Consider the following 72,089-nt stretch of genomic DNA (forward strand, 5'->3'; position numbering starts at 1 on the left):
GTTCTAGAATTTACGCGGAAATTCTCAAAGCACTACACCATGTATCTGACCCCCACCGGAACACCCATATTAGTACATGGTATAGTCTCCATGGGAGGCCATGTAGGCGCTGACTCTGGCATCCTGTTGAACATACGAATGGTGAATACTGTCCTGGGAGATGTTATGCCATGTCTGATTGAGAGCTGTTAGTTGACGAATCACTTCTTGTTCCATTATGTCCCATACATCTTCGATTGGGGACAAGTCCGGAGATTGTGCTGGCCAGAGAAGTTGCTGCACATCTTTCAGAGAACGTTGTTTCGCAGGTAATGTATGGGTGAGCATTATCCTGTTGGAACACAACAACGTCTTCCTGTTGCAAGAATGGCAAAAGAACAGGTCTAATATCAGTTGGCATGTACCGAGCACTGGTTAACATCCCCTCCAGAAACACCACAGGTGAACAAGAGTTGTCATACCCCAGACCATAAGGCCTGGAGTGCGGTCAGTGTGTCTTCAACGAATGCACTCTACAAGACAGCGCTCACCAGGTCTACGACATGTGTGCAAGCAACTATCACTTGCATGCAGGTAGAATCTGCTTTCATCACTGAAGACGTTGGTGCACCTTTCCATCTTTCAAGTGATCCTCTCATTGCACCGGTTGAGCTACGCACACTGATATTGTGGCGTGAGTGGAAGATGGGCTAGAGATGACAATGCTTATTGTCCCACTGCTAATAACTGGTTTACAAGAGACTGTGTTTACACACTTGGGCTCACAAGACTTCTTATCTGTGCAGTGTTGGCTACACAATCTGCCACTGCCACAACGATTCTGACTGGCATCCCTGCTGTGTGGACATCCAGAACCTTGTGTACAGGTGTGAGAATGTTCACGTGACTACTTGACTATGATGTCAGCATCATTGCACAGGTGATACAGCCATCCAACTTGTGTGTCAATTCTCTGAAAAGGCCATAATTTTCTTCACACATTTGCACCACACTGAGCCTTCTGGCTGTGAACATTCCCTATTAAAGGGTAAATACAAATGGCGCTCTGGTAGCTATCAGGGTTGCTATAAGTTTCCCCAAGAGCAATTCTTTAATATTTCCCTGATTTCCAGAGAAGTTTTAGCATTTTTCCCTGAAATATTTTGAGATCTCAAAGTTAAGTTAAGATGTAAGTTGACAATCTGTCTTCGCAGCTAAGGTACAAGAAACAATAATGCAAATGAGGAAAAACCAAAAAAAATTGCAAGCAAATGGCGTTTCCTGGAGTGAACAAAATTCTTAAGTACTACCATCAACATCTTTTGTAATGAACTGTTTTTAGATGGAGAAAGCAAGCCAAATGGTATACGTGTTTCATTAAGACCATTGATGTTATTTTATTTCAATAAAACAAAACACATTTCGTGACAAAAATATGCATTTCCTAGGAGTCGCAAGACAGATTTAAAATACCTCCACTGATTTTAGAAATAACCTCAGAAAAAAGTAGGCCTCTTGAAAGAAGTGTCTAAGGTGGGGACAAATTGTACAAACCAGCACTGTAGGTGACTGCCAATAAAATGTTTGTTTTACTATGTTTGTTATTATCAGTTATCACCCACAGTGTTATATCTATTGTTTCACAGGTATTGTGTAATTTTTCTTTTGAGATATATATGAGTACATAGAGTACAAACCAGCAGCAACTGACAATTTTCTTCTTCTTATCGTCCATACTTTTCAACATATGAACTACTTTTTAAGTGTCAAAATGTACTAGAACAAATAAATGTGTATAAAATGCTACACTGCACAATCTACTTGTGGTGAAACAGTCACAACTCCTGAAATCCATCGCCCATGGCCTCTGGTCTGCTGATGAGCACCACAGTCTTGAGTCCATAAATCCACTGCATTGCACCACCCACAAACAGACTCGGCATGCTGTCAGATCGGTGAGACTAGATCCAACGGGCAGGACCTGCACATTAGTGGGAACCGAATGGCTTCAGATTGGCAGGCCTGACCCATTACGGACACCAACAGAAACGGCCTGCGGTTTTGGCCCATTGTGAAAGTCCACTTGCATGGCCAGCTATTCTTGAGCTACAGACAGCATGTTGATGAAATGAGTCCACAATTATCAATCCATGCAACAGATAACTTCTTCAAATACTCTGAAAATCAATAATAATGAGGATAGGTAGCAATTTACTGTAAAGATGATTGCTGAGCCACAAACAGGCACACAGGAAAGACAATCACACTCTAACAACTAAATTTTCATCCACAGTTTTTGTCGGAAAACAAGAGCACACACACATTCACACATGACTGCTGTCTCCGGCCGCTACACCCACAATCTCAGAGAATCAGATCCAGACAAACCATTCATGGCTCCCTGCCTCTCGTTGGCAGCTGATAGGCTAGTGGCAAGAAGTGGTGGCCGCACTGACTGCAAGCTGAGGGGAGTGGTAGGAAGGGGAGAAACAATAGTAATGAGAGAGTAGGGAAGCGGTGAAAGTACTCAGTTAAACCCAGCCTGTAACGATGAGTGACATCACAGTAAACAAATCATTTCATTAGGTTTTTTCAGATTATTTTTTTTTCAAATTTCCTTGATATTTCTGTGATTTCCTTGACATATTTGAAATTCCCTGATTTCCTGAACCTGTGGCAACCCTGGCTATGCCACTATGCTGTTTGATGACATTGAAACCATTCTCAGTACATCTACTATCCCCCTGGTTGCATATGCCGTCATGGAATCAAAATCAACATCGTATTTCCAAATGTACTATTTTTTTTTCCTTCAAGCAGTTATGATGAAAACACAATGAATAATAATCCAGTTTTGTCCCCACTGTTCACACTGACACCACAAAAGCAACTGGTAATTATTATGGATATTTTATGAATTGCAAATTCGAGTGACATTACTGTGGACAACTGTCACAGGGATTATCAATGGATACTGAAATTCCCTTAATAAATTACAATCTGGTTTTGCTGCATTATCTGTTTATCAATGCACCAACAATCAAGGCTATGCATATGCCGTGTTGTTCGTGTGCAGTCTGCTATTGCTCCAGTAGGGGTGTACACTCCTCCAGCTGCCTGAGAAAGCACGAACCTGGGAGTTTTCAAATTTTACTTTAGTGCATCTTGGCAGCTAAAATTTTAATGCTATATTTCTTTTTGTATATTCTTCTTGTATAGTTAAAAAAAAATTACAGGGCACATTTCAACATGTCAGACTGGACCATTGCCTTGTAAGAATGCCAATGCCTTTTTCACAGTAGCTGCTTTACTTATAATATATTCCCCTCCAATCAATACCAAATGGGGAAGTACTTTATACCCATCTTGTACAAATATTGTTAAGAGCATAGAATTGTTTTATAAGTTTGTAATGGATAGGTAGAATGCCTGTACTCTTGACATTTTGAATAACTGAGTAATTGTGCTCAGTGACATAAGATTTGTTAGAATGAATTAGTTACGTATTTAATACTGTTCCGTGTTTGGTTTGTGCATTCTTTCATGTTTGAGGTGCTCCACGAATGTTGCACAGCGACGTGAGACAACTACCTGATAATCTTACAACATCCCAAGTATGTGTCTCTGAGCCTGCATCACAGTGCGCCGCACCATGGAGTTTCTCCTGTGGAAAATTCCGTATCATTGGACTTCCCAAAAGTGAAGAGCTTCTCTGAGAAACCAGAGGTATTGTTAATCAGACTTTGAATAGTAAGCACATAATCAGACAGTTGTAAAAGGCTAGGTTAAAATTGGCAACCCAATTAATGATTTCATTGTTTGTGAGAAATGTGTTCCTCTGTACTTTTTCAAAACTAATTGGTTAGCACAAAGGAAAATTAACTTCACAGCAAGGTTCCAATTGACAAATTTCAATGCCACAGTCAAGAAAGTCTATGGGAACCCTCGCAAGTGGCGACCTCGAATTTCACGCCTACAAGCAGTATGAAAGTAGTAGTTTGATGCGAGATGGCATAATATAGTTATTACCAAATTATTGCAAGAAACAAGATACTCAAGACTATGATATAGCAGCAGCTTTGTAAGCATTGGCTGCATTATATAATATCAGTGAACTGAATAAAATATATGGATATTCTTCAATGATGAATCTGATAGCTGCAAGCAGTTACAATAAAGTAGTCCTGTTACTGCAAATTACTATTAGCAACTGTCAAATTTAAGTTGAAAGGGACAGAAGGATTATTCTCAAGTGGCTAAATTGATGTTTTAATTAAAATATAAAACAAAAATCTTTACCAACTCTATTCACAAGATTTTGCTAGATGAACCAAGAGCTTTTACACTTGATATTGGATTGTTACAAGAATGTATTGCGAATTATTAAAGGAAGAAGGTTAACATGATGATTGTTATCAGTGTTCATGAAATTTTATCATCATTTGCACTATTTGTGCACGAAGTAAAATCAATTGTGTCAGCCTACAAAGTATTATACAGTGACAATGAGTGAATTGGGCTTGCTACCAAGTACACTGGCTGGCAGCATCCATCATCACAAGAGCTCAGTGGATTAGAGCTTCACAACTTCGAGCAGACCTGCATACAGAGTATGCATCTGTGCCTACCAGCATCCGCAGCAGTCTAATAATAATTATATCCAATGGATGATAACCATTTGATTTTTCTTTAGTGGCACTTCCTGTACAAATTTATACTCTTATTTCATGCTTCGTAATTGGCAGGGCACAGTTATCAAGCAAGGCATGACATTTTCATATTAGCACTAGACATTCTTCATTTACAATAATTACTAATTAGTCATTTATTATGAATTTATCCACAGCAAATATGGCTTTCATTAACCCCTTAACCTACAATTTAGGTTCCACTGGGCTGGGCTCAAAATTTAAACATCAACACCTGGCCTTTGAGCCATTCTACGGTTCACCAAATCAGTCCTGTGTTGTAACAACTGCACATGACTTTTAGAATGTTAGTATATGTGTAAGATCCAACATGTTTAATTTTGTGAAATATTTTATAAGGAAGTACAGCTTCATGTAATAAATGTGTAACAAATACTGCAAAATATGAATTATCAATCAATACAATGTAATATAAATCAATACCACTTATCTACAATTCCTGAATACATTCATTATTCATGTAATTAGTACTTTTGCAAAAAGCAATAACACGGTCAGTAATCTTCAATGGTGTGATATCTCGCCCAAAAATACAGGTACATGTACTGGAACTTAGCAGCTTCTGCACTCCCACATTGTACCCCTATTTTTTTTTCCATTCAAATTTTGCAGTCTTGATTTTGATGCTGTTGGGTCAATACGCTTATGAAAATGGGCCCAACGTTTCACATGCAGTCGCTCTGGTAAATCTCTGTACAATTCTTTTCCTTGTCCTTTACAATCAGGTTTTGGTATATGCTTCAGCAATGATTTATGCACAAAATGTACGAATTAAAAAGACCAATCTTGAACAGAAAAAGAAATTTTTTCAATATCCTTTCCTGTATTTTCTCATGATTAGAAAGAATGCTATTATCTTATCTTGCCGAACAATTCCAATCATTCCCCTGTTGTACTCAATAACACAACTTAGTTTCAAAGTACAACTGGACCTTGTGTAGCCATGTCACTGGTGTCTATCGTCATTATATGAATGTCTTGCTTCTCTTGCCAGTTTACCCTGAGTATTCAATTGGAGCTCCTCATTCTGCATCCCTTCCCCCTTCAATTGTCCTTTACAGAAATCTTTCGGTGTATTTGAGTGTACTGTGCCAATGACATTTGTTTTACAATTGTACAATAGTGTCATAAATGAGTACCAATTATCTAAGTATAAAGTGTGTACTCTGTTTAACACCAACTGCGATAGTTCTGACAACACTTCTGGAAGCACTATCATCACAATTTATATTTTAAAGTGGGGGATATTAGAGAAGCCTCCACGGAGGGTGTGTCCTGACAACTAAGCCTTACACATCCGGGCATCCCCTGGGTGTCTAGGTATACCTAGACGGCTGATTCTCTCACACCAGAAGCAAACAAACATGCGAGTAAATAAACGGTCCTTATCAGAGCCAACTTTAACTATCATATCTATAAATATTGAAGGCATATCATCAGCCAAAGAACACCTGTTATCCAACCTATGCCGTGACAAAAAATGTGACGTCCTGTGTATACAAGAGATGCATAGAGATGAGCGACAGAGACGACCAAAAATACTGGGCATGAAACTAGCTGCAGAAACACCGCACTCTCAGTACGGAAGTGATATATTTGTAAGACGAGGGCTTCAGATAATCAGTGCTCACTGCACCGTAGAAAATAACATCGAAGTCATCTCAGTGGAGCTGAGTAACTGTGTGGTTACCTCTGTGTATAAGCCCCCTTCGGCTGCATTTTCCTTCACACCACCCAGGAACTTCAATAACAGCAAGACGTCTGTAGTAATCGGTGACTTTAACAGCCATAGTCATTTGTGGGGCTCCTCTGAAGATGACGAAAATGGGGAGGCCGTCCTCTCCTGGGCTGAATCCTGCCAGTTGTCTCTCATACATGACAGCAAGCTACCCCCTTCCTTCAACAGTGGCAGGTGGCAACGTGGATTTAACCCTGACCTCCTCTTTGTGAGTGAAGACATCACACAGCTTTGCTCCAAATCAGTGTGCTCGCCCATACCAAAGACGCAACACAGGCCACTACTGTGTCAAGTTCTTCCAGCAATAAGGCCACAGGAGGTGAATTTCAAACGGAGATACAATTTCAAGAAAGCTGATTGGAAAAAATTTGCTAAGATGCTGGACAAGGAGATTAAGTCTGTGCGACCTATTCCTGAAGAGTATGACAGCTTTGTTCAAACTGTCAAACACTGCTCCCGGGCATCAATTCCAAGAGGGTGTAGGACAATGTATCTGCAGGATGTGACACCTGAAACAGCTGCTCTGCTGGACGGATACTATCGACTTTATGAAGAAAACCCTTATAGTGAGGAGACTTATCTGACTGCGCAAAATACTCTCTCCTCAATCTCTGAGGTGAAGAGAGAACAGTGGATTAAACTGATGACAGAATGTGAGATGAGTAGAAGTAGTCAAAAGGCCTGAAGATTGTTACGACACCTTAACAATGATCCCTCCCAACCCAATACGCATACAAATATGAAGGCAGACCAGATCGCACACCAGCTTTTGAAAAATGGTAAACCTGACCATACCAGTAAAATCGGGAGACGAACCCTGGAAAGGGAGCCCGAACAAGAGGGAAACACTCTGTCTTGACCATTCAGTTTGAATGAGCTCGACTGAGCTCTAAATAAGTGCAAAGTCAGAAAAGCAGCAGGGGTAGATGACATAAGAAGTGAACAGATCAAGAACTTTGGTCCAGGCGCAAAGTGCTGGCTACTCAAGCTAATGAATAATTGTGTCAAGAGCGGCAAGATACCAAAATCTTGGCGGAAAGCAAACATTATAGCTATACATAAACCAGGGAAAGACCAGGATGACCCCAAAAGCTATAGGCCAATCTCCCTCCTATGCCACCTGTATAAGGTATTGGAAAGGTTGATCCTCCAAAGAATTACAGATATGATAGAACCATTACTGATCCCTCATCAGGCAGGATTCAGACAAGGGAAGAGCTGCACAGCACAGGTGTTGAATTTGACACAGCATATAGAGGACGGCTTCCAAAGGCAGCAGATAACAGGAGCAGTGTTTATAGATGTTTCAGCCGCCTACGACACTGTCAACCACAGACTCTTGTTGCTGAAGCTATAAAACCTCACCAAGGACTACAAACTAACCTGTCTAATTAGAAATCTTCTGCAGAACCGAAGATATTTTGTGGAATATCAAGGACAAGGAAGCAGATGGAGGCAGCAGAAAAATGGGTTGCCACAGGGCAGTGTACTGGCACCCACCCTCTTCAATATATACACTAATGACCAGCTGTTACCAGAAGGAACACAAAGCTTCATATATGCAGATGACCGAGCAATCACAGCACAAGATCACAGCTTTGAGAGGGTGGAGCGGAAGCTAACTGATGCTCTGAAAGAATTAACTGCCTATTACGGGGACAATCAATTGAAACCAAATCCTTCTAAGGCCCAGACCTGTGCTTTCCACCTCCGAAACAGACAAGCTAGTAGAACCTTGCAGATAGATTGGGAAGGAACCTCTTTAGAACACTGCAAGACTCCAAAATACCTCGGAGTCACTCTGGACCGTGCTCTTACATATAAGGAACACTGCTTAAAAACAAAGCAAAAAGTGGCTGCCAGGAACAATGTGGTTAGGAAGCTGACTGGAACAACATGGGGAGCACAGCCAGACACAGTGCGCACATCCGCATTAGCCCTCTGCTACTCTGCAGCTGAGTACGCTTGCCCAGTATAGTGCAGATCTACACATACAAAGAAAGTTGATGTTGCTCTGAATGAGACATGTCATATCACTACAGGTTGTCTAAGAGCCACACCTGTGGAAAAACTGTACTGCTTATCCGGCATAGCCCCCCCGGACATCCGAAGAGATACAGCAGCACGGAGTGAAATGAAGAAGGCATTAACATCCGAAGCCCACCCACTACATGGCCAACAACCGGCACAGCAAAGACTTGTGTCTAGAAAGAGCTTCCTTCACAGTACAGAACCACTCACTGACACTCCACATCAACACCGGGAGAAGAGATGGCAGGTCAGATTCCAGCATCTGGAGGAGTGGCTGATTCCGCAAGAAGTTCTTCCCCCAAGCCACACAGAGAAATGGTCCACATGGAAATCACCCAACCGCCTGTGTTCTTCTGTCACAAGATTCAAGAGTAATCTGGAGAGGTGGGGCTTCCAGGTAGACTCTCTCCAGTGTGACTGCGGAGCTGCTGTGCAGACATCAACACATCTACTACAATGCACATTACCCCCAACTGTGTGCACCATGGAGGACCTCGTAAACGCTACCCAAAGTGCACTGGACGTTGCAAATTTTTGGGCATCCACTGTATAGGTTAAAATTACCTTATGTTTGACAACACAATCTTTGTCTAATCATTTATTTCATTCTTGACTAGTTTAATTTATAAACCATAATGTATGTATGTAGTACTGTATCTAATATTGTTTTTTTTTAGTTTGCTTCTGACACGATAAATAATAAATATTTTAAAGTTATAGCAATAACCTGAATCTTACTCTTGTGATTTGTAAAACTTAACACTGAATCGTGCTCTTTTTGATGGACTGAAATGTTTGTAAGATGTGTGTCCCTTAAATTTCATGAGCGATTCATCCTGTTTCATTTCTGATTCAAATACTTAGTCACAGATCTTATTTTGCTAAATTTGTCTGTACCAGATCATTATTTGCTAAGTAAAAATATCTTGTAATTTGCAGGTATCTGTTTAGCAGCATTGATTTTCTACATATGGGAGTTTCTGTAACAGACACCTTCCATCAGTTCAGTCTGATTTCTTTTTTCACCTGTGCCTTTATTATAGACAATGCCAAATATCTTTTAATTTCATTACAATCCATTCAAAACCAATTGTCATTGATTCATCATATTCTGTTTGGATTGGTTCACATTTGTTCTGCGTACAGGTTAGTGTCAGTTACAATATTTTCCCAGAACATTCTACCAACTATAATATTAAATATATCTAGTTCTCTATTATTTACTGCTACATGGCATCTGGTTATCTCTTATTCCAGAAGTCATTGTCTAGTTCTAGATTTTTGGACTATTTTGTATTTTTTTTCCAAATCCAGGGCTCTGATAGTTGATCTTCATCAGTGGCATCATCACAACATTTACATTTTGAAAACATTTTGTGGGGAAACATCCGTAATATTGAAGAACAATTTTGACATGCAAATGTAATGAAGAATAACATATCACTGAGTGTGATACAAAAAGTTAATAGGAATTCATCACGAGTCTGGCCTGTGCTGTGTGTGGTGGGGCGCATCAGAAGTCACTACCATAGTACCATGGGCCAGGCCCGTGATGTTTACATTTGCCCGACTGACGTAGCATGGGCCAGGCTCATTGTAATCACATTTGACCTTAACACCAGATCACGAGTCTCTCACATTGCTTTAGGTTACAGGATTAATGACCAAGCTAATGTTGAATGTTTTTTACAAACTTTGCTGAAGTGATTTGAGCAGATAAATAACAAATATGTTTTATAACAATAAAATGATAAATTTTTGCGAACTGATACCTGATGTGCACAGGCAGATATGAGATTCGACCAGACACATAATTTTTGCTAAATCAGAAGAGACAATATCAGACATCAAATCAGAAATAAATAATAGAACTGGAGAGGTCTGAAAAAGTTTGGATGCTGTTTTCAAACATGTAGAAGAAATAGATTTGAGATCAGAAACTGTGGAAAACAGATTAGAAACCAAGTTACATGATGTCCACTGATTATGTCAAAACAAAAAGAGTTAATAAACTGTACAGACATTTTAGAGAAAGTGTTACTGGAGAAAAAAACAAGCTTACATAACATTACACACGGAGACACAGATGCAATTTCTCTGATGATTAATAGGCTGGAGCCAAGGATTCGGAGGTTAGAATGTTATGATAATATGATGTGATTTGAATAATTCTCACAATATGACACATCAAATAGTACTAGTGGTAATATTACCCACAGTAATATGCACAGTGCACATGGAAATAATGAATGTGGTATATTCAGTACAGACTGTACTCCCATAGAAGAAAAGAAAGAATGTGACAAAGTCAAATAAAGGTAAGCTTAACGTTTATGTAAGTGATTATTTAACACCAATGCTGAGTAAAGTTCTAAGTAATAAGTTTCCAAAGTTTATGCACCATTAAGTGGCATACATCCCGTATTGCTATTAGAAGCATTTCTGAGTAGATTACCAACAAGTTGGGCAGATAACAATGAAATCCGGTTTGTGGTAAGTCATCTTACAGGAACTACTGCATAATGGGGCATGTTAAAATTGGACAAATTTAACACTTAGTAGGACTCTGAATTAGAATTTAAACCTAAATACTGGAGTGGAGGAGCACAAAAGAAATTGAGACTGAAATTATTACAGTTTAAACCATATAACAACACTAATTGGAAAGAATACTGAGACTTTGTAGAACATCAGTTAAGTAAAGCAAAATATCTGGACAATCAGACTCATGAGGAATGTTTGTTGGAAGTTATTTTAAGTCGACTACTATGGAGGGTGCTTGGTAAGTTGATAGTGAAAGACTGGGTTAAAGTAAATAATTTTTAGACTATCTAGAATAAACAGATGATCTAGAAAGTCATTCCAATGACAGCACAATGAGTAATGGCACAACGAATAATGTCATGAATAATGGCATTAATTCTGAAACAAAAAATGCAATAGGTAACGCTAATTACCACTACCTAAACAAGTCAAAACGAAAATGGAGAAATAATCATAATCCCAATAATAAAATCAGTCCTATAGAACTGTGAATAGCCAAACTATTAGTGAAAAGGTAGTGGAAAACTTGTAAACTGCCAGAGTGAGGCTCGGTCCCCTGCACTGAATGATAACAATCTGCAAAATTTGAGTTCCTTCTTATTAAGACATGATAATGGTGTTGCTATGGGAAAAAGAACAATTTATCAAGAAATACATCCAGCCTAAGCTACAAGGATCCATACCATTGTCTATCACTTGCAAATCAGAACAGCAGATGATTCATGCATTTGCCAGTTTATTGGTGAGTGGAAAAAAAAGTAATGGCAGTACAGGAACTGTAGGTAAACCAGTCCAGTCACAATTACTAGTAACATTTAAGCTAAATGAATATATATTTTACTATCCCATGTACATGGTGGTAGGACTGAATGTAGCCATGATATTAAATACTGATTGGCTGACTGACCATAAAGTTGCCTTAGACTTTCACAATAGCGTAGTAACATTTCCATATGTTACAGGAGAAAATACTGTGAAATTGTATTTTGATGAAGTTGCCACATTTAATTCTAATATACACTTACTGCTAAAGCTCAGCTACCAGAAGGTTTCAGTAACACGGAATAGAATTGTATTGAAGAAGCAACTATAGGGGACATCAAGACTAATGTAAGTAAATCTACAGGATTAACATCACAGGAAAAGAAAGGCTTGTTACATTTACTAAGCAAGCATGTACCAGTAAGTATATTTTCACTAAGACTGGGAGCTGTTAAAGATATTACCTCATACATCATATACAATACCAGTGGCAGCAAAAAGCCTAGTAACTCAGGAGATTAACAGAATGTTAACATGGGAAGTTTTGAACCATTTGGTGTTTGTTACCTTAGCCCTTTAGTTGTAGCTAACAAATCAGATGGATCAGTAAGAAAGATGCTTGACACTGGGGCAGTGGGTGGAATAACTGAACCCAAATGAGTCAGACCCCCTGTCATTAAGGAATTACTAACTAGATTTATAGGCATGAAATACATAAGTATTGTTGACTTAATGGAATGTTATTGGCAAATACAGTAAATAAGCTTAGCACAATGTTGGGATTTTACTGAGCAAAACCCAAATAAAGCTCATATAAAATGGAAAGTATACAAGAGCCTATTACTTCACAATACAAGCAAAACAAAGACATGGGGGTTATGCATTCCAAATTAACATATTACATTACTAATTTGGTATTTACATCTAGGTTACATATAGTTTGTACCAAAGAAACGTGTCATACATATGAGGAAGAACTATAATTTTAGAAATTTATCACAACATGTTAAGAAAATACTACAATCCTGCAAAATTTGCCACAAGGGAAAAATACAGACTATGAAGGTGAACAACTTACTGTATCCCATTTTTCTTGTGGCTTTACAGGATATGGTGGCTATGGACTTCCTTGGTACCCAGCCTAGAGGGAGGAGAGGTTTGGTGTACATCTTCATCGTCTTTGAATTTTAGTCTGAAGTAGTGACATCGTATCCTTTGAAATGACCAACTACACTTGCTATAATTTCCAAACTAAGAAACAATTACTTTAAGAATGTAGGTAATTCTATGACTTTATCACCAGAAAATGGCACTCAGCTTACTGCTAAGCAGTTCCAGGAATTTACAGCTTAGAAAAGTGTGGATCACATATTGATTTCAAAATAGCACCCACAAGCCAACCCGGTCAAAAGAATTATCCAAGAACCATGGTTACATAGAATATATTGTGCTAATAAACATTCTAACTGGGTAGATTTGGTAAAAGACTTTGAGCAGGTGGTGAATGAATTGCCACATTCTGTAATGCAGATTTCACTGAAAGAAGTAACGGAGGAGCAAATTGAAGGTGAATCCACATTTAAACAGATCAAATGGCCAGCAGAGGGTGAGGATGATGTGCCCCTGCTAGGAGCAAATATTAGAGAAGCATTAATTACAGAAGGAGAGAGAAAAGGAAGATGGAAAAAGGGCTTCCAGTATCTTATAAGGTTAGCAACGTTGTCTTAGTTATGACCTTTTGTAACTATTAGAATGCCTAATCCAAAAATGGCAGTATTAGGTGACCCAGCATGGGAAGGAAGAAAGGCAATGGCCTTTTGTCAGAAGTCAACCCTAATAATATATTAAAATTTAAAGTAAAGGAATATCCAGAAGAAACATTCAAACTAGTCCAAGGAACAAGAGGGGTATGGGTATTAGTTGGCCTAATTTATGCTGAAAATATATATATATATATAAATGTAAATAGAGGACTTAAGAAGTTTGGTTGATGGGGAAAGGAATCAGCAGCTTTCAAAGTGGGGGATGACAGATAAAGTGTTACAGAGTTGGATTTTGAGTCGGAGAGACCTGTGAGGTAAGGAGTGACCCATGATAGAGTGAGTTAAAAGGTGTAGTAATGGTGCATTAGTGAAGTTGTATGGTAGCATGCTACTAGCATTACTTGACTTAGGTGGGAAGCTAAGTGAGAATGTTCTACGAATTAGTTCGAGAAATATCACTTCAAAAATAGTTATGGGAGTAACAACTCAGTATAGCCCGTAGAATTAGTTCATCGATGCAAGGTTCGCAGGAGAGCTTCTGTAAAGTTTGGAAGGTAGGAGACGAGGTACTGGCAGAAGTAAAGCTGTGAGTACCGGGCGTGAGTCGTGCTTCGGTAGCTCAGATGGTAGAGCACTTGCCCGCGAAAGGCAAAGGTCCCGAGTTCGAGTCTCGGTCGGGCACACAGTTTTAATCTGCCAGGAAGTTTCACATCAGTGCACACTCCGCTGCAGAGTGAAAATCTCATTCTGGAATTTGATTAATAGTCGCTTGTGAGGAACAGTATCAAAAGCCTTCTGGAAATTTAGGAATATGGAATCAATCTCAGAGTCCTTGTCGACAGCACTCATTACTTCATGGGAATAAAGAGCTAGCTGCGTTGCACAAGAACGATATTTTCTGAATCCGTGTTGGTTATGTATCAATAAGTAATTTTCTTCAAGGTGATTCATAATGTTCGAGTACAGTATATGCTCCAAAATCCTACTGCAAATTGAGGTCAGTGATATGGGTCTGTAATTCAATGGGTTACTCCTATTTCCTTTCTTGAATATTGGTGTGACGTGTGCTACTTTCCAGTCTTTAGGAATGGACCTTTCGTCAAGTGAGCGGTTGTATATGATTGCTAAAAAGGTGCTATCGTGTCTGCATACTCTGAAAGGAACCTGACTGGTATACCATGAGGACCAGAAGACTTATCTTTCTTAAGTGATTTGAGTTGTTTTGCAACACCTAAGATATATACTTTTATGTCACTCATGCTAACAGCTGTTCTGGTTTCAAATTCTGGAATGTTTACTTTGTCTTATTTCATGAAGGAATTACAGAAAACTGTATTTAGTAACTCTGCTTTAATGGCACCATCATCGGTAACATTTCTATCACTATTGCGCAGTGACGGTGTTGACTGTTTTTTGCCATTGGTGTACTTTACATACGAGAGAATCTCTTTGGGTTTTCTACCATATTTTGAGGCAATGTTTCATTGTGGAAACTATTAAAAGCATATCGGCATTGATGTCCGCACTAAATTTCAAGCTTTTGTTGTAGCAAGTACTATAAGAAAATTGTGTTATGAACACTGACATGAGTACTCAAGTACAGGGCTGGCAGATGAAGGGTACAGAATTGTTTTATAATTTTGAAATGGATACATAGAATGCCTACCCTTTATGTTTTAAGTAACTGAGACATCATGCTCAGTGACACATAGGATTTGTTTGAATGAATTAGTTACATATTTAATACTATTCTGCTTTCGATGTACAAGTTTTTTGCATGTTCCAGGTGCTCCAGGAAAGTTGTGCAGACACAAGACTGCCACCCAGTTTGCTTACATCATCACAAGCATACATCTCAGAGTCTGCAGCACCATGTGTAGCTCCATGAAGTTCCTCCTGTGGAAGTTCCATGACAATGGGGTTCCCAAGACTAAAGAGTTTCTCTGAGATGATGTGAGACACCTAGTAGAAGCCACAGTTGTTGTTAATCAGACTTCAGATAGCAAGCACATAATTGGACAGTTGTAGAACACCATGCTAAATTTTTCTACCTGATTTATAAGATGTTTTTGAGAAATGTATTCCTCCATACTTATTCCAATAATAATTTATTAGTACAAGGGAAAATTAACTTCACAGAAAGGTTCTAACTGATGAATCTCAATCTCACAGTCAAGAAAGTCAACAGGAACCCTCGCAAACATCATCTAGTCATATACTTTCTATTTTAAAATTGTGGATAATTCTACCCGATCTTACAAATGTTTTAAAATTTTTCTGTTAAACTTAAATTTTAGGATCAAGTCTGCCAGTAGCGGATGCAACTTTCCACAGCAAAAGTCTTATTCAATAAACAATAGCATTAAAAGGTATTTTCAGGTTCTAGACCCTACTTGCACATTACACAGCAATATTACTGAAGTGATTACTGCTATTAATGTATACTTGGCTTGCTCCACATTTCAGGTGTTTTTTCCCTCCATTATGAGATTTATGGAACACAGTAAGGGAATCAATTAAGTGTACATCAGAAAACAATAAAACAATATTATGTCCAACCGCCATTGAATTTCTGATTTCTTTTTCCACTGTACAATTCTACTGGAAAACTTAAGGGGACCCAGTCGTCATGGCCTGTAGTTTTACTAATATTATGAAATTTAATAACTCAAAAACTATGATAGATACTGGAATAAAACTTTAACCAAATAATTGTAATTGTGACCTCTATGTGGAAAAATTTAAAAGCTGTGGCATACATAGTGGACCGAATACTGATTATTACCTTAGTTACTAAATTAGATGTAATTTTTATGTTAGGTCCACTGTAATTCCACACTATTCAAAATAAAACATAATAACAAATTTTATTCTTTTAATTATTAACTTGCCAAAACAGTACGACAGGGATGTTTACCAATCTGTTGTTTTATGTATTTAAAAAAAAGGTTTTTCAGAAGTCAATTTGTTCTCTCAATAATTTAAAAAAATATGACATGCTCAAATTTAAAATATTTAAAACATTGTTGGATACTATGGTTCCCTGAATAGGCAAGCTCTGTATTATTATTCATGTAAAATTTTGATTTTGTAGCTTTAACATTGGATGAGATAATGAGGCATAAGTATGCAAAAACACTGATTTCAGGAAACTGAAATTAAGATTTGCATGTCATTTTCTTTTAACTGATAACATGTCAAAACATTCCAGCTCCATATACATGCTAATTCTGAGCGTCTTTTTCACAATCTTTAATTTTTTTTCTTTATTATTATGACCTCTTATCTTGCTTTCAGTAGCTTTTTCAGCTTTAGCAACATGTTGCCTTTCCACCTGTACAGCACAGTTTTCATAATCTCCACAGTTTTGATGCCTAGTCTCGTCATGGATTTTAAGCTGCTTGTTACTCCATCATTAAAACATATTATGGTGTCCATTACACCACTCTGAAAAGCTGAAATGCCAACAAAAAAAAGTTTTTGGCCTGCGCTCCCACATATTACTATAGAAGCTTTCATTCGGCTTCTGTATTTTGTCATGTAAACATTTTTCTATGAATTTAGAATCTGAAAGATGTTCTACCATAACAGTTTGTGGCATGGGATGTGCATGTGTATGTTTTTGTCCATTTGCTTCATACCTATTGTATTTGCAAAATTACGTGTTTCCTTTTGGGCACAGGCTGTGGATGACCATCAGTGGATACTCTGTGAAACAGAGTTGCCCAAATTGCTTTTTTCGTATCACTGACATTTGTGCTGTTCCTCCTGATGGCTATACCGTAATACTCTGTGAGGTTTTCTATTTCTAATTTGTTGAGTCTGTTTTGTCTACCAATTACTCTACCATCAGAGTGTTTTTTCCTCTCACGTCTTTGCACAGTTTCTTAAGTCTTACCCCCACACCCCACATTTCATTTTTAATTTCAGTTTCACCATATGGTTTAGCAGCCACAACATTATTGAAGCCTACAGAATTGCCATCACAGAGGTGGCGAGTTTATTTCACACTATGTCTAGCAATTGATATACAGTATAACCCCACTTTTACATTCCTGGAATTAACTTTTCCTGCTGTTGACGACACTTTTTATCAGCTCCGTCAAATTTCTTATGCCCACAATGTTAATTTACACCTGACTTTGCATCAACATATTTATAATTTTCCTGTGATTTACGCATTATGAAAAAATGTTTGTGGAGAAAATATTATGCTGGCATAATGTTGGCCATCCAGTAGTATTTACAAATATTAAGTGGTTAATTTTCTTGACACCAGGGCACTCTACTCAGCAGATTTGAATGGGTAAATGAGTAAAAGTTGCAACAATTCGTGCAGTATCTCCCGCCGCTGCCAAGCTCTATGTGGTGTTGTGGCTGATGGGTGTAACTAGGTTCGTTCGTTCGAATGAAGATATCATGACCAATCACAACCATTTCCAAACTGTCTCTACTGCGCAAATGCAATTTCGTGATTGTTGTGATCGTCGTGACACCTTTGTCGAACCATATTTAGCGTGTTTCAGCATATGGGCACGTGGAGCAGTAGTTGACACTGTCATTCACTTTGTGTTGCTCAAATGTTTTTAGTGTAAACACAGCGTCGGTTACGTATTTTTTCATTCTGAACAAAACTTGTTTCAAGAATTTATTCTCGTTGTCAAGTGCAGTATTTACATATGCATTTTTTGCAATGTTACACAAACATACAGAGTGTGTGTGTGTGTGTGTGTGTGTGTGTGTGTGTGTGTGTGTGTGTGTGTGTGTGTGTGTGTGTGTGCGTGCGCGGTTTTCTACTTAACTGATGAGGCACAATACCTGATAACCTCAAAATGAGTCCTGGGCAAGAGATGCAGAATAACACATATTCAAACACCATACAAAATACTTATTTACATATTTGCACCTGACAATGAGAACAAATTCTCTAAATGTGTCATGCTAAGCATGGAAAAATACGTAACTAGTGCAGTATTTCATTATTTAAATAATGAATGACAGCTGCAGGCTTTAAATACGTAACTAGTGCAGTTGTTAATGAATGACAGCTACAGGCTTTCCAAAAACATCGATTATAACACGTTCGAAATAAAGTCAAATATTTCCACTTCCCAGACAGTTACCATTTCCAGTTACACCAGCGGTTTTTATTAGATAATAAATCAGATAATAAAAAGTCCCTGGCAAGTCTTTTGATGCCTACTGTACATACATCATACATAAAGTGCAAGGGGGGTATCCTATATGTAACTTTTACAGCTTAAAACATTATTTCCCATGTTTTACATTTTCTCGCATTTTAAACCAATTTTTCTTTTTTTAAGTCCTCTGAAAAGTGTAAAAGTGGGGTTTCACTGTAGATTCATTCAAATGAAAATATCATGATGAATCACAACTATTTCCAAACTGCCTCTACTCCGCAAATGCAGTTTTGTGATTGTTGTGATCATTGTGACACCTTTGTTGAACCATATTTAACGTGTTTCGGCTTATGGACACTTAGAGCGCTAGTTGACACTGAAGAGATGCCGAATAACACATATTCAAACACCATACATAGTACTTACTTACACATCTTCACTTGACAACAAGAAAAAATTCTCGTAACGCGTCATGCTAAGCATGAAAAAATAAGTCACTAGTGCACTATCTCATTATTTAAATAATGAATAATGGCTGCAGGTTTTCAAAAAATTGATTACGACATACTAAATTGGGACAAACGTTCCTACTTCCCAGACAGTTATCAATTCCAGTTACATCAGCAGTTTTTATAAGATAATGAACCTTCATTAGATAATAAACAAGTCCCTGACCAGTCTTTTGATGCCTGCTATGTACATATATCATAAATAAAGTGCCAAATATGTAACTTTTACAGCTTAAAACACTATTTTCCACATTTTACACCATTTTTTGAAGTCCCTTGAAAAGTGTAAAAGTGGAGTTTCACTGTACTAAAAATAGAGACTCTCCCCTTGCTTTCTATGCCACCACCGAAATCTTCAATTTTTTTGCCACATTTTTGTTCATGTATCTGGCACAACCTTGTCAGTGTTTTGTCAAGCATTCATAGTCCCGCACCTTCCCTGTATCTACAGGTAAGTGTGATAACTCCATTCAGTAATGTATGGCCTCTCTTCTGACAGAACCATCCACTGCACCAACAATATCAGTACATTGACAAATATCTACAGTTTCTTTCAATGCCCTCTGTATAAATGCTTCAGTAAGTTCTGTTAGAGGATTACGGTAACATTTATAATACCTCTCAAATTTGACAGGTGGAGGCAGGAGGTCCATCAAAGCACAGGATAATCGGGCTGCTTTCCTTTTCTTCCCTTCCCAATACATCTCATGACATAAGCAACACTAATATTCACTTATCTTTTGTGCATGTTACAGGAGATGTCAATGTACATTTTGCTACTTTACACATTTGACATTCCAGTACAATTTTGCTGGCTAGGTTTCTTCTCTTACTTACGTCCCACTATAATAATTGATTTTTCAATACTACAGTACTTACATTTAGCAACAGACAAAAGTAATTCCAAAATCCTACACTTATTAATTAAAATATAACAATTATTTTCAATATTTTCAACATCAGCACCGAGTTCATTCTTGGTAAGATGGATGAACTTGCATTTTGAAGCACTTCCTGGCAAACATTTAGGCCTAACCTCACTTCACTAAGGCATAACAATGTTTTCATTTTTGCAATTTCCAACAACATGGTTGTGTTGATTACCATAAAATTTACAACTGCAAATTAAAGATTAAAGTTCTTAGTTTTTGGCAATTCACACTGTAAAATGGTTGAAATACAAAGTCACAACAAGTTTACAAAAAATTCACACACACACATATTACCTCATGTAATCTATTTTTATCAACAGAAAGACTGACTGCAATTAATCCCAGCTCATAATACAATCAATATGTTCTCCAAAGGTATTGCACAAATGAGTTGCTATGGAAATAGCTGTGTCAAACTTAAATAATGAGGCACTGTGGGCAAAGTTTTATGTTTGACAGTAATGTGACAGCTAGGCATTCACACCCGCATCTGCTTTAGAAAGGCATTTAAACATCAAAATAATGGAGAATTATACAAAAAAAAGTGTGTTTTTAGACTCAGGAAGAATAATGGAATGTCATCAAATAAAAAAATTCTATCTTTTGGGCCCTCATGCCATCCAGGTAACTGAAACTATTTTTTTCATGATCACACAGAAGTTCCATTGCCAATATGTGTTTGAAGAGTCCCCCCCCCCCCCCCCCAGAACAGTAGTAGTAAGACTGAAAATAAAAGCCAATACAAATTTTGTACCTGAAGTACTATGGCTCTTTCACATACTAAAGTGCCCTGTATATGTTTCTGCTTCTCTTGATGCAAAATGATGCTTTTACTTCCTTTGTTTCCTGAAAGATAAATCGGTGGTTCAAAAAATTTCAACACACACTGTATCTTATCCACTCTCAGAAATGAACCCCTCTACACTTAAAAAGTTTATTCCACATTTGTTTTCTTTTACATCTTTTTTTCTACATACATTCTCCTCTGATAAATCTTCTGGACTCTATTCTCCTTATATTTGTGTACTTCTAACTGTCTTCTTGTTTTATACCAAGAACATCTTTCAGACACTTTTTGTGAGACAAAGGACAATGAAACACAAAAATAAAAGTATTTCACAACATGTATCTTAAAATTAGTTCAATACAACACAATGCCAATATATCAACATATGAGCTTATATCATTTTATGTGAATGCTGAATTCCCACTATAATAAATTTGGCATGCTAATGCAGCACCTTTTGTAACAGTGAGTTCTATACAGACTTTATATATATACACACACTAACAATAGGTAACATTTGTCTCTGGTACATACACAACAAGGAAATAAATATTCTTCTCCAGTATCTTAAGCCCACATCACTGTTCATATATTGTAACATTCAACTGGTGCTCTGCATGTTGGACAAGAGGTATTAGCCTGTGGAAATACATTACAAGACAAGAAATTTAAACTGGTGTTATCCAAACAAAATAAATATTTGACACATCAACTAGTAACAGAATCCTAAGGTTCTTACATAGGTACAACTATGTCTTGCAATCTTATCATTTATAGCCTACTGCGGCAGAATTTTAATTGCTTTGTGACAACAAAAGTAGCAAGTGAAAGGAAGTGCATAGTCATTAATACTAATCATCATGTTTGTTTCCTACATCACTAATACTTCTCTGAAGCTATTCAATGCCCTTCCACATGTAAGTTAGCACTCCTTTTACACTGAGGTGACAAAAGTAATAGGACAGTGATATGCACATGTACAGATGGCAGTAGTGTCATGTATACAATGTATAAAAGAACAGCACATTGGTGGAGCCATCATTTGCACACAAGTGATTCACATGAAAAGGTTTCCAATGTTGTTACGGCTGCACAATGAGAATTAACAGATTTTGAACATGGAATGTAGTTTGAGCTAGCTGCATGGGATATTCCATTTCAGAAATTGTTAGGGAATTCTCTGAGATTCACGATGTCAAGAGTGTGCTGAGAATAACAAATTTCAGACACTACCTCTCACCAGGGACAAAGCAGTGGTTGGTAGCATTCACTCGACTGAGAGTAGCTGTGTTTGTGTAGAGTTGTCAGTACTAACAGACAATGCATCAAATAACTACAGAAATCAATGTGGGATGTATGACAAACATATCTGTAAGAACTGTGTGGCAAAATTTAGTGTTAATGGGCTATGGCAGCAGGTAACTGACACGGGTACCTTTGTTAACAGCATGACATCGCCTGCAGCACCTCTCCTGGGCTTATGACCATACTGGTTGGATCTTAGATAACTGCAAAACCGTGGCCTGACAGTTGGCACAGACCCCACAAAGCCATAGATCCAAGTTGTCAACAAGGCACTAAGTATTCTAGTGGGTATGATAACATATCAACAAGGTTAATCAAAGAGTGCTCACGCAAGTTTACTTCTATCTTAAGTTATTTGTGTAATCAATCTCTTTTTGGTGAAACATTTCCAAACTGGCTAAAATATGCTGAAGTTAAGCCCCTTTACAAGAAGGTGGATAAAGAGATACCATCAAACTATCAACCAATTTCACTTTTGCCTGCTTTCTCAACAAACATCTGAAAAGGTTGTGTTCAAGTGTCTCCTTATGCATCTGACTGCAAATAATATATTGTCCAAGTCACAGTTTGGATTTCTTAAGGGTTCTGATAAAGAGCAAGCTATTTACACTTACAGTGAGAATGTACTTAATTCATTAGTTAATAAATTAGAAAATGTGGTTTTAACTAAGTGCATATCTGACTTTTCTCTATGTTTTCTACATTTCAATCACATCCATGACAGCTGCACTTAGTGAGTAGTGCTCTCTCTCTCTCTCTCTCTCTCTCTCTCTCTCTCCCTCCCTCCCCCCAATCCAAAAAATCTTCTTTTCTTAAGTTTATGTGATAGAAAGCAATTACTACACACAAATCAATGAAGCAATTGATTGTTACCACCAGGGGTAGCCAAGCTGCTTATAGTAGTGTTCAAACCAAGGTGCTGGAGGTAACAGCCACCAAGTCTTTCTGCTTCTTCCAAAACAAATATCTCCGTAATTTGATCATATGGATTTCAGGTGCTAAACTAGCTGCATCTTATCATCCACTTCACAATGGGCGATGAAATTTTGTCGGCATTGGACGCCTATTTCAAAGAGACAGTTAATGTAGTTGCAAAAAGGTATACTTTCTTTCGTACAAAACGTACGGCCGGTCAGACTAATAGGGAGTGGATTGCAACTTTGCAAGGACTTACTAGGGACTGTGCATTTGAATGTGACTGTGGCCTTCCTTATTCAGATACAATGGTACGTGATGCAATTGCACAGAATGTTTCTGATGTTCGCATATGGGAGCAAATTATGAAACTAGTTAATCCCTCCCTTCAACAAGTGATAGACATATTGGATAGACAAGACACACTTGACTCTGCTCAGGACTCTTTTGAAACTTCGCCAGCAGTGTGTAACATTAACCGGCCCGCCGGGCGCGCTGCGCGGCCCGGTAACCTGCCCTCGTGCACTTCAACGCAGCTGCCGCCACGCTCTAAACCAGGTGTGCCGCGCCAGCACACAAATGCAGTGAAATCATGCCCGCGGTTTGCTACTAGACATTCGCGTGAACATTGCCCGTCACGCCAAGCTATTTGCTTTTTCTGCAATAAAAAAGGACATGTTCAAAGTGTTTGCCAGAAAAAGCTCAGATCAGACAATCACAATCATTCCAGGCCCTTTGCTTCGCGCCGGAATCGAACCAAGGACACTCAGGCTCGTGGACCTTCGCCCATGGACATTCATGTAGTTACTTCCACCCCGTCCAGTGCCACTTTCTCTAACAGTGACTGTGTTCGTCCCACAAAAAGTGTGCGTCGACGTCGCCGGAAATCACGTCAATTAGCAAGTGATTCTGGACAAGTGTCTGTTCCAATTGCGCAAAACAGTCGCTCTTGTCGTCAGCAAGACAATAAAATTTTTGTAGATTTGGACTTTAATGGCAAGGTCATACCATTCCAGCTCGATACCGGAGCTGCAGTTTCACTGCTCAATCACGACACGTACAAACAACTGGGCAAACCTCCGTTGCATGCCGCAAATGTTCAGTTAAAAAGTTATTCAGGACAGCAGATCCCTGTGTTAGGACAGTGCACCCTTCTTGCAACATACAAGGGACAAACAAAACATGTGTCATTTTACGTTCTTCGTTCTTCTACAGCAGTGAACTTGTTTGGTTTAGATTTATTTCAATTGTTTAACATGTCTATCGTAAATCAGGTCCTATCAGTGAATCAGACTGTGCCTTCAGACAGTGTTTCTCGTCTGTGTGAAGAATTTGCAGACATTTTTGCACCGGGCCTTGGTTGCGCTACGAACTATGAAGCACATTTGGAACTGAAAGTCAACGCGCAACCGAAATTTTTCAGAGCGCGCAATGTTCCTCACGCATTGCGTGATGAGGTCGCAAGAACATTAAACGATTTAGAATCACAAGGTGTAATTGAACGTGTGCAAGCTTCTCTCTGGGCCTCACCCTTAGTAATTTTGCCAAAACCTTACGGAAAACTGAGACTTTGTGTGGACTTCAAGGCAACTGTGAATCCACAACTCGTGATTGCAACTTTTCCCTTACCCCGCCCGGAAGATCTTTTTGATAAACTGTGCCCGGGTAAATACTTTTCGAAGTTGGACCTAGCAGATGCGTACTTGCAAATCCCAGTGGACGCCGAATCCCAGCGCGTCTTGGTGGTTAACACGCATCTTGGCTTGTACCGATTCAAAAGACTGCCATTCGGGTGTGCATCTGCCCCTGCATTGTTTCAGCAATATTTACAAACTATTTGTGCGTCGGTCCCTACTGCAGCAAACTATCTGGACGATATAGTGATCTCCGAACAGACAGCAGAAGATCATCTTGCGAACCTACGGACATTATTTCAGGTCTTGCGACAAAATGGTCTTCGCTTGCGGAAGGACAAATGTGTGTTTTTTGCTCGTGACTTGCCATACCTGGGACACGTCATCAATGCCCAAGGCATACATCCGAGTCCGGAGCACCTCCGTGCCATACAGGAATTGCCTTCGCCGCAGAATGTGAAACAGCTACAGAGTGTGTTGGGTAAAATTAACTATTATCATCGCTTTCTGCGCAATGCCTCTTCCATTTCAGCTCCGCTTCATAGCTTACGCCGTAAGGGTGTTCCGTTCGTCTGGACGACGGAATGCGAACGCGCCTTTCGCCAGTTGAAATCGGCGTTGCTTTCTAATACTTGCCTTACGCCATTCGATCCCCAGAAACCCCTTTTGTTGATGGTAGACGCATCGGATTTCGGGATCGGTGCTGTGCTTGCGCACAAAGTTGGCTCGCATGATCGCCCTATTGCCTTTGCGTCAAAATTGCTCTCGTCTGTGCAAAGAAATTATTCCCAGATAGAGAAAGAAGCTTTGGCTCTCGTGTTTGGTGTTACTAAGTTCCATGATTTCTTGTATGGTCGTCACTTTACCATTATCACAGACCACAACCCTTTGACGTCGCTTTTTCATCCGAACAAGCCTGTACCTCCACGTACAGCACAGAAATTCATTCGCTGGTCTATTTTCCTCTCGCAGTACCGCTACGATATCTTGTATCGGTCCACTGCTAAGCACGGAAACGCCGATGCGTTTTCCCGTTTGCCTGTTGCTGAGGATAAAGCATTCAATTCTTCCGAACTTGCTTGCATGTTCATTGATTCGGAAACCGATGAAGTGGTCGAATCGTTTTCGATTGATTTTCGTTGTGTAGCTACAGCCACCGCTGCTGACCCTGTCCTTGCTACCATTTTGCGTTTTGTTGCTATGCAATGGCCTTTGTCAAAGTCTCGGATCGAGGATCCGTGATTTTTTGCTCACAAGGAGAGACTTTTTGTTCGACGTGGTGTTTTGTTGTTGCGTTCTGATAATGATCAGTCCAGAGTCGTGGTCCCACGTTCGTTACAGTCCTCTGTCTTATGGCTTCTTCACCAAGAACATTGGGGTATAGTGCGAACGAAACAACTTGCTCGTCAGCACTGTACTTGGTTCGGAATCGATGCTGCGATTACGAATATGTGTTGTTCTTGCATGGCGTGTGCCGAACAACAATCCGCACCGCCGCGGAAAGTCTTTGCATGGCCAAAAGCCACTTCCCCTTGGCAACGCTTGCACATCGATTTTGCTGGTCCATTCTGGAATGCTCGATGGTTGGTTCTAGTAGATGCCTTCAGTAATTTTCCTTTTGTTGTCCGGATGTCTTCCACGACGTCCTCCGCCACCATACAAACATTGTCTGCTATCTTTTGCATTGAAGGTCTTCCGCGGACTATTGTTTCCGACAATGGCCCACAATTCATGTCCGCCGAATTTCAGTCATTCTGCCAGGCCAATGGTATTCAACATCTGACTTCCGCGCCGTTTTTGCCTCAGTCAAACGGTGCCGCTGAACGATTGGTCCGGACTTTCAAGTCACAGATGTTGAAGTTGAGAGAGTCACATTCTAGGGAGGACGCATTGTTGCTCTTTTTGTCTTCGTATCGCTCTCAGCCCCGAGATGGTCGCTCGCCGGCTGAGTTGCTCCACGGTCGTCCTCATCGAACCTTGATGTCTTTGCTGCATCCGCCGCTTCAGGTTCCAGTGCAGCGGCAGACTTCTGCTTTTGCTCGAGGCGACGTTGTATTCTATCGCAACTATCGCGGTTCACGGCGTTGGCTCGCAGGCCACATTCTTCGCTGCCTCGGCCGCGCGATGTATTTGGTTTTGGGGGCCTCTGGTGAGGTGCGTCGCCATCTCAATCAGCTGCGCCTCTGTTGTCGCACGGGTTCTGCCGCTCCCCGTCTGCTTTCAGCGACGGTGCCGTCCGGTCAGTGCCCTGGGGACCCATCTACTGGCTCGCCCCATCCCCAGGTGTTACCGACGATGCCTTCCATTTTGCCCCATGGCGACGCGCCGCCGCAGCCTCCGCCGCCGCCGCCGGTCCTCCAGCCGGCGCCGCCTGCATTCGACGCTTCGCTGCGGCCGCCAAGCGCCTCCCTGGGTCACGCGCCGCCGATCGCTTCCCGTGACCAGCCGTCCTCCGCCATGGAACTCTTGCCCGCTCCGGACCACATGACGTCATCGCGCGTCGGGTACCCCGACGCAATGGAGATCGACCCTTCAGCCCCTCCTGTCTCTTTACGGGCGCATACACCGCATGTTGACGTGCACCCTGGACTAGGTTTTCAGGCGTTTCCTAGCTCCCCTCGGACCGAATGGCCGGGTGCAGGTGGCACAGCCTCGCCTGTTGTTAGGCTGCACACCTCATCGCATATGTCAACATGGGGTCCTCCCCACGGCGGGCGGAAGCCTTATAACACGACCATTCGCCGATTCGCGGGGGAGGAATGTGGTGTCACCGCCAGACACCACACTTGCTAGGTGGTAGCTTAAATCGGCCGCGGTCCATTTAGTACATGTCGGACCCGCGTGTCGCCACTGTGTGATCGCAGACCGAGCGCCACCACAAGGCAGGTCTCGAGATACGGAATAGCACTAGACCCCAGTTGTACGACGACTTTGCTAGCGACTACACTGCCGAAGCCTTTCTCTCATTTGCCGAGAGACAGTTAGAATAGCCTTCAGCTAAGTCCATGGCTACGACCTAGCAAGGCGCCATTAGCCTTACATAATTTGATAGTTATCGTATGAAATGTCTCAACAAGAAGAACGATGTATACAACAAGGATAAATAAAAGTTAAGAATTCGAGGAGCTGCATACTTTTCTTATTAGCATTCAATACTTATCCTGTTCCAGACTTCACGCCAGTCGGCGTGTGTGTACGCGTGCCTTTCTTTCGGCTACCCGTCACTGTGGACTGGCTGCCTTGTCAGTCCACTACAAGGAATGTTGAGTAAGGGAGTACACATTCTTCATGACAAAGCTCGCCCACACATCGCTCGGCAAACCGTTGCTCTCGTGCAACAGTTTCAGTGTAACATAAACACCCACCCACCCTACAGTCCTGACTTGGCACCCAGTGACCGTTCCGTAAGTTAAAAGAACATTTGGCTGGATTGAGATTCAGCTCCGACGACGAGGTGAAAGAAGAGGTTCATAACTTTCTGAACAGCATGGCGGCAAGCTGGTATGACATGGGCATATAAAAACTGCCACAGTGTCAACAAAAATGCATCGACAGAAATGGTGATTGTGTCGAAAAATAGCTAAATGTTCAAGCTGTTAACTGATGTAAACCATTGTAGAAATAAACAGGTCTATGTACTTATAAAAAAATAGGAGACTTTTGGGATTACCTTCTTATTATCCAGCAAACACAACACACAATACGTAACTAACGCAACTGTTTTTCAATATGAATTAAAAGTTTGCCTAGCTTTGACTGTTTAGCTGAAACCATTATCTTGAGGTAATTTAATTAGTAGGCCTACTCTTTTGCTGTGGTAAGTTAGATTAACTGTTCGCACTTCTACGCACTCATCACCAATTGTCTGTGGTTTTATGGCTGCATTTCTGGCCCATGGTTATTAGGAAAATTTCACTCTATTCAACATCACCTACCTTGATCTGACCTTGTCAGACTCCTTCTCTCCACCCTGTACAAAGTATATATTGGAAAAAAAGGGGGACATGTGCTAGCTGAGGTTACATCCACGAGAATGTCTGGACATAAGGATATGTTGGGGCATTCTCCTCTCCATAATTCAGAGGAACTAGAATTGGGCGAGAGGATTCAGATACCCCATGTAATGTAGCAAGCACCCAGGCTAGAGCACGTGAGCAACTGGTACCAAGTGGGCCACGGTGGACAGTTTTTCTCTGAGTGTTCCCAGTCCTTAAGTCCACTATTCATTTCATTTCTTTTAATCCATCTTTACTAATCACTGCCACCTCTGGACTGAAGCAGGCAGACTACTTACCAATGTATTATCTTAGGCCTCCTATTTTTTCTGACGCCTCTCGCTTTACATTTGTCTCCCCTCAATCTTTCTTAAACTTTCCTAGCCAGTCCCTCACTTATCTCTCCAGAAGGGCAAATTTATCCAAAAATTAGAGTAGTATTGTGTACTTGTGTGTGTGTCTATCGACACAACTACATGTTTTGTCTCCTGAAGGTAAGTCCTAGTCAGCAACTTTGTCTCATAATTTTATCACAAAATAAATTATCACAGAGAACTCTCACACCACAGAACATAAGGCAAATTGTGATGTAACAAAGTAAGTCAACAAATTTACATCTTCTAGGACTGGATTATAACCTTTTAAAAATACAACTACGCAATGAAGTTCTGAACAAATGAAGTTCATAATCAGAGTATGACGTTTGACCTTGAGGTAACTCTAAACAGACGGTTAACCAAGAGGAACATCCACACAGGTTACACTAACTAATGACCTGAGATGGCCTTGGCAATGTGCCTTTCGCATGCAAGTGGGTTCAAAATGCAACAGCAATAGTGTGATTGAAAACCAGACCTGTGTTTTGGAAGTCCATTTCGCCCCACCAAGTATGCACACAAGAGAGGAAAATATGGAGATGAACCATCATGACGATAACTTGAAGATGTTAAAAAAATGTGTCATTACGCTAATGTGGCAGCACACATCTTATATTACTTCGCTAAATTTCTTCAATAAATCAAAACAGTCTTACACTGGGAAAAGTGCAGGGTTATTCGTAAGTACCCCCATGATCTCTAAATATTACTGCAACAGACATTACGAAAGGGCTTACACATGTCAACAGCGACACTTTCCATCGTGGTACAAAAAAGGTCACCACGTTGTTAAAACTACTGCCATATACACCTCAGTGTAAAATGTCCAACATTAGTCAAAGTGTTTAGGAACCTCCTCACAGTGATTTCACACTTTCTCTATTATGTTTCCATCATGTTAAAAGATTTCAAAATTGAAAATTTTATGCAGGGCTGTTACATTAAACATGTATTGACAACATCAGTGTCTACTGATGTACTTTGCAAATGAATCTTGGTTGTAATTATTAGTAAAAACTTGAGAGAGATTTGTAATTGGGAGAAATATCTATCTGCTGCTAGACAACTGTATGAAACGTAAGGGTTATATAACCTGAATGCATGTGTACCTACATACATTCCAAACTTCCCATCCTCACTTCCTATCTCTAGCCTTAGAAATTTTGTGTCCCTCCTCTCTCTCACTGCCTCTGTGTGTGTGTGTGTGTGTGTGTGTGTGTGTGTGTGTGTGGTGTGGTGGGGGGGGGGGGGGGGGGAGGGGGGGCACTTGGGCGGAGAGGATGTGGAATGTCTACAGCAATCTGCAACAGATCTGACTCAAGTTTTTGAGGTGTTAAGCACAACTCCTTATAATAACTGTTGAGTTGATCCCAGATCTCCATGTTCCTCTCTCTTAAAACTTGCTCGAGTTTATATTTTGTGTACTACACTAACACTCTTACAAGAATGTAAATAAAATGATTTGATTTCACAGAGCAAATCTGAATTATTTTCTAGTCAAACAGAAGATTGGGATTAATAAATAAATGGGAATGCCAGGTAATCAGCTAACACAATTTCAAATTTTTTAATGAAAAGTTATATATAATATAACATAAGTCACTAAAAATAATGATCATTAACTTTAAAATTCATCATAATTCAGAATCTGATCAAAAATTTTTGCAGGGGGGACAAATGGTAAAATTTCTATAATTAATACAACATAATAAAACACTTATGAAAATACACAACTTACATTAATCCAGGCAAAAATGCAGTGTGTGTGAAAGTAGTGTCCACAAGATAAAACACTGCTAACACTCCTTAGTACATTTTCTTGACAAATTACACACGAACCAACTTCGTTTCTCCTTCGTCTCCTCCGATTTCGACGCTGTTCCCTACGAATTAAATGCCTCAGTTCCGTTTCCTTAGAAACATCCATGTTTATCTGAGAGGTCAACCCTGAAATAAGTGTGCAAATAATTAGTGTTTCAAACTTACAAGAGCTGTCAACTGACATTATTGTTTGGAAAAACTGTCTGTGCTTAGAAAATAACATAAAATAGAATCAGTAAACGTAAAATACTGATGTATAAACACAGATTAATTGTGACTAATCTCATTATAAATATGCCTACAAATTCCTGACCCACATTCTACCTTGTATCTCTTTCTCTCTCTCTCTCTCTCTCTCTCTCTCTCTCTCTCTCTCTCTCACACACACACACACACACACACACACACACACACAATTTAAGTCTGCTATTTCTTGAGAGAGAGAGAGAGAGAGAGAGAGAGAGAGAGAGAGAGAGAGAATATGCTTTTTTTTGTGTGTGTGTGTGTGTGTGTGTGTGTGTGTGTTTTGCTGAATGATTACTACTCCATGTTTTAAGAATTGTGTTTATTTATTTATCTGGTTCTGCATTAAGCAGAAGAGCCTTGAAACAAAGTCCAAATTGCTTGTCGCTTTGTGGATAATGTATTATAAGAGGCATCCAGAAAGTAAGCTCTAATCGCATCTAGAGATGCGCATGAGCAGGAATAGGGGGGAGATATGTGGAAATAATGCAGTGCAGTTTCAGTTTTGTGACAGCAGTATTTACCACATACTGCTAGGATAAAATGGCTGTTCTGATACTGTCTCCCGCCAACCACAGGATTCATGCAGTTATCTAATTTTGGCACACTCAAAAGCAATCTCCATCAGAGTTCCATCACCAATTGTGTCCCATGTATGGACACAACACCATGAGCAACAGTATGAACAGACGTTGGTGCAGGGAGCTAGGTAAACTGTGAACCAATATTCACAACAAAAACTGTAGTGGCCAACTGCCCCTGGTGATACCATGGAATGTCAATGCTGCAGTCAGATGTTTGGTTTTGTGTATGTTTGTCAGTTGCTGTAGCACACAACTTGTTACTAAGTCCAGAGTGAATTTGGCGAAATAGCATAGAATCCTCAGCAACAGCCATTTGACATTCGCTACTGTATAAAGTACTCTACATTCTCTCAGCATTAAAGACTTCAACTATACGCGTCACTGTTGTTATTGTCGTTGTTACATGTTTTCTAATGCCATTGGCCCACCTTTCACTGGGCCTTCCAGTAAACCTTTTTTTGTCTCTTGGAACTCTGCAAAGAATTTCCTTGATCAACCTACTACGCCGCACCAACTTCCATTTCATCTTCACTAGCCAAAATTATGTGTAACGCTACAGTGAGTTTTCTGATCCATTTGTTCCTGTCTCTGCCAGTAATCCACAACATCCATCTCATAGTAGGTTATTTAGAATTCAGTTTGTTTAACAATTTTCACATTAAATGTCCATGTCAGACTGTCATGCGTCAAAACTCAAGAGTCACATTAATTGTAAACTTTCCTTCTCAGACACATTGGAAGCACAGTTTTTAAGACATATTTAGTTTACCAAAGCCACCCAGGTCATTTTTAATCTTTCCGTTTATTTTCCCCTATCCAGCTAATCATTCTCTGCAACAAATACAGAAACACACCAATTTGTTCTCAGACTTCACTGCTAATCTGAATACTTATCTTGTTGATTACAAATTATTTTAGTGTTAATCCAACAGGTTTTTGTTCTACACCAGTATTTCAACTTCGTCCATTCATTGTTGAAATTTAACAGTGCTAGAGGCAAACATTGCAGGATCATCAGCAAAACAAAGATGTGCCATTACACACAATCATTTTCCCAGTAGTTTTTATTACATGGTCTTCAATCTGAAGAAAGATCTGATGGAGCTCTCCATACTTGTCTATCCCGTACAAGCCTCTTCATCTCTATCTATCTCAACATACATCCACTTGAACCCGCTCACTCTAGTCAACCCTTGGCATTCGTTTACAATTCTTGCTCTTTGCATTTCCCTCCAATACCAAACTGATAATTCCTCAATGTTTCAGCAATTTTCTGTCAACCGATCCCTTCTTTTAGATAAGTTGTTCCAAAAACTACTTCTCTCCTTAATTCATTCAATACACACTTTACTATTGTTGCAGATTATGACTTTGTATCTATACGGGCTATGACAATGAACTTATTATGTTCATTTAGTTCACCCACATTCTTATTTTTTTATTATTAATCCTACTCTCGCATTACCCTTTTCGATTTTGTGTTGATAACTATTTACTCACCCCCTGCATGATCAACAATTCTATTCTTCCTGCCTTCACAAAATTCTTACTATATCAAACTTCAAAACATCCATTTCCTTTCATAAATTCTGAAACTACCTACACAATTAAATGATGTAACAATTCATGCTGAACCTCTAGAATGCGGGATTTGTGTTTTCTGATAACGTCCTCCCGTGTAGTACCCACCTGGCGATCTTAATGGAGGATTATTTTGTCTCCAGAATTTTTTCCCTGAGGATAACAGTTTAAAAATAGGACAATTCCTCTAGTTTTAGTGATACAGCATCTCCTTCAGTGATTCATATCTCATTCTAAATTTCTTGCAATAATGATAAAGTGCGAAGAAAGTTTCAACATTGACATATACACTCTTTTATACAAGAGCAAAGGTTGGATCAAAGTGTGTTTCATAAGGGTTGTTAATGCAGGTTTCGTTAAAAATTACCTGTAAGCTTTATCAAGAGATATGAATCAGAGATGGGATTCCTCTCATATACAATTAGTTCACACCTTTAAAACTGTCTACTTTGCAGAGACGGATAATGGTCACTAAAAATCAGTTTTTTCGGATTGTTTTACACCAAGGCTTTTTTTATTTTATTTTTTTTTTAAAAAAAGAGGAGGATTTCTGTTATATGAAAAAAGTTGGTTGCTGATAAAGCAATGATTTATGCAGCAGATGGATTGGCTCCAAGTAATAATCTTGAGCACCAGAGAGTGATGTCTGATCTCTATAGTGGAAATGTTATAAAGTGATGTGAAGTCATTGGAAACATCTCAATATCAGTCAGAAATTTCCACAAAAGCCACGTTTGACATCAAGGCAATATTCAAACTGTCGCTAAAAACAGCCATGGCTTCGTTCGCCGTAAAAATAGTTCCCATCGCAACTTATGGAATAGATCTCATTTGGGAAAAGTAGAGTTAAAAGACCTAAGGAGTCTCAAAGCAGTTAAATCACGCTTCTTGAAAGCCGCCTCAGGTGTTTCAAAACACACACAGTCAACGCTAGTAAATGAACTCTCCAGGGAACCCTTCTTCATAGAGTAACTGCATATGAAACACCCATCCACCAACAACTTGAATAAACTCCTACATGAAAGAGAGAAGAAGAGAAGGGAAATTTGGCTGAACTTTCATACAACAGAAGCCATGACAAACAGATCCTGGACCAACACAAATCAAGAACTCCGACACCTGAATAGCAGTGCATGGATAAAACCACAAAATACGCAAGACCAAGAGTTTCCACGACCCCGGCAGCAACTGTGTGTGAATTGTGTGACCGACCCTGTGACCATTACCAGGTGACCAGCTGTAAAAAAACGGGTAAAATCACTGGTAGAACTGTAAATAATGAACAAGGTGTGATATCAGAAAGCATTGTAATTTATGCAACATATTCACAACTTGTGCGCATTTATTCTAATAACAAGAAATTTCACAAATGAAAATACCTAGATACTTAAATCACACAAAATAGACAACTTTCTATCAGAAAGGTCGAAATTGTCAAATAACCTAATGTTAAGAAATTTAAATGAAAACAGAAGGCCGGAAAATAAAAATTACTGCACACTTTTAGACGTTTCCAATTCACTCAAGATTTTGTGTTGCAACAGTGCATATGAAGTACATGAAATGATTACATTTACAGACCAATAATACAAGTGGTTCTGAGACACCAGGTATTTGACCCATGCTGAAACACCTATATTAGTACTGATGCAGCCGCCAAGGGCAGCAATGCAGGCAATAACTCTGGCATCCAGTCGGTCATACAGATAGCAAATACTGTCCTGGGATATGTTATGTCATGCCTGCTCAACCTGTTCATGTAGTTCGTAAGAGTTGTTGGCTGACGAGTCCCACAAGTCTCTTCTTGTTTCCTCGTATCCTACACATGCTCAATTGGAGTTTCTGCTGGCCAGGAAAATTGCTGCACATCTTGCAGAGCACACCGAGTTTCACGAGCAGTGTTTGCTTTGTTTTGTTATAGGGTGAAAAAACGACTAGGGTCATATGCACCCATGTCAGAAACATAGAACATGAAATGGAAATAAAGTCCCATGCTTATAGACAGAGCACACGGGAACGATGCGGGAGACCCACTCCAACATACTAGGCAAGGTCCTAATGGACGTGGTTTGCCGTTGCCTTCCTCTGACCATAATGAGGATGAATGATGATGATGATGAAGACGACAACACTACCACCCAGTCATCTCGGGCCGGGTGAAAATCCTTAACCCCGCAGGGAATCGAACCTGGGACTCCGTGTCGGGAAGCGAGAATGCTACCACGAGACCACAAGCTGTGGACATAGAACATGGAGAGAAAAAAGAAAAAGAGAGAAGAAGAAGAAGAGTTAAAAATGACTACATGTTACGTCCAATCAATGGACGGAAAGACAGCTAAAAACAGGGATTTGAAGTAAGGTCCATAAAATACACCATAGAGAAATGGAGGTACTGAACTAAAGATTAACCATCCTTCACCATACTGCTTCGACGGACAAACAGTAAAACATGATATACAGCCTGTGTGTTGTTCACTAAAACAGCTGGTAACTCAAGACAGAAAACATAAATGAGAACATAAGTAGTTAAAAAACGGGCATTCCATCAGGAAATGGCGAACTGTTTAAAGTTGAGGACAATGAGCACAAAGCGGTGGAGGAGAACCTCAGAACAAATGGTGATGGCTAAAATGATAGTGTCCAATATGCATCATAGCTACAATGATTTCCTCATGGCGAGAGGGGCCGAGAGGAGGTCGTCCAAGCCACTGGGAGAAGTTTGATTCTCTGGAGCTTGAGCCCATGAAGGGAGAACCAATGGTGATGCCAAAATGGCACCGCCTGCTGACAGACAGCAACACAGAAATCATCAGAGGTAATAGAAGAACTAGCAGCGGAAGGTACAGGGATTACACCCTTGGCAGCAGCGTCAGCAGCCTCGTTTCCTGTCAGACCGACGTGACCAGGAACTCACTTAAACATCACAGAGGCTCCATCAAGAGTAAGCAAGTGGCAGCTTTCCTGGACCCATTGCACTAAGGAATGGATGGTATACAGCACACAGAGGCTCTGAAGGTCACAGAGAGAGTCAGAGCAGACGGCACTATTCAAAAGCCTATGTCTATGGATGTACTGTGTGTCCTGATGTCATGGCCACTTTGTGGGTGAGCATTATCCTGCTGGAACAACACACCACCTTCCTGTTGCAAAAATGGCAGAAGAACGATGTGCTGAGTGCTGGTTAACGCCCCATACATAGACACCAAAGGTGAATGAAAGTTGTAGTTTATCGCATCCCAGATCATAATGCCTGGGATGGGGCCAGTATGTCTTGGATGAATGCACTCTACAAGACAGTGCTCACCAGGTCTACACCGTACATGTGAGAGACCATCACTCGCTTGCTCGCAGAATCTGCTTTAATCACTGAAGACCACAGTGCACCATTCTACCTTCCAAGTGATCCTCTGATGGTACCAATTGAGTCATGAACATCGATCCCGTAACATGAGTGGGAGATGGGCTAGAGGTGTGCTTACCAGTAGTTCCACTGCCAATAACCAGTTCGCAAACAGTTTGTGTTGATATGTCTGGGCTCACAAGGCCTCTAATCTGTGCTGTGGTAACTACGATCTGCCACTACTGCCATTATAATATGACAATCCCGGAGGGCGTCAGTGCTGCATGTACATCTAGAACATCGTCTACAAGAGTGAGAATGTTCACATGAGCATTGATATAAGCATTATTGCGCAACTGACACAGCACATCCAACTTGTGTGACAATTCTCCAAAACGATCATCCCTCAACTCGGAAGGCCACGACCCCTTTCAAACTCGCTCAGTCAGCTGTAGCAAGCACAAGTATACAATGATTCTTTGTATCCTCTTTTAATCTCTCGCACTTAAGTGCACACACACGTGCTCTCTCTCTCTCTCTCTCTCTCTCTCTCTCTCACTCTCTCTCACACACACACACACACACACACACACACACACACACACACACACACACTATCTGTATGAAACTTCCTGCTCGTCAGTTTATGAGAAATGTTTCCTCTAGATAGCTGACTTTAGAACCAGATGAAGGGTGACAAAACAATGGTCAGCCATTGAAAAATATTTTTTAATTCATACCAAGTACAGAAGCAAACTGACAAGTTCTTTGAAGGAAAGGAATATTATTAAAACTATCATAAGGTACAATTACCAATGAATAAATTATGTTTGATTGTACAAGTGTTCATAAATATTCAAGTTTCAATTGTTTGTTTCATAAGAGAGATCCGTTAAAAGTTTTTTGAGAAAACCTCTTAGAAGAGAAATACCCTTTGTTATACAATTGTCAAGGCTGCACTTTTGCATTCACATGGCAATGCAGATATAGAAAGGGGATTCTCATTGCTTAGGAATATCTTGAACAAAGAGTGCAGAAACATGTGAGAAAAATAATGAATGCCGATTGTATGATAAAGTGTTTGAAGAGACGGCTCACTCTGTAATTATCACTCAAATTTTTCAATTGGCTCATATCAGATATGAGTAATATTGTGAAGATGAGAAGAGAAGCAATGTTGGAAATTGCTATGAAAATTAGGGAACAAGAAGTGAAGAAAATTAAGGACACTGAAAAGGTACAGGAAGCAGCTGACAAGTGAAAAAGCAGTGCCATATTATTATTATTATTATTACTTTCAAAGAATCAAAAATAAAGTAACACTTGATGACCTAAGTCTGTAAAGAAATCTAAACAAGTTTCCACATTACCTTTAAACATTAAATGTTGTAAACATTTTGTTTGTATTATTCTTAATATGGTATCGTACAGCTGCACTCTAGAGCTTTTTCAAGTTTTAGATATATTTGTGCTGAATAGGAGCATGCCAGTATTATTATAATAAAAGTGAAATTATTATTATTATTAAATTTTGTAGTAGTTTTATATGTTGATTATAATCGACACATAAGTAACATTCAGGTATTTTAGCAATTTATTTTCGTGTGTATTTTATTACAGAAAAATCTACACACCTGCAATATATTTCAACATACTCCCCCCTACCCCCCCCCCCCCCCACACACACACAAACTAAGGAATTAAGGCTTGTATCATATCTTGGCTCTACTTGCAACATACTCTCTTCACAGAATTTGGTCGCCTGCAATGTGAACCTGTTTTGGACTTTACATTGATCTCATCACCACTTGAAATATGCTGACTGGCAAGAAATTTCTTGAGATGAGAAAAGAAATGGAAGTCGAGTGGAGAAAGGTCCAGACTGTAAGGGAGGGTGACAAAATTGTTTCCACAAAATTAATCAAGCATCATCACCACCACCATCATGTCTGTCCCCAGTAGCTGATTGGTCAGCACGACAGAATGTCAATCCTAAGGGCACGTGTTCGATTCCTGGCTGGGTCCGAGATATTTTTCCGCTCAGGGACTGGGTGTTGTATTGTCCTAATCATCATCATTTCACCCCCATCGACGCGCAAGTTGCTGAAGTGGCGTCAAATCGAAAGACTTGCACCCGACGAACGGTCTACCAGATGGGAGGCCTTAGTCACACGACATTTACATTTTTATTTATCATCATCATTATTACGTAATAAATAAAAATGTAAATGTCGTGTGACTAAGGCCTTATCATCATCATTATTATGTGTCCACAGCTCGTGGTCTCGCGGTAGTGTTCTCGCTTCCTGAGCACGGGCTCCCGGGTTCGATTCCCGGCGGGGTCAGGAATTTTCACCTGCATCGAGATGACTGGGTGTTGTTGTGTCGTCTTCATCATCATCATCATCATCATTTCACCCCCATTACGGTTGGAGGAAGACAATGGCAAACCACCTCTGCTAGGACCTTGCCTAGTACAGCGGTGCGGGTCTCCCGGTCATCCCCTATGCTCTGTCAAGGAGTATGGGACTTCATCATCATCATCATTATTACATGTGCAGTATGTGGTCACGTGTTGTCATGCATGAACATGATACAAGTCAATAGTTCCGTATTGCATGGCGTAACTTCAATGTCTCTCAGTAATCTGTAACACCGATTGCTGTGTCTTGTTCCATCCGGTTTGCTAACAAAATTCACTGACAGTCCCAAAACTCAGTGCAAATGATTTTTCTTGGAGAAAGATGTGGCATTGTATTCTTGGGTTTAACATCTACATCTGCAGACATAATCTGCAAGCCACCAATAATTTCCTTCCATGTTCCACTCGTAAATAGAGCAATGCCTCCATATGAGCCATAATTTCTCATATCTGTGAAGTACTTAACCGAAATGTATGTTGGTGGCAGTGTAATTGTTCTGAAGCCAGCTTCAAATGCCTGTTCTCTAATTTTTCTCAACAGTGTTCCTTGAAAATAACATCATCTTCCCAGCAGGGATTCCCATTTGAGTTCTCCAAGCATCTCCTTAATACTTGTGTGTTGTTTGAACCCTTACTGGTAACAAATCTAGAAGCCCACTTCTGAACTGCTTTGATGCCTTCCATTAACCCAACCTGGTGTGGATCTCAAATACTCCAGCAGTACCCAAGAATAGGTCACAATACAGCGTCCTGTATGCAGTCTCCTTTACAGGTGAGCCACACTTAACCAAAATTCTCTCAATAAACCCAAGTTGACCATGCGCTTTCCCTTCCACAATCCTTACATGCTTGTTCCATTTCATATCGCTTTGCAATGTTAAACCCAGATATTAAAACAACATGACTGTAACAAGCAACACAATACTAATGCTGTATCTGAACAATACTGGTTTGTTTTTCCTACTTATCACCATTAACTTTTTTTTCTAAATTTATATCTAGCTGCCATTCATCACACCAACTAGAAATTTTGTCTAAGTCATCTCGTATCATCCTACAGTCACTTGCCTTCAACACCATCCCATAGTTCAATCCCGCGTCCGGCCATCCTGATTTAGGTTTTCCGTGATTTCCCTAAATCACTCCAGGCAAATGCCGGGATGGTTCCTCTGAAAGGGCACGGCCGACTTCCTTCCCAATCCTTCCCTAATCCGATGAGACCGATGACCACGCAGTCTGGTCTCCTTCCCCAAACCAACCAACAATCCCATACAACACACATCAGCAAACAACTATTGCAAATTGCTGCCCACTGTCAGTCAGGTCATTTAAGTAATCACACTTCCCCGGGGAACACCTGGCAATACCCTGGTCTCTGATGGAACACACACAGTTGAGGACAACTTACTGCATTGTTTTACTTAAGAAGTCTTCAAGCCACTCACATATCTGGGAACATATTCCACGCACTTATACCTTCGTTAACAGTCTGCATTGGGGCACTGTGTCAGATGCTTTCTGGAAATCTAGAGCTATGGAATCTTCCTGTTGCCCTTCCTCCATAATTTTCAGCATATCATGTGACGAAAGGGCAAGTTGAATTTTGCTTGGACGATGCTTTCTAAAACTGTGTTGATTCGTGGACATAAGCTTTTCTCTCCAACAAAAATTTATGATATTTGAACTAAGAATATGTTTAAGTAGTCTGTAGCAAACTAATGTTAAGGATATTGGCCTGTAATTTTGCATGTCCATTCTTTTACCCTTCTTATATGCAGGAGTCGCCTGCACTTTTTTCCAGTCACTTGGGACTTTACACCAAGTGGGAGATTCATGACAAATGCAAGCTAAACAGATATATTTCAAAGAGATTAAGTACTTTAAATAAAATAAATAAATAAAAAAACAGCAACCCTGATATGGTGTTCAGTATTAAGACAGACTGCCTACAAACTGCACTTTAAAAAAATCCAACTGATACAGCCCAACAACAAAGATAGCAAACATATGAAATTTGTATTTCTTGTTAAAATGTAAGAAACTTTTATCTCACCTGTTATTTGCTTAGTGAACAAATCCGTCCTTACAGTTATTCGTGGCATGCTATTGTCAGTCTTTTCCAACAGAAAATCACATCTTCTCGCTTCAGTTTCATAGCCGCATATTTCCTATACCTCAAAACATTCAACGCAGTTTACGTCGTCCGCCACCCACTACCCAGGAAGCTCAAGCTCACTGTTTGTTTACGTGAACAAAGAGGTTCGTGAACACAATACAGAGGCTTCTACTCCCAACGAAATGGAAACGCACGACTATTGTCGTGAGGGCACTGTCTCGCGCCAGTAAAATCACAGTCTAACATAACAGTCGCGACACTCACTGCTGTAAAAGTTGTTGCCGTTTGACAGATGGAGCGACACTAGCGCTCCAAGCGGCAGGTAAGGTGAACGTTAGACGAGTTGTAAGCATAATGTTTGTTTACATCCATTTCCTACGTAATTTCCGAATTATTCGAGTTATTTTCCTGCCTCCAAGAGTTTGTTTAGTATCGGAAGGCATATATGTTTCTATTAATGATTCTAAAATAAGCGCAAGTATGGACAAAAACCATGAATAGAGTGGCAAGCTACAACACATTCGTGAAGAAACACTTGTGACATTGGACAGAATTGCAGCTTACCACGTTGATATCAAAAGAATATAAACACACAGATTCACATGTAAGAAGCACAGACATGTACCTCTACACGCAAAAGCGATCGACAGCTCGTTTATCGTTCTGTAGGCCTACTGTGTGTGTCATTGTTGCCTGTTGCCGCAAGTACGACCTTAATCTTTATATTATTCAAAGTGGGTAAAGCAACTGCCAAATAGTGGCAGATATATGCTGACAACATCATAATGAGCTGATTACATTACATTTCACGAAAAACCAAATATTTGAATAATTTTCAAACAATCTGTCTGTAGGCACTTTCCTTGCCCCGTAATAGTTTCGCTCGATCTGCACATTCTGACACTTCACACGCTTTTGTTAGACATGAACAGCTGCACTTAATCTAACCACTTTATCGTCAAAGCACGTCTGTGGTGACGATTCGCATGAATCTGGCACTGCTACATGGAGAGCTGAACTGGCTGCTTCTGTGTCAAGCGACTGTTTTACAGCTTTAGATTGACTGTCGAATAGTTGTGGCAGTTCCCTCTTCATCGTCAGTTGAGCTGGCTTATTTAGGATGTCAAACAGTGTGGGTACTGCATTCGACACGACTATGTTATTGTCTGCGTTCATGAAGTGGTTTTCTTCGAAATGTAGCGGACAAAACCTAATATTATTATACAGGTAAACTGGGTCTTTCTTCATAAGGTCTTCTCGTCTGCTATTAACAAGCCATTTTCTGCTCCTAAAACGATACATTCATCATTTATACACATATAGTTTGCAAGTGAATCTTGACGATACAGTTTAGTAACATGATGGTATATACCTCTCAGGATCCTTAGGAAACCTAAAAAGAGACAGCTGTGGTGTCTTTTTCCTGTTGTTGCTGCAATTTATTGCGCTACAAACGGTCCCGATGGTAAAAAACATTGTATAAATCAAAATAATCAATCACTATTCGCTTTCACGATCGCGCCGAGCTCACAGTTCAACTTACCAGCCGCTTGGGGCGCTGCTGGCGCTGTAGGCAACAAAATCGAAGCGAAGTGTCACGACTGTTATGTTAGAGTGTGGTAAAATCCTATCTGCGTTGATGTTTGGACCGGAAACCGGTATTACGTGCCTAGTGCTGTCCACGCCTGGCTGTAATGACAGCAGAGCAGCTGGTGCGGGATTCTATCTCGAGTGGAATATGATTATATATTCGTATCTTTAAAACTGGTACACTTTTAATTATTTTCATTCTTCAGTTATCCGTACGCACTTAACAAATTATCGAGTATACTGAAAAGTCAGACTACTATTAAAGGGGAAAATATGATGGCAATTACATTTCAGTTCCGCTTCAGAATTTTCGCCTGACACAAAGAAATCATGTGATTGCTATTTTTGTAACAGATGTGTGTGACCTCGTTGCTGAAGATGACTCAAGATTAAAGAGTAATCAACATTTTCTGTAATGCATGTGGTCAAGTTAATTATCATTGTGGATTAGATATTGAGAAATATGTTATGTTATTGAAGGTTTTACAGCAAATTTAATACAAGACCATACCATACACTAGTGGCATATTGGGGATTAATTTAAATACACTTCTATAGATATTTTAAATGTAGTTATCGCTTTACAAAATAACAGAAACAAAACAAAATATAACAAAGGAAGCAAGCGAGCGATATGTGAGAAGGCGAGTGTAGCACATGTCCAACAGCTTCTCTCCGAATGGTACAACATGTGCAGCCAAATGTTCTCTGAAGCCGAGTAGGCATGGTCACCTGATGTAAGTTTTCAATCCGAAACGTCAGTGCAGCCAGGCGTTTCACTGGGCGAGACACACCACTATTCCGCGACTCAAGCAACAGTGGCAGAAGTAATTACTAACAACTGCTGATTCTCCATTACGTCTCTACATCACCCCTAAACTGTACGAATTTTGAACAACATCTGCACACAATGTTTCAGCACATACCAAAACCATTCCTAATTTACAGTGACTTCAGTGCCTACCATACAGCATGGGGGTGCCATATGAATCATAAATCTGCGTTCATGCATGCATCTAATATGGCGCAAAAGCTTGTGGATTTCGTGAGCAACCATTCACACTAACTGCCACAAATTCTACATAGCTATACAGCTTTCCATGCAGCGTCAATTGAAACCATATGGACGGGTATGAATGTTATAGCGCAGGTTATGGCATTAGAGCTGTGACAAGGAAAACGAAACTCAAATGTTGGACTCGAAAATTTCATACAACAATAAATCAGGGGCCACAAACGTAATTATAAAAGAAATAACGCTTGGATATGAAAAAGCTGTCTCCAATGGCAAACTAACCAAAAGCTGGCATGAAAATGTAATACTCAGCCACGACACTCTTCCAAGATTTTAGAATATTATTGTATTCGTTGATTTAGGCATTTCGAATAACTAATTTTTAATTTAACAGCTGCCGTATTGCACTCAGGAGCCTGCATATAACTCGCAATTTATACAACGCTTGGTCTCTCAAATCACGAAGTTTATACAACTCGCTTTTTTGGTTCCATATATTATTTATTTATGCATCTAAAAATCATTTAAGATTTTGGGATATGTCGTTGGTTTGCAAATATAGCCCCCCCCCCCCACACACACACAAACACAACTGCAGAAAATCAAACATGGGCTGCTGTTCTTGTAGTTCCAGAAGCTGTGAAAGTGTGCGTGCCGACCACTGTTTTCACTTTGTTCAGTAATAAAATAAAGACACTGAAATCAAGTGGAGTATAACAGCATTTACTCCACAATAATTGTGACAGAATGCCGATTTTTCGAAATAATGCCACCAGGGAGAATTGAGGGAAAGAATGTGGCATGACAAAGTACAACCAAGTTGAACTTCTTGTGGTATGACAAAACTTGCATCTCTTAAGTTGCGCCACTAAAAGTGGGGAGTTCACAAACGCAACTGTAATATGCCACTAGCTGTCCTGATACTTTTGTTGCATGTGTGAACGCTTCTTCACGCAGTGGAGTACATACTGCCTTGTATTGATGACTACAATATGATCATATACAATGATGGATTGGCAACATTAAACCATGGACCATGGATGAGGCCAATTGCAGTGGATATAACCTAAGCTTCTTTGTGTATGAGCCAAATTACAGTTTGGTGTGCTCTACCTTGGCATCAGATCATTTCTCTGGAAATATACATACATAATGTGGGAAAAATAAACAAGCATATATTTCCGATAAATCTGCTTAGAACATGTATAAAGTGTATTGGTATAAATATCTTCAAATTCTTAAAATAGAGGTAAAAATCGACGAAAAAATAAAACAATCCCCACACAGAGCTTTTATACAGCTGCATAACTGTATAAATTATGCGACAAATGAATTCATCCTAAAGAAAACCTTCAACACATGAGTGCTGCACACTCAGTGATGGATGTTTTGCTGCCAGACCAAGACAGACACATGGCATTAGGCTCTGCTGTGGCTGCTGGCAACCACATAGCATCAAATGTAGGGTTCTGCTGTGGCTGGTGGCAGCTACATGGCAATCTACATGTTGATAACAAAAGCAAGAAGATTGGGCAGTCAGTATTGGAATAACGACTGCTATAAGCAGAAGGCAAGCATTAAGTACAAATAAATCCACTACTGGCCATTAAAACTGATACACCAAGAAGATAACGTGCTACAGACGTTAATTTAACCGAGAGGAAGAAGATGCTGTGATATGCAAATGATTAGCTTTTCAGAGCATTCTCACAAGGTTGGCGCCAGTGACGACATCTACAACGTGCTGACATGAGGAAAGTTTCCAACCGATTTCTCATACACAAACAACAGTTGACCAGCATTGCCTGGTGAAACGTTGTTGTGATGCCTTGTGAAAGGAGGAGAAATGCGAACCATCACGTTTCCGACTTTGATAAAGGTCGGATTGTAGCCTATTGCGATTGCGGTTTATCGTATCACGACATCGCTGCTCGCGTTGGTCGAGATCCAATGACTGTTAGCGGAATATGGTGGGTTCAAGAGGGCAATATGGAACGTCATGCTGGATCCCAACGGCCTTGTATCACTAGCAGTTGAGATGACAGGCATCTTATCCGCATGGCTGTAACGGATCGATCAGCCACGTCTCGATCCCTGAGTCAACAGATGGGGACATTCGATAGACAACAACCATCTGCGCAAACAGTTCGACGACGTTTGCAGCAGCATGGACTATCAGCTCGGAGACCATGGCTGCGGTTACCCTTGACACTGCATCACAGACAGGAGCGCCTGCGATGGTGTACTCAACGACGAACCTGGGTGCACGAATGGCAAAACGTCATTTTTTGGATGAATCCAGGTTCTGTTTACAGCATCATGATGGTCGCATCCATGTTTGGCAACATCGCAGTGAACGCACATTGAAAGTGTGTATTCGTCATCGCCATACTGGCGTATCACCCGGCGTGATGGTATGGGGTGACATTGGTTGCACGTCTCAGTCACCTCTTGTTCGCATTGACAGCACTTTGAACAGTGGACGTTACATTTCAGATGTGTACTGACCCGTGGCTCTTCTCTTCATTTGATCCCTGCGAAACTCTACATCTCAGCAGGATAATGCACGGCCGCATGTTGCAGGTCCTGTACGGGTCTTTCTGGGTGCAGAAAATGTTCGACTGCTGACCTGGCCAGCACATTTTCCAGATCTCTCACCAATTTAAAACGTCTAGTCAATGGTGGCCGAGCAACTAACTTCTCACAATACGCCAGTCACTACTCTTGATGAACTGTAGTTTTGCGTTGAAGCTGTATGGGCAGCTGTACCTGTACATGCCACCCAAGCTCTGTTTGACTCAATGCCCAAGCTTATCAAGGCCGTTATTACGGTCAGAGGTGGTTGTTCTGGGTACTGATTTCTCGGGATCTATGCACCCAAATTGCGTGAAATGTAAATACATGTCAGTTCTACTATATTATATTTGTCCAATGAATACCCATTTATCATCTGCATTTCTTCTTGGTGTAGCAATTTTAATGGCCAGTAGTGTATATAACTCAACTTAATATGAAAAAGTTATAGAACTTGTAATGGTACTTTGCTACCGCGCCTCCGCCAGTACAAAGATATGATTTACGATCGCGCATCTAGAAGAGCGCTGCACCAGCCACCGATTTTTATAGATAATTTTGATCTTTTTTTTACTTTTGCGTAGGTGTTTGTTTTTAACAACTAATTGATTACTCTCTCTCTCTTGTCTTCGTACAAAAGGCGTGTATTTTTCGGCGCTGTGTTAAATATGCTTTTAAGTGGAAATTAAAACTACATTACAAAACAAAATTATTTCAATAGTGATTCGAAATGGTTACCGCCAAATTTATAAATTAATCCTGACAGTGACAACTTAACGAAATTTTCAACAGACAGAGAACAATGAAAACAGGTCATACTACAAGAAAATTAAGAAGACAGCAACGAAGACTATATTATAATTAATACTACGTTTCTAACAAAATTATAAGGTAAATTTCAACTAATTTCTGATGCTATTTCCGTACAGTCGCGTTTTGTAGTGTTGCTGATCCGGTCTGCCATGCACGGTCAAATTACAGCACTAGCTCAATCAGTAATACGAAGTCCACCTTATCCGTAACTTATACCATCAAAATTCAAAACCCAATCAGATGTTCTATTTTGTATTTTCACGGCAGAACCCCAAGGAAAGGAGACACTACAACTGGCGTCCTGGTGACAGGACTTACAATCTCCGGATTTGATACAAGTGCAATTATTATAAATTTTGAACATTTTATCATATTTTAATCACTTAATAGCATCAGAAAATGAATTTGGACTAGTTCTTATTCATTTCAATTGTAATGTTATGTGCTTGAAATTTACAACAACATTGTTTGCCTGTTATTAATTCGTGTTAATTTTCATTTTCATGCTGAGGAAATTAATTTGTTAAAAAAAAGGAAAAGGATAACGTTCCATAAAATACTTTCCACGGACACGAAAGAAAAATTTTGGATTGAAGACTGTATATCTGACGCTACGTTTGCAACATGAGACTAAAGAACAAAAAAAAAAAAAAAAAAAAATTGGTGAGTACAGAAATTTACATTTTTTCCAGTTTCAAGCAGACATCTGTACTTCCTTTATTCCGATCTATTTATTTCGAAATTATTTTTCCAAATTGTAGTTAAAATTGATTGACTATTATTGGAAATGGTAAGTGAAGAGCATATTCACAGTCATTTATTTGTGAGAGGGAAATTTCAGTACCAGTTTAATAATTCAATTTCTAATTAAAAATTATGTAGAAATATCCATTTCCATAAGAGAAATTTCAGATTTCAACATATCATATTTAAAAATTTTTTTGCCATTGGAAAATTTTATTTGCAATTAATTACGAGAATCGCAAGATGGACGCTAGACGTGTAGAAATTGTTTCCGTAGACGAGCTTAGTGAAAGTGACACATTGCAAAACATGTCTGACAGTCAGATGAATATTGAACTTGGTTGTTTTGGGGAAGGAGACCAGACAGCAAGGTTATCGGTCTCATGAATATTGAACTTAATAGTGAGGATGTTCAAGAGATAATTCTACCGGATCGATTAAAACAACAACCCCTATATTTAAACAGATATACAGGCGAATGGAGAGTGAGTACTACACGACAAAACGTGACATTGACGACGTAAACTTCAGAACCAGACATCAATCAGACATGAAAAAGTGACGAAACTAAGACACAGGACTCCGACATGCTCAACCAGATTCTGAAGTTACTTGGTGACCAAAACAGAAAATTTGACACTTTAGACAAAAGACTTGACGCTTTAGACGACAATTTAAAATGTGACATTGGGAAATTTGACACTAAATTCGATGAGCTGACACGAGACATAAAACAAAATATTGAAAAACAATCGAGACAAATTACCGACTGGACAGAAACCGCCAGTAGTCTTGGAAGGAAATTTACTGACTTATCAGACAAGGTTACGAGACAAGAAAATGTATTTGTGGAATTCAGTGACGAGACAAAAACTGACTTACAATGATGTAATGAGTAATTGTTAACAGTAGTTTTTGAACAAAAGAAAACCAGTACCCAAATTGACAAATTACGAGAGTCACACAATTCCGTAAAAACAAACCAAGAACACTTAGACCTGACGATTACAGACCTTTCAGGCAGATTAAATGATGTAACATTGGAGCAGAAATCCTTACAGGAAAAGTTAGGAAAACATGAAGACAGAGCAGATATAGCATCTTTAAAGAATGACACAACTGTAGCAGAGAAACTTGTACATGAATGCAAATTATGTGATGGTTAATTAGATGAGAAGTTTGAGACAATGCCACAGATCATTTAAGATAAGACAAAGGAACAAGTAAAGGGAGAAACAGATAATATTCAGAAAGAGGTACGTAAACTTAAAGAAAACGTAATACCAAGTTTGTCAGTGATACCAAAACCCATAACAGGCTACCAAAACACAAATGAGAATCCGAATGATGCTAGACCCAGCACACAGCCGAAAATAGGATTACCAATGAGTGATACAAATCCCAATGAACCATTTTCAATGCTGCCACAAGATCAAAATTACTATCAGACATCACCACAAACTATGTACAGTTTGACACAAAATGCAGGACCCATAATACCATCGGGAGTAGCTGATGAAATATTAGTATGACACAGATACTTTCAGACATTTTCATGTGATGAGAAAGAAAAAGTACATCCGATTGTTTTCATCCGCTCTTTTGACGGTATTTTCCCGAGACATTGGTTAGAAGCTGATAAAATTCGATATGTTTCAAATTTGTTACGTGGAAGAGCAGCTAAGTGGGGAGCAGCAATGAAAACACGATGTTTAACATTTGAACAGTTTGAACAAGCATTTCTTGAGGAATTCTGATCGATCACAGAACAGCAAAGTTTAAAACGAGAAGTATACAATAAAGAATTTTATAACTCTAAGAAAGAGACTTTACGTCAATACTTTGAACGCTACCTAGGCAAAACATTATATTGGACAAAACCAGCAGTTTTACGAGACGTAATTAGAACACTTAAAAGCCACTTACCATTTCCTTACTGTGATAAATTAATAGGAGTGTCCAAGAACAACATAAAATTTTTTTTCAGTTATGGTTGTTTACAGAGATGAAATCAGGAATTTCAATCAAGTGTATCTGATCCATCCAAGCAATTCGCGTACGCACAGCAACAGAAATGACAGAGGCTATTGGAATCCGCCTCCGACACCACAACAAAACACTCAAAGAAACAATGCGCACTACACTGGGACAAATCCATTCAATATTAGGAGAAACAACTCGCAGCATTGGCATAGAAATGGTAATTATTACTATAATGGTTATCCGAACAATAATTACAATCAGAACAATAACAGTTATATCCAAAATAACAACAACAGAAGAAGGAACCGAAATTATAGAGATCTAAGAGGAGAGGATAACAGGTACCATCCAGGATATTTTCAGAGAAACAACATAGAACAACATCCAAACACATATTGCAGGAATAACAGTAATGACAATACCAGTTACAGTCATGGACGAAATAATGTATGGGGAAATCACAATGGACCACCACGACGACACATGCAATACAGCAACCCTCAATTCCTACCTAACGGAACTCCCAATGCGACACGAGGTAATGTCAACAACCAAACAGTTGATACTTCGGTGACGCGCGACAGAAATGTAAATATTATTGAGTTGGGCAATGAACCCAACCCACAGCAACAGTCGAATTTGCTGGAAAACGAACGACGGCCGAGCTAAGCGCTCGAGTTATGGTCGATAGGGAGCAGAGCGCAACGGAACCGACGATTTGTTTTCTCCGATATGATGACAGTAAGAAAAAAGAAAAAGAATTATATCAGGATGTAGATGTTAATAGTACCTGTAAAACAAAGAAGATTATTCAGGCTATAACACGAGTTGTGATTAGTAGTTATGAAGTGGAAGTAATGTTAGATACAGGAGCAGCAGCAAGTGTCATTTCAATGTCTTTATATAATGAACTCAAACAAATAATGAACGTACAAACATTGCCAGTACAGAATTGTCACATTATAAGTGCCACAGATAACAAATCAAAGAACGTGAAATTTCAAGCTCTCATTAACTTCACATTTTCAAATATACTACTCAATTACAGTTTTCTGGTAGTAGACAAATTAGTTATGCATTGCATATTAGGAATTGACTTTTTGAATGAATATCAAGCAATCATATATTTAGGAAAAGGGAAATGTCATTTAACCATAAACCAACAACTGACAATAGAGTTAACACAGGGTAAAAACTTAAACAGTAAACAAGGTAAGTTTGAACAGTTACATTTTGTGTATCCACCAGCAACAAACATATGTGATTTAACTTTTAGTGAAGCTGTATCTCAGGGAATTAAACCTAATGATTTATCTGAGAAATGTACAGAATCTGAATATCTGACGAAGGAACAGCAACTTGAATTACTTGAAGTTTTGCAGCAATTTGATGAGGTATTTGTAGAGACACCTGGAATTATTAGAGGCTATACTTATGAGATGGATGTTAAACCACACAAAACATACTGTAGAACATATTATAGTATTCCTTGGTCAAAGAAACCTGCAGTTTTGAAAGAGATTGAAAGAATGCAAGCTTGGGGTATCATTGAAAGGTCACATTCACCATATTGCAGTCCGATCCTAGCAGTTAATAAAGAGGATGGTAGTGTAAGGTTAGTTCTGGACGCACGAGAAATGAACAAAGTCATAATCCCTATCAACACGCGACCTATAAATTTGGAAGAACAACTTTTAAAATTGCATAATGTACAGTATTTAACCAATATCGAACTCCACTCATCGTTTTGGCAGGTGAACCTCCATAAAAACAGCCATAAATACACTGCATTTCTATGTGAGGGACGTAGTTATCAATTTTGTGTTCTACCCTTTGGTCTACGAGTGAGTGCTGGATTATTTATTGAAGCCTTAGGTGCTGTTCTTGGACCACAATTGTTATCTCAAATCACAGTTTATGTTGACTACATTGTCATTGCCACCACTACGTGGGAAGAACATGTTAATCTTTTGAAGCAACTTCTGACTAAATTTTCTGACGCAGGTGTCATTATCAATTTATCAAAAACGATGTTAGAGAGGAGAAAAATCAAATTCCTTGGTCACATCATATCAACTAAAGGCATTTATCCAGACTCAAGAAAAATTGATGCAATTAAGACTTTTCCATCCCCACAGAATCGTAAACAACTCAAAGCCTTTGTTGGTCTATCTTCATTCTTCAGGAAATTTGTACCCTATCACCTTCTTAACAGTCCATATCTTCTATCGTTACTCAAAAGAAATAATATTTGGAAATGGACAGAGTTCTGTCAGACAGATTTTAAAGCGATTAAGAATGCTTTAGTAAATGCACCGTTGTTATGTCATCCTGACATGACGTCAGACTTTCGCCTATTAACACACGCAATTTCCTATGGGCTTGGAGCATTTTTATTCCAGATTCATGTAGAAAATGAACAAACAGTCATCAAACCTATCAGTTTTGCTAGCCGCACACTCACTGAATGCGAAAAGTCATATTCAGTGACCGAGTGCGAAACACTTGCCATAGTGTGGGCATTTCGCAAGTTTCGGTACTTTCTATGGGGAATACGTACTAAGCTTTATACTGATCATCAAGCTCTTTCTTTCCTGCTATCATGCAAGTTATTACATTCACGTCTTGCACGCTGGTGTGCATCACTACAAGAGTATGATTTTGATATTATATACATAAAAGGAGAATCCAACATTATAGCCGATACTCTATCTCGTTTGCCACAAGGCCTACAAGAATTTTCAGATGTGACAGAACAAACATCAGATTTCAAAATTTTACTCATGTATAACGGTATGTTTGCACCTTACTACAAAAACATGTGCAGAAAGTTAGCCATATTGCAGGACAATGACCCCAGGTGGATGCAGATAAAGAATAAATTACGTGCAGGAACAGACCCACATCTTGAAAAATATTACACATTACACAAAGAAGTACTATTTCACCGACGAAACCCAGAGTCACAGCATTGGTGTGTTTGCTTACCTGAAGCTCATGTTGATGATTTTATTTTATTTACACACAGAACTTGGGGACACTATGGTGTAACCAAATGTGCAGATAAGATTATACAATATTGCTATTTTCCAAATTTAAGGCGAAGAGTATTGAGGAATATTAGGAAATGCATCATATGTCATAGAGCCAAGTATTCTAATCGCACAAGCATGAATGAATTGCATCCAATCATACGTAAGAGGCCATTACAGCTAATTTCTTTAGATATTGCAACACCCTATCCACAAGCACGTGGAGGAATGAAATACATCCTTGCTGTGTTAGATGTTTTCACAAAGTATTTAAAATTATATGCTTTACATTCAGTTTCTATCACTGCTATTACCATACGTCTATTAACAGATTATTTTGTAAGGATAGGAAAACCTGAAGCTATGATCACGGATAATGCAGCATATTTTACCAGTTTAAAATGGAAGACTTTTATTGAAGAACAGAATGTTAAACATATTTTAATTTCAAGATTTCACACGCAAGGAAACCCAGTAGAAAGAACATTTCGAGAATTTCGACAGTTTATGAGAACACACACACCAGAGAAGCACACAAAATGGGTAGAACACGTAGCACCATTTGAACAAATAGTGAACAATTTAACTCACATTTCTACTGGATACACATGAACCGAATTAATTATAGATAAAACAGAAAGGAATGAATGGACAGACCTACCTAAATTTACAGCAACAACAAATCCTGTTAGTTTAGAAGAAAAGGTAAGACAAGCTTACACAACATTATGTGACAAAGGAAAGAAAGCAGAAATATGACAGAGGTGTCAGGAAAGCACAAACATTTCAAGTTGATGAGTTAATTTTGCTAAGAACTCATCCGAAACCCACAAAACTGAAACATTTAAGCAGGAAATGGCAGGTCTTATATTCTGGACCATACCGAATTGCAAATATTCCACACCCTGGCTGTTATTCATTACAATATCCATTAACACATAAACCCAGAGGTCTACATCCACAGACATATTTGAAAAAATACATACAGTAAAATGTTAGCTAATGAGAAGAAGATAATTAATATGATATACAGTTATGATGAGCCTAGATTGAAGTTATACAGATACTTACAATCTAATGAATGCAGCTAAGTCTAGAAAGCAATGTGAACCATCCAATAGCTAATTAGATATTTGGTTATAAGAGGAGTTGCTATTGAGGCATATACACATTAGAGGAGACAGAGAACTGAACAGAATTATTTTCTTTAGGAGGCATGTGATAATAGTAATGTTGATATGAGTGATGTGAGTGACTGAATGTAATGAGTGAAAGTAATTTTAGTTTAATAAGAGGATAAATAGTAATATGGAGAGAGGTAAATGGAATATAAGATGAGAAAAGGGTATTATTATTATTATTATTGTTGAAGTAAAAAAGTAAGAGATGATGAATAAGAGGAAAATATATATACATAATGCTGAGGAATAAGTATATGTTATTTTGTGAAGAATGAATAATGGATAGGTGAGAATGTTATGAGTAATTGAGAATGTGTTGAGAGGAGAGAAACTAGATTTGAATGCTATATCACATGTACTCATGGAACGAAAGATTGGCATGCCTGAGGTAATAACTTATGTGATGTCTTATATATTCTTATAACTAAAGGTGAAAGTATAGATTTATGTGGAAAGAATTATTTACAGGAGCCACTGTTGAAAATATACCAAAAGATTTAAATCTATAACACTTTAACACTAATATAATCGGAACTTGTAATGAAATTTTTTGGAGTTATGTAGGCTTGACACTTCAGATTGGAAGAATTATTTAAGAGAACATATTTAGCAGTCATCTAATGGCATAATTAAAGCTCATCTACTGTACTGAACTAATGCACCATTAAATAGAAAGGAGAATATGGAGAAAACAAAACGTCAGTCCTCTGTTGCAGCTTACACTCTCTTCCCTCCCTTTAAAACAAATTTATGCATGTTGAAATATTTGACATTATATAATTTGTGATTATTTGATGGTATGGAGAGACATACACACATATTTATTTATGAATAGAATTTTACAGGTACCACAAGTAAATACAGAATGCATATACAGCATGGAACGTAGCAGCAATTATCTGACAAAAACTAAGATGATTTATTTATTTATTAAGTAAAACATTTATTTATATTGCTTGATACTCATGAAAGGAAGGAGATGAACTACACAAACTTTATAGGAAGATGATTGACTTGAACTATATATATATATATATATATATATATATATATATATATATATATATATATATATATATACACTTACCACACTGATGTACATACTTGTAGGATCCTAAGATATTTAGAGGGGCACCACTCTTAGAAACCGTAATAGAGGGGTACCACTCTTAGAAACAGCAATAGTGGGGACACCACACTCAGAAATGGTATTAGGTATAGGAAATTTTACATTATATAAAGTAAACATGTATTTTGTCTATCATATTTTATTTTGTGTAGTCCACTGTAGGAGATGACTTTACTAGTTTTTATGAAGTAGTTAGTAACCATCCCATGAACCTATCCTCCTACAGAGGGCTGTCTTGAAGCTTGAAATATGTGTAAATTTTATTCCAGGACGCAAGATGAATTTTAGGTTGAATATTCTAGCGAGTTGCCATAATTAGAATGTTGCAAGTGTAACGAAAGGGAAAGGAACAAAAAAAGGAAAGAAAGGAAAAAGAATGAGTTAACAAATAAAATAAATAAAATGTATATTTCAATCTGAATGTAATGTAATTCACATGTCAGCACAATTATATTGAATGTAACGTAAAAATTTACAATTTTTCATTTAACTCTGTATATGTACTATATGACAACAATGTAAATATCTCAAGTAATGATTAATTGTAAATATTTGTATATTCATGTACTTATTATATCAAGAAATGTATTTTAAGGAGATGTTAATGAACTTCAAAGGACTTGTGCATGTAGCACATGATTCATATAAATGGAACTGAAAACGCAAAGAAGAAACCAACGAGATGGAAGACTGGTCAAGAAATATTTACATAGTGTCAATATGCCTTCCTTGAAGTGTATGGTATAGTGGAAGCCGGCTGGTCTTCAGGTTTTTGTAAAGGACAACCTCATCACCTGTTGTAGGCAATGAGGTGTTTCCTGTGCCCTCATTGACCATTTATACCCCGGTGGACGCCACCAAAATTCGACTGCTGGAGATCACAATTTCGTCTTGACACAAGGAACAAACTTTGGATTTTCTTCAAGTCACAGCAAGAGATCCAGGCAGTATATACACACTCAGAAGCCGATACTACGTTTAAAGACATTGGAACAATATAACAGAAACATTTATTGTTAGAATTAATTCCATTGTAAACACGAATGATGTGAACTGAATTCAAACGCTGCACTAAGCAACGATAATACGCCGCAGTTCAAAGACATTAATGTTATGACTCCTAAAGAAGATACACACCAAAAAAGTCTGTATACGAAGACTGATATGCAAAGAGCATTGTGCTCAGAAATATTTTTTGTAATATGTAAAATTCTTGTTTTCTCATAAATATATATATGTATGTAAATTTTCTATACTGCCACAGTCGCTTGAGGAGCGTGTCAGTAGAGGAGGCATTGTAACGGAACTTTGACTACCGCGCCTCCGCCAATACAAAGATATGATTTACGATCGCGCATCTAGAAGAGCGCTGCACCAGCGACCGATTTTTATAGATAATTTTGATCTTTTTTTTCTTTTGCGTTGGTGTTTGTTTTTAACAACTAATTGATTACTCTCTCTCTCCCTTGTCTTCATACGAAAGACTATATTTTTCGGCGCTGTGTTAAATATGCTTTTACGTGGAAATTAAAACTATATTACAAAACGAAATTATTTCAATAGTGATTCGAAATAGTTATCGCCAAATTTATAAATTAATCCTGACAGTGACAACTTAAAGAAATTTTCAACAGGCGGAGAACAATGAAAACAGGTCATACTACAAGAAAATTAAGAAGACAGCCACAAAGACTATATTATAATTAATACTACATGTCTAACAAAATTATAAGGTAAATTTCAACTAATTTCTGATGCTATTTCCTTACAGTCGCTTTTTGTAATGTTGCCAACCCGGTCTGCCATGCACGGTCAAATTACAGCACTATCTCAATCAGTAATACGAAGTCCGCCTTATCCGTAACTTATTCCATCAAAATTCAAAACCCAGTCAGATGTTCTACTTAGTATTTTCACGGCAGAACCCCGAGGAAAGGAGACACTACAAACTACAAACAAGCTAGGACCAAGAAGATACTGAAATCAGTCAAGACTGATAAAGATGGATAAAATATTGTTGCAGTGGAACCAACAATACTAACCTGTCAGAGAAGTGGCACAAGATCAACAGATTCAGGAATTCTGTCCATACATCCAATCACATAGAGTCATATGAGTGGACAGAAGAATTCTGCAACCTCATTACTCAACCAAGTGTTTGCAACAAATCACCCAGAAGGGAAAGGCGAACACTAGCAACTCAATATATGCTAACTAAACTGTTCAGTAACGACAAACTGACATCAGTCTTCAAAGACAGCGCCAACACAGCCCCAGGAATGTTTCAGATCACTTAGACTATAATAAAAAAATATGCCTATGAATGCATTAGAGCTACGTCTCCAGATATATACTGGAATCTGGATGCATCAAGAATCAGTACAAGAATGTAAGAGACAAATCATAAGCTCTATATACAATAAAGGAAAAGACCTAACGTTAGACAAATCTTACATACTCATTGTGTACCACCATGCATTACTAAAACAATGGAAAAGTAATAAAAAACCGACTAGAATGGTGGTTATAAGATTTCTGCCTCATGGTGCCCACGAATACAAACATTGTCAGTTAGTGGACATTGATTGAAATCAATGGTAAAATCGAAAATTTGTGCCCGACTGGGATTCGAACCTGGATTTCCTGTTGCTCTGACCACTAAGCCACCCAGACACAGTGGTCATTGCAGTTGCATGGACTACCCAAGCACATCTCCTGTCACACCCAAATTCTCAACTTATCCACACACTACTAATATAATGCCCCATGCCCACTCTCCTCATTACTCACACTATTTCACTGATTCCATAAGTGTTTGAGCCTGGTATGCATCTGCGCTGGGGCACGGGGCTACTTTTAAATCTTAAATGGAAACACCCATTTTTACTGCAGATTCGGATTCTCCATAAAAAAAGTAATCAAGTTATGTCTGAAACAATTTTTTTAAACTATTACAGATGGCACTGAAATCGAGAAAAATTAAAATTGGGGAAGAGCTCTGATTTATTTAGAATGATCAAAAGTGACGCATCAAATCGATAAAAACCGTGCACCAATTCTTTCATTACGCCAAATTAAGCTATTTTTGTACAAAATGTACAATATCCTACTTTTAGCGTTACCCAGGAACAACGACATGGGCGTAGTAGAATGATGTTCCCATGGAGTGCTTCATTAGTGTGATTCCCCTTGCCTTTCCCAATTTGGGGTGCATAATTAATGCAATTAGCCACGAAGAAATTGTTCAAAATTATCCCCATTTGCTCCAATGCGGCCGGCTGAAGTGGCCGAGCGGTTCTAGGCCCTACAGTCTGGAACTGCACGACCGCTACGGTCGCAGGTTCGAATCCTGCCTCGGGCATTGATGTGTGTGATATCCTTAGGTTAGTTAGGTTTAAGTAGTTTTAAGTTCTAGGGTACTGATGACCTTAGAAGTTAAGTCCCATAGTGCTCAGAGCCATTTGAACCATTTTTTTGCTGCAATGCATAAAGTCAATCGTCTGCAAAAGTTGTCCACAGTTTTGAGCAGTACATCCCGTGGTACGGCTGCACACACTCTTTGAATGCGTTGCTCCATATTGTTTCTGGTTGTGGGCTGTCTTTCACAAACAATATTTTTTTTTAAATAACCCCACAAGAAAAAATCAGGACATGTTAAGTCTGGTGAACTTGGAGGCCACTGAATTGCTCCATCGCATCCTATCCACCAACCTGGGTACCGTAAATTTAAAACGTCCTGCACATTTTTAACATAATGGGGAGCTGCTTCATCCTGTTGGAACCACATTCGTTGCCTAGTTTCCAAATCAACATCTTCCATTAGCTCCGACAAATCGTTGCGGAGAAGTTGTAAAAAAGATTCCCCAGTAACATTTCGGCCAAAAAAATACGGTCCTATCAAGTATCATCTAAAATTCCACTCCAGACCATTAACGACCATTTGTGTTATTTCTCAACGGGCCTGTGCCAGTGTGGATTGACAGGGGACCAATACCGACAGTCATGACGATTTAACTCGTCATTGTTTTTGAATCTGGCTTCATTGGTGAACATAACATATCTAAAAAAATCATTGACACGTCTTATTATTTCCAAGGCCCATTTGCAGAAATGCAAGCGTATTTGCATATCTTTCAGCATTAATGCCTGTATCAGTGTGATATGATATGCATGATATTTATGTGCCTTCAAAATCCTCAAAACAGTTGATTTCCGTTTTCTGGCTTGTCTCTGGACTGCACGGCCACTAATTTAGGGATCCAGCTCAACACAGGCGAGAACAGTAAGGGTATGAGCGTCATTTTCATTGCATTCGCGATGATGAGGTGGACAGTGTATGTATCCATTTTGAGCTCGTTGAGTGCAATTTCGAATAATGTTTTCGCTTGGATGTCCACTGTTTGGAAATGATCCACATACAATTGTGCAGCTGCAGCTTATGGTATTCATCTAAAATTAACATCATATCATTTATCTCTGTAGGAGGATAGTGAGCCACGTATCTCTAAAGAATAATTTACTTTCGTCAGATGATGTTTACGGTTCACAATCTGAAAGTGAAGTGACGTCTGATAGCATAGCACCAACCTTTATACTGAGCCATAATTCGCAGTTTGGCCACGGTAGCGCCACAGTCGAGCGAGTAATGCAATTGAGAAGAGTTCCCCTATGAGATTTTAATACCATTCCGCCTCCCTCCTTCAAAAACTGTGGTGGGTAGGATACATTTTGTAAAAAAAAAAGCTTAATTTGCCGTAATCAAAGAACTGGTGCACATTTTGTATCGATCTGATGTGTCCTTCTTGGATCATTTTAAATAAATCGGATTCTTCCCCAATTTTAATTTTTCTCGATTTCAGCACCATCTGTCAATGGTTTAAAAAATGTTTCAGACAAAACTTGATTATTTTTTATGTAGAATCCGAATCTGCAATAAAAATGAGCCCCCCATCCCACCCAAGGGGGCAGGGGCTGGGGTTCAAGTGTAGTATCATTTGATGTCCCACTTTGAGCTTATGAACTTGTCTTACTGACTATTTTTCCCCTATTTATAGTTTTCGAGATGGTCTCATCTGAAACTTCAGATGGACCACCCTGTATGTCTGTCTCTCTCTGTGTGTGTGTGTGTGTGTGTGTGTGTGTGTGTGTGTGTTTGTGTGGTTTCTTCTTTTGGACATGTGTGAAAGAACACCACACACACACACACACACACACACACACACACACACACACACACACATATATATATATATATATATATATATATATATATATATATATATATATATTAGTTTTGTCTGGCTTTGCTGTCTTTGGTGTCAACAAACATAGAGTAGCCACCTTTTTGGAGACTTCAAAGCCCTAAGCTAACGTTCAGACAAGTATCCAGCTAGTTAACTCACTACAGATAGAACGATCATCTCAATCTGTAGAAGGAATATCGATATTAATCAGTGAAGGACCTGTAAACAGGACAAATCATAATTAATGTTCTAAAACATACAGTTGAAATTACACAATGCAAGAAGCAAAAAAAGTCCTATTAAACACGGGTACTAGAATGTGTACATGTAAGAGCTAAGAGCACTTCTACATCTTCAATACTGTGAGACAAACCTCTTCTGTTGGACTCTCTTTGTTTTCTATATTTTGGGAGGAAGCAGTATCGACCAAAACAAGAAAAAATAGTCTAGTAAAACATGGCTCTCAAGTGCATATCTTAAAAGCTATGAGCATTTTTCCAATAGAAGAGATGTGTTTCACGGTGACGAAAATGAACGTGTACACATTGCTCTTAAAGTATGTACATTACTTGCACGTTTTTTCTTGTTTTGGTCCAGGCTACCACCCCCCCCCCCCCCTCCCCCAAAGTATGCAAAGTAGACAGCTTGCAGTAGAAGAGATTTGCTTAAGTGTATTGAAGATTAAGAATTGCTCATAGCTCTTTGGCATGGGTTTCAGAGCCCTTGTTTACTAGTTTTTTTGCTTCCAGTGCCATATATTTCCAACTGTATGTGTTTTCGGCATTAATTGTGATACATCCCATATGATAGAAAAAATGGGCTCAGGGGACTGTGTAATTTACACAATGGTATACCGCAAGGATTGGTACTCTGCCCACTATTATATGCAATATATTCCTGTGATGTGGAAAGAGTGCCAATTCAGTCACTTGTTTTTATTCAGTTTGTAGCTTACATGTATGTGTCTTTACTTCCCACAGAATACTAAAGAAATCGAAAAACAAACATACCTCATTGATAAAGAACTTAAGACATTTACTCTATGTAAATGGTCTGATAATCACGCCTGAGAAATCTGCAGTAGTCAGAACGAAGGATGGCATATCAGGACATTGTTTAATACATGTGGATGATAAAATAACGCAGGTGAAGGCACATACTCGATTTTTAGGAATGACACTAGACAGTTAGCTTACTTGAGCATTGCACATTACTACCTTAATTGAAAATAGCGAGCAAATGCTTAAGTGCTTCATATTGTTAAATCCCTTTCTACAACATGGTGGAGGTTGGGAGGGGGCATATTCTTCATAGCTGTTATTCCTGTTCTACTTTCTCATTCGATCCAGACTGGATTATGGATATATATTCTACAACTGCACAACCTGCAAGCTGTTAGCAAAGTTAGATAGATTTTAATATTGCTGTGTACATACCAGCTCAAGTGCGATAAAATCCACATCAACAGTTGCATTACTGATGGAAGTATGAGACATGAACCTTTGTGTAAGAAGAAATATGCTCATGGAATGATTCACAATAAAGAAACTATCATGTTCACAACATTCAAATCACCGAATTCTACGACTTTTCCATAAACTCCTCCAAGAAATCAGGGCAAAAAGTCATATAATTTCATTTCGTTACATAAAGATTTGGCACTTATGTAGAGAGATACTGCCTCAAACATACAATGGCTTTTCTGCCAATATGACTATTTCATCCTCAGGTATCACATTCTATTCCAAATGATAGGTTCTCTCTATCGTTTGGAATGAAATGTAATCCCTGAGAACGAGATAGTCATATTGGTAGACAATTTTTTGGAGACAATAACAGGATTGGAAAAGCATATGGAGGAAACAGGAAACTGGGTAATCCACATGCATACAGATGGTTCAAAGACAGCAGAAGAAAACAGAACAGGATTCGTCATATTCAGTCCATAACTACAGACAGTACAAAATAGTTACCATCAAATACCTTTATCTGTCTGACTGAGAACGTTGCATTTTTAAAGGCAGAACAATGTTGTATCAATCAGAAGTAGTCATTTTTTGAGACATTATTAAACTTTAAGAGTGTGCTACAAGTGATGTCTAGTACAAAAGTCTCAAAAACCGCCAATGAGCAACTACTTCAAGTTTGTTTCTTGTACTATGAATACCTAAGAAGACAGAAGCAAAACGCACTTGTATGGGTGAAAGCCTGCTGTGGAATCCCGCACAATGAAAAAGCAGATGAATTTGCAAAGCAGGCTGCAAGCAGTGGGACTTCACTAGACATGGAGCTTCCCTTCATGGAATATGGGCAACCGATTCACAAAAGAGAATTTGATTCTTGGCAAGGTGAATGGACACAGGACTCACGACACAAAGGATGTGTCTATGTTCAAATACAATTGATTGCATTAATACACGTCGACAAGTGACATCTAAATTGAATATGAGCTGTATTAACTGCCCCTTGCAGAGGTACATTTGTTGTTCTCTATATTTCACGTCGTTTTGTGAGATATGCTAATGCTGCCAGTGTTCATCTTTGGCACAATAGCCTAAAATGGGTCACAAAAGCAACTAAGTGTCAAAATCTGTGCAATTTGCACAGTTATTTACTCATAATTACGTGTAAAAACCTACTCCCGGAATTTCCTTTGTGTTCGAGTAAAGTCACATGCATCATATAAATTAATTTCAAAAAATTTGGTATAAAAACTTGATGTAAAATTTATACTCATTTTTCGCGTTGCATTTATCAAAACTCACTCAGTTGGATTGATATATTGTGTAGTATAAAACCGCCAATTGTAAACATAAACTGTGCTTTCAGGATATATTGTGCAGTATTATATGGTCAACTGTAAACATGATGCTAATTCACACTGACCACTACGATTCTGTCACGTCACTGCAACGTCACATTGTGTGAGGATGTATTCACAGTGTCCGTCATGTTACAACACGTCAAGTAAGTTCAGGTCATGTCACCTCAGTTCATATGGCTGTGTACAATTGTTATCTATCTGTAACAATTAATGAAGAATGAATAACAAATATGTAGAATAACAACTGATATTAATTGTGAAAACCATGACTTAATGGAATCACAATGAAATGAAATATGGAGGATGAGAGCATAGCTGTGTATTGGGATAAAATGAGCTTGGAGGTCACATGATCAACAATAGACAATGATGTCATCTATCAGAACCTTGTTGTTTTGTTCCCAAGAAACCTAGACACTGTCATGTCATGATGTGACATGATATTTCTGACACTTCCAGATATTTTCATAAATTATCAGTGTCTTGCGTAACTTATATCATAGTAAATGGTGTGTGTGTGTGTTTTACGGTTACTGGTGTTGGTGGTTAGTGTTTAACGTCCCGTCGACAACGAGGTCATTAGAGACGGAGCGCAAGCTCGGGTTAGGGAAGGATTGGGAAGGAAATTGGCCGTGTCCTTTCAAAGGAATAATCCCGGCATTTGCCTGAAACGATTTAGGGAAATCACAGAAAACCTAAATCAGGATGGCCGGAGACGGGATTGAACTGTCGTCCTCCCGAATGCGAGTCCAGTGTGATAACCACTGCGCCACCTCGCTCGGTTTTATGGTTACTGTAATATTACAGCAGGCTCCCTGTTTTGAATGAAGTAAAAATACAGAGGAGCCCCACAAAACACTTAAGAAGGTGCAGAAAAGAATGATTAGGTTATTTCATCAATATGTTAGAGGACTGAGTAATAAGGTAGAAGAGCTTGTTGTCTGTTTGGAAAATTTAGAGAGCACTAAAACATAGACACAGTGTGCCTATCTGACCACCACATAATCACAGGGCTAGATACATTACATGTAAAAGATTACACTCTAGCAGCGTACCTTTGAAAAATAATATGGGAAAAGAAACAGTTGTGACATACAAGTATACTGAGACAACTAAGAAGTTCATAAAATATGAGACAAGTAAATTTTGTAGTGATCAGCACATAGCGGTGTGCACATGTGAATTAATACTGAAAAACAGTTCACTTTTAATGGCAACTGTACATAATGCCCACTGAAATATTTCGAACTGTTTATGAGGAACCTGGATTCCTGAGAGTCCAACCTATCAGACAACAGCAAGTGGTTAATCATCTATGGTAAATTCAATGTACACATCCTAAAGATTAAAAAATAATCTGGAAACCTTATTTGGATCCTACAATTTGATTTCAGTAATTAAGTTTACAACATGTGTGGACAAAGACAGTACGACTGTAATCGATAATATTTTCCTTGGTGAAGCTGAAAGCAAGAAAATAACTGTTTACCTCATAACAAATGTTCTTTTTGATCATGATACACAGTTAGTTAGGATAAATAATGTAGTGACTTACGGTATGGATACTCCTCAATGGAAACCAGTTACAATAATATTATACAATATTTTTAAGAGCAGTTTATGAGAGATTACCTGGGATGAAATTTACAATGAAGCAAATCTTAACATAAAATTTCATCTATTCCATGACAAAATCACATCATTATTTGAAAATAGCTTTCCACATAAGCGAACCAGAAAGGACATTAAACAGCAATATCAAAACAGTAGGATGATTTTGTATGTTCTGGCTCACTTGTTAACACTCTCAATTTTTTATTTTTCATAAAATTGATCTAATTATCGAGAACATACAAAATCATCCTACTTTCACTTTTACCTAATAATAATATATTATAATAAAATAATATAAAAATAATACATTATAAAAATCATTAATTTTAAATACATTTCCCATAGGTGAACGTAATAGAATAATTAAAATGTATTAGTTAACAAAGTACATTATTTTAAAAAATGTATTAGTTATCAAATGTAATTTTTTTACATTGTTAAGTCTATATCATATCATTAACCGATTTTAAAAATTCAAAGTTCTATCATAATCTACATTAAAAGAGATATCTAGAAAAAAATATAGTGAATAAAATCAGAAATCATATAAAAAGAAAGATACTAAAATTTTCAGTTTTTATTTTTTCTATCTTTCTTAAAATGTTTCAGAAATGTATATTAGCATGAAGTTAACACTTTTATAATTTTTTATGTTTCTCATTCATTTGTATAGAAGCAAATGTTAATAATTAAAAATTTTCAGTAAGTAATCTATGTTGTGCACCTGATGTAAGATCCTTTTTACCATACCTAATTACATAAGCAAGTGTATCATTTGGAATTTTGTCATTAAAATTTGCACAAAGTTTCATAGTTGCTTTCTTTGTAATATAACATTCATTCTACATGTCACATTGATTACATAAATTGAATAATTAGTTATAAAATTAAATGGACTAATATAAATATCTGATTTTAGTAAAGTAATTAGTTTAAAATCTAAAAATGCATCATATGCTCTTAGAAAAATTTTTGGTGGATTAATATTTCACATTTCTTGAGGAAAAACTTCAATTCTACCATTTTTTAAATAAATATTCTGTAGTTTAACATGATAAAATAATGATGAATCAGTTAATTGATTATTTTTACGATTTGTCTGAAATACAACAAAAAACAAAATATGGCATATCAAATTCTGTAGAGTTATAGTAACTTATAATATCTAGTTCAAAATTGTTTAACCAACAACTTCTTGTGTTTGAAGTTCATAAAAAGAAATTGATAGTTTCGGATTTTTAAGAATATTTTCACGTTGTTCAAGTTCGTAATTTGTTTCATATTTAACAAGAGATACACGAATTTCCATAGATTCTATAACAATTTAACCTTCTTTAGGAAGAGTATCTTTTATTTCAATTCCACCATCATTTTTATCAGCCAAACGAAGAATTGCGTCTCCAGAAGATGAACTACGTGTAAAAATTACAGTGATAACTCCTTCCCACATAATTTCTTTATAATCTTTAAAAAATCCACCAAATAACTATAATGGATGATGTACTTCATTTTTTTACTATTTCCTTATCCTGTATTAATTATATGTCTCTCTAAACTTATTTTATCAGTAACAGATGAAGTAAAACAGATGAAGAAATAAAAGGATGCTCAATTCTAGATAAAATATTATTTCCTTTCTTTATTGTTACAAAGTCAAACAATTTAGTTACATAATTATCAATTAATTTTTTATTTGATTTTCTATCATAAGTTGGATAAACTGTTCAATCATTTCCAATAATACTAAAATTCATCTATAATTTTGCATCATTTGGATGTAGCCAACCATCACCAATATTTATTTCAATTTCTGTATCTTTGTTAGGAACATTTAAATTATTTTTAGTTTTCTCATTCACAGGGAATGAGTAAAACTGATAACTTTCAATTTTATTCATGATTGTTCATGATTGTTCTTTATGAAAATGAACATTATGTTATACATAGATTCAATCAGCAAGATTGAAACTTATGTTTATAAATTCAAAAGGAATTATTTTAGAAACATCTTTAGCTACAACTTTTTCATTAGGTAAAACAACTTGATTTATAAAACCAAGAAAACTTCTTCTATACCCATATACAATTTTACATCACTTTCAATTGTTACTAAGTTTAATATTCCTTCTGCTTTAATGTGTATATTGGATTTTTCAAGTAAATAATTTTTAAGAAACTTTAAAAACTTTATTGACCACAAGAATATCTATCGTTTCTCCATCACAATAAAGTTTATTACTTTTTGTTGTCACATTTGGTGTTAAAAAAGTTGAATAAAAACCAATTAGTGAAACATTAGTATAACAATTTAGTATTGGAACAATTAATCTTTTTCTAAGTATTGAAGGTTTATTGCTAAGTTGAAATAATCTACTCCGTTACTGCTGAAAAGAATTATTAATAAATGAACAAAACAGATTCGGAACCTGAAGTAAGAATTCCAGAAAATAAGTTAAAAAACGAACTTGGTAAACTTTTACCAAATTCTATTACATGTGCAATAATTGGACCAAGTGTATGTGGAAAAACTACATTAATGACTGATAATTATATTTTAGCTTCAGGATGGTTGAATTAGAATAAAATTAAACATTTGGATGTTTATTCAAGAAGTTTAGATCAACCAAACATCAAGAATTTATAAAACAATGTAAAAAATTGAAGATAAAATTAATAAACAAATTGTTAGTTTTATTGAAAATAATGAAGAAATTATTCCTTTAGATGAATGTGAAGATAATTCAGTTGTATTTGATGACTTCATTCTCGAAAATCAAGATATCGTTAGAGAATATTTTACTACAGGCAGACACAAAAGTATAGATTGTTCTTATTTAGCTCAAACTTATTCAAAAATACCAAAACAGTTAGTATAGAGACAATTTAAATTTTTTAAATATTTTTAGATGAGATGATACAAATTTAAAACATATTTACCATGAGTCTGTAGGTGGCGATTTGAAGTTTCATAATTTTAAAGAAATGAGTAACAAATGTTGGAATGATGAGCTTGGTTTTTTCACAACAGATATGTCTAGAATATCAAACGAAGGTAAGTTTAGAAATAAAATACAACATTTCTTAAAAACATAAACATAAACGTTAGACATAAATGTAAATGTAAAGATAAACATTAAACATAATTATAAATATAAACATAAACTTTAAACATAAACATTAAAAATAAACATAAACATAAAACTTAAACATAACTATTTTTTTCTTCCCTATTAATGTTTGCAAAGTATGATGAAGAAGTTGTTAAAAAGCTAAACCAGGGTCTCTGAAGATTCTGTGACAAGCTAGATCGTAACTTCCTAGACTTGTGCCATAGGGTTAAGTGTTGCACGATGCCACTAAATGCATCAGTTGTACACTAAACATTAGAGGCATCTACCAAGTATCTGCCTGTGTGTGGGATGTACACAAGTGTTTTTTAGATTAGGTAACTCTCCATTAAGTTCAGATAACGTTTGATGTAGGAAACCCAGAACTATCAGTTTAAGGTCTGAGGAAATGCCTCTCACAAGTGAGAGTACTAAATTCCAAGTGATTATCGGCTGAAGCATTAGCAAGACGGTGCCAGACTTTAAAGCAATCCTAAAAACACTGAAGCTCATATAATACTAGGCACAGAAAGCTGGTTAAAACTTGAATCTGACAGTATTGAGATCTTTGAGGAATATTTAAGTGGATAACGAAAGGATAGGGAAATGAGATATGGAGAGGTTTATTTGTTGCTATAGACAAGACAACCAGATCCACCAAGACAGAAACTGAAATTTGAAATTGTTTGGGCAAGACTCAGTATCAAAGGTGGGCATAAAATTATAATAGTGTTCTTCCATCGACCACCAGACTCACTTCCTGGTGAAATGAAAACTTTGGAGAAAACCTCATTTCACTTCTATGTAAACTGCCTAATCATCCAACAATAAACTGATATGTTTTTATTAGTTTTGGGCATAGTTTGGAACCCCACTTGTAATGGAAATATATTGGATCTAATGGAAATAAACAGACTTAACCTCATTGATGAAGTCTATATCGAAACTAGTATCAGTAAACAACAATGAATACCAAACTACAAAGAGCAGCCAAAACAAATAGAAAGATTTATATGTTCACCAAACTAGACAAAGCTGCTGTAGTGTCAGATCTCAGTAATAGCTCAGAACAGGGGCATTTGAGCAACTATGGCTCAAGTTTCAAATATAATTGATCACACACAGGACAGATTTTTACTCAGTAGAACGGATCACGATGGGATAGATTGTCTGTGGTATATAGACACTGTAAAGAAACTTCTAGAGAAACAGAGTACTTCATGATAGGTGTAAAACAAAGCAAAGGGCTATCAAAAGAGAGATACTGAATGAAACACATTTGGCAGTCAAGTGAGCAATGTGTGAAGTTCTCACTAACAACTGTAGTAGAATCGTCAGAATATCTTTCACAAAACCCAAATAAATTCTGGTTGTGTGTAAAGGAGGTTAGTACCACCAAACTTAGTGTCCTGTCACTCATGGGCAATGCAGGAACTGCAACTGAGAGTAGCAAAGCAAAAGCAGAAATGTTACACTCTGTTTTTAAATGTTCTCTTACAAATGTGACATTGAGATACAGTTGAAATCGTTAAAACTGAACAAACCTCAGGGTCCAATGAAATCCCTGTCAGATTCTATACCCAAATAAGGCTGAGTTAGCCCCAAAGTTAACTGTAATCTGTTGTAGATTTTCGAACAAAAAGCTTTTCCCAGTAGCTGGAAGAATGTGTGGGGCACACCTATCTACAAGGAGGATAGCAGAAGTGATCCACGTAACTATTGTCCAATATCCTTGACAAGCTTTAGTTGTAAAATCTTAGAACATGTTATGAGCTCAAACCTAATGAGATATCTCGAACAGAACGACATGCTCCACACTAACCAACATGGGTTCATAAAACACAGGTAATGTGAGACCCAACTCGCTCTTCTCTCACATGACATCTTGAAAACCATAGATGAAGGCAGTCGATGACAGACTTAGAAGTGTCTTTGGGTGTGCCCAGAAAAGTGTGTTGGGTCCCTCGCTGTTCGTGTTGTATGTTAATGAGCTTACGGACAATATTAATGGGAACCTCATAAGTTATCTACGATGAAGTAAAGTCTGAACGAAGCTGCACAAATATTCAGTTGGACCTTGATAAGATTTTGACTAATGCAAGGACTGGAAACTTGCTTTAAGTGTTCAGAAATGTAAAACTGTGCACTTTACAAAACGAAAAAACACAATATCCTATGAATATTACACCAGTGAATCACATTTGGAATCAGTGATCTCGCACAAATACCTGGATGTAAGACTTAGTAGGGACATGAATGGAATGATCACATGGGAATTAGTCATGGTTAAAGCAGGTAGTAGGCTACTTACTAGTAGAATCCTATGGAAATACAATCAGTCTACGAAGGAGACTGCTTACAGATCACTCATGTGACCCATTCTGGAGTGTTGTTGAAATGTGTTATAGCTGTACCAATTACAATAAGCAGGCGATACTGGCAATATACTCAACATGGCGGTACAAATGGTCACAGGTTTGTTTGACCATGTGAGAGTGTAATAGAGATATTGAAAGAACTCAAGTGGCAGACTCTTGATGTTAGACAGAAACAATCCCAAGGCAGTTTACTAACAAAGGGTCAAGAACCGGTTTTAAGCGATGAACCTAAGAAGATACTATAACTCCCTATATATCGCTCCCATAGGGGTCTTGAGGGCAATATCAGATTAATTACAACATGGACAGAGGCATTTAAACAATCATTCTTCCTGAACTCCTTATGTCAATGGAATGGGAAAAAGCCCTGGTAACTGGTACAGTGCGACTGCAAGAGTCCACATCGGAATTCGCTATAAGTCGACAGATTCCTGACAGATACTCTTTAGTTATTCATAAATTAGCAACTCTGCTAAAGAAGTAGTCCAACAACTCGAAAATAATTGCAAGATTTAATCTTCCCTTTTGATGCAGCGACTGACTTGTAGTGAGTCAAACGTTTGGGTCATCAAACGAATAATATCATGACGAAAACATCAATGTAGTTGACAGAATTATCTGTCAGATGCTTGGGTTATCAATATTCCTTGGGATAGTAAACAGTGCGGAGTCTCTTAGTTGTACTAGTGATCACGTCAGGTGCAACCTGATTACATCCGATGCAGCTCTGAGCTCAAAAGGAATGCCTCAGACAGACAAACAGAGCAGTAACAGAACATAATCTAAATTAATATTGATTTCAAATAGACATAATTATAATTCTCGAAACGATGTTATTATCGCACTTCCCACCAATGTGAAATTCGTCAGACTTGTCCATTTGTATACTACTACAGTACTGGAGTTCCCAGTCAGTCCACGAACTTTAATGAGAATTATTACTGATAAAACTGTGGAAAATCTCATACTGTCTCATCTGCCACTCCTTATAAATGCAAAATTCCATGATCATACTCAGGTATGATAAACTATAAGCTAGTATAAAACTAACTTTGATCCTTTCCTCTACTCAACAACTATTGGAGCATCATCAAACTCACTTGCTTTCTTTACATCTTCAACTATTATTTGATTATGTTGAATTATCCAGATGTAATATTTATGAATATACATATGTTTACACAATATGAATTAAGCAGTTGTTTGGTTCACTGTAAGTATGCAAACATATTACTCTGATTTATTTTAAATTATGTTCGCCAGAATGGCGAATTATTAAATGAGACACTTGGTTACTTCCTTTCCCAATGATCTTTTAACACTAAAATTATCTGTTTTCACCTTAAAACAGTAATAACCACAAAAATTCTCATTTGTATGATATGAAATAGTACACTGTATCACACATTTGAATATCTCAGACAAATACTATATATCATCAAATAGTATGTATCGTAACAACTTGTGAGTTCATATGAGACTACTTAGACTAATTCAGTTACATTTGTTATATGGAAAAATATTGGAATCTATCTTAGCAAGAACAATGAATTAATATGATCATCTCTGATGGAAGGAATCAAGAGACATGAAAATATTCGTTTATTCAACGAATTTTCGGATACCTGCATGCT

General features: G+C 38.2%; 1 protein-coding gene across 1 annotated transcript; it reads right to left on the reverse strand.

The window, feature by feature from the left end:
• Nucleotides 1–21,394: 21,394 nt before the first annotated feature.
• On the reverse strand, nucleotides 21,395–41,429 carry LOC126458120 (peroxisome biogenesis factor 10-like). The gene is made up of 3 exons (XM_050094954.1): nucleotides 41,166–41,429; nucleotides 30,860–31,068; nucleotides 21,395–21,534 (listed from the first exon to the last, which is right to left on the reverse strand). Exons 1-3 carry the CDS (start codon nucleotides 41,212–41,214, stop codon nucleotides 21,481–21,483), a joined length of 312 nt encoding a protein of 103 aa, XP_049950911.1. The 5' UTR covers nucleotides 41,215–41,429; the 3' UTR covers nucleotides 21,395–21,480.
• Between the last annotated feature and the right edge of the window lie 30,660 nt (nucleotides 41,430–72,089).

This window comes from Schistocerca serialis, chromosome 1 (assembly GCF_023864345.2).
Source record: "Schistocerca serialis cubense isolate TAMUIC-IGC-003099 chromosome 1, iqSchSeri2.2, whole genome shotgun sequence".
Taxonomy (NCBI): Eukaryota; Metazoa; Arthropoda; class Insecta; order Orthoptera; family Acrididae; genus Schistocerca; species Schistocerca serialis.

What these genes read in the sequence shown, in the direction of transcription:
- LOC126458120 (XM_050094954.1), bottom strand. Translation starts at nt 41,214, where the DNA reads ATGCCACGAATAACTGTAAGGACGGATTTGTTCACTAAGCAAATAACA. An exon ending in GTTCACTAAGCAAATAACAG is followed by an intron (nt 31,069 to 41,165) that starts GTGAGATAAAAG and finishes CACTTATTTCAG; the next exon opens with GGTTGACCTCTCAGATAAAC. An exon ending in GCATTTTTGCCTGGATTAAT is followed by an intron (nt 21,535 to 30,859) that starts GTAAGTTGTGTA and finishes GTATTTCCACAG; the next exon opens with GCTAATACCTCTTGTCCAAC.